The sequence below is a fragment of the Panicum virgatum genome, chromosome 7K, assembly GCF_016808335.1.
Source record: "Panicum virgatum strain AP13 chromosome 7K, P.virgatum_v5, whole genome shotgun sequence".
Taxonomy (NCBI): Eukaryota; Viridiplantae; Streptophyta; class Magnoliopsida; order Poales; family Poaceae; genus Panicum; species Panicum virgatum.
Genome location: NC_053142.1, coordinates 26,107,704 through 26,179,519, shown reverse-complemented (window position 1 = coordinate 26,179,519; position 71,816 = coordinate 26,107,704). Strand labels below are relative to the sequence as shown.

Here is a 71,816-nt window from a genome sequence, read left to right as displayed (position 1 = left end):
TTGAGGGAGGTCAAAAAATTGTGCTCCAAATGACGGGTCGGGCATCTCTCCTTGGTATGATGGGGGTGGGTAGTCATAGTTGCTAAATGGTGGGGGCGCCGGGTACACCGGTGGAGGCGCCGCCATCCCATGCCCCCATGCTTGATCTTGGTTTCCTTCCCATTGACTTGTCCATCCTTGCGGGTGTCCTTGTCCACTTGATGCACCTTGAAATTCATTCCTCTAATAAGCGGAACTTGGTGGTGGAAGCTTTACATTTAAATTTTCTTGTTGTGCCGACACTGATGTTCCTTCAATCAACCTTCCTCTTTTTGTTTTCTTCACCTTTGCTCCAATGTTTTCAACTCGCCAATCGGTCCTTACTCTTGCGAATAATTTAAGCCTTTGATCGGGGAGGGAAATATCCATCTCGGAAATAGTGAATCCCTTCTTTTCATCCCCTCCGATATAATGGCCTTGCCTCAAATGTTCAATCCTATATCTCTTCCCGGTACATAATATTTTTGGATCACCGCTAACCCCGGATTCATGCCTCGGGCTATTAGTGTAAGATAACACCCCGAACCAACTTCTCCCGTGCCGGATGATGCTTCACAAATCCATCTTTCAACCATAATGTAGGTGGGATCAATCACTTGCTTTTTCACCAATGCTGCATACATCCGATTCAATTCTTGGTCGGTGACCTTTGATTCTCTCATCCTCCCGAGAATTCTTTTACTCACCCAAGAGTGGAATATTTTGAGGATTACATTACTTATATTCTTCCTTTGGCGATTGACATCTTTTGCTATCTTCGTCCAAAAATCATCGAGCTCTCCATCTTCGACTTCCACCATTTTATTTGCATTGCTTTTGAACCCGAGCAAACTCCCTATTTCTCCATAGGTGATGACTTTTTCTTCATTCTTAAGCCGAAATTTCAGACATGGCACTTCTTCATCATCCACCACCTCTGTTATTTTCTCTAGTGTCATGAACATCTCCAAAGCCACTTCTTCTTGCATGTCTACCGTAACACCATCAGAAAATAACCTCCAGCCGATGTTCTCCAAGAGCTGGTAGATGTCATGATGGAATCCCAATTTCTCCAATGCTTCATCATCAAAATCATAGTGTGCTCGCAGCCTTCCCTTCATGAACTTGAGCCTTTCTTCTTCTTCCATTGACAAGATGGTAAACCCATACTCGGAATGCTTGGGCTTGTATGGCGGTGGTGCGGATGACCTTGTCGAACGCCGTGGAGGAGGCGGCATCCCTTCGGTGAATCTCATGGAGGAGCTTCTTGGGTCTCTCAACCCACCAAGGAGCAACATGTCGCTCCTCGGTGCGGGGTTATCTTCCTTCATGCTCCGCGGAGACTCGGAGACCGAGTGCCTCCGCGAAGAACTTGCCGATGCGTCGGACGTTGATGAACGCGTCCTTCTCCTCCCGGTGACGAATTTCATGAAACCACTCATGGTGACTCTTTGCTGCACACACTCAAAAACAAACACACCGGGGGTTTCTTGCCATTGGGAGAACAATATATCGAAGAGTGGAGCAAACTAGGATTTGTGGTGAATTTTCTGAGATGTTTGGAGTTGATTTTGGTGGACGAATTTTTCAGAGCTCTAGCTTATGTTTCTGGGTGAAGAACTTGAAGAACACGAATAAGGAACTGAGTGAGGAGCATACCTGTGAAAGGGGAGCACCAGGGGGCTTAAAAAGAGGCCAGGCCGGCCGGCCTAAGGCCATGGGGCCGGCCGGCCTAAGGTGTTCCTGGCCCTCCTTCACTTCATCTTTTTCTGGTGACTTCCTGGCGCAATTTCTTGCCTCTGTCCAGTACATCTTTTATGCTTTGCACCGTCCAAAACCCGTGCACCACTCCTTTCTTGTCCTTGTTGTCCACTTGCAACATTATTTCTTCATTTTGTGTCATTCACTTTGTCCCATACTTCATCATTCATCACATGGTGCCATCTTTGCTGAAAATTTCATGTCCTTCCCATGCATGGCTGCTCCCTTCTTTGGATCATTTGCATGTGGTGGTAGGTAGAGAGCACAATTCCTTCCCGTGAACTCACTTTGATCAATAGATGTTAATCAAGCACATAAACCCTCTCCAAATCATGCTTAGATGTTGAATCCTCCTCTAACTTTGAAATTTCAGAATTAACTCAAAGCATGCAATGAGCTTAAATGAATAATCAGAGGGGAATCAAAACATCTTTACATCTGACTACATTAATTTTGGTTGCACCGGAACCATTCACTTTCATGAATTGATAGCGAACAATCTCGAATTCAACCGTGGGTCTTGGGTTTAGGTTCTAATTTTTGCCAAAATGAGAGAGCAATTTTTGAAAAAGGGAACAATTAAAGTTTGGAAAATTCTAGTCCTATGATAATGAAACTAAAAATTCTCTCTATGTTTGAGCGAACCTACGCATCAAGAATTTAAATAATATAAACATAGCGCGGCTTTACTCGTGTATTTTATCTCAACTTGGTCCGGCCGTCATGGAGAGGACAGTTGCCAAAAATAGGTATGGAATTTTGGATGTGGCTTTCTCAAGAAGAGGCAAATAAATCTTAGGATGGCTCATGTCATTTGTTTAAAATAAGAAACAACATCGAAATGACCGAGCGAATAAAATCCAAATCGAATTATTCGACCGAACGACCAATTGTTCAAAAGTTTATCATGTCCTTGTGTAGCAAAATTCTTGACTCACTTACCTAAATCTCTCGTAGGTTGTCCTCCTGGCAGCTTATTCTTGACTCGACGAACGGGTTGAACTCCCGGCAGCTTTATTCTTGACTCGACGAACGGGTTGCCTCCCGCAAAGTGCTTTGTTTATAGTCTATAGCTAGACTTTCTTCTTCTTCACTTCGGACCAACGCTCGGTGATGGTGCTGCAGTCTTGGGTACCCACTTCTGCACAATTCTTGGTGCAGGTTTGTCTTTCAGGTTAGTCGTCTTTTTGGTCTTCACAGGCGTGCTTCTACCTTCTATCTTGACGGGTGCAACGATCTTCTTTGTCGCGATGGACGCGATGACTTCTTTCTCTTTCTTCGCTTCCTTCTTGTTCGGCTCCTCTTCTTTCTTCAGCTTCTCCTCTGTGACACGGCGGTGAGGCGGAACATATTTGACATTGATCATGTTGCATACCTCGAGGCGTGGACGAAACTTGAACTCACTTGTGGTGCCATTGATGTCGAACTTGATCTCCCCCTTGCCAACGTTGATGTTCGCCCTTGCGGTCTTGAGGAAAGGCCTCCCAAGTATGAGAGGCGCCTTGCTCCCTTCTCCCATATCGAGAATCACAAAGTCAACAGGGACTAAGTGTTCTCCAATCTTCACGGGCACGTCTTCGGCGATTCCCAAAGGATAGCGAACGGAATTCTCCGCTAACTCTAGGCACATGGCAGTGGGTTCCGGCTCCGGTAAGCTTAGCTTCTCGAACACGTTCTTTGGCATGATGCTCACACTTGCGCCAAGATCACAAAGTGCTCTTTCAAACATAAGAGATCCAATGGAACATGGGATGGTAGGACATCCGGGGTCCCTCTTCTTCTCAGGAGCTTCATTAGCGATTGCCACGCTACACTCCTCGGTTAGTTTGACGGTGCTTGGCGGTATCTCGCGCTTGTTTCCTATGATGTCTTTGAAGTAGCGAGAATATGTTGGAACTTGTAGAGCGACCAAGAGCGGCATGTTGATGCTCAACCTGCGTACCATGTCAACAAATTTGTTGAATTGCTCATCTTCATGTTTACCTTTGCGGTATCGTGGCCTTGGCGGTAGAATCTTGGTGTCTATATCATCTATTTCAAACTCCGGTTCTTCGGTGATAGTCTCCACTTGATGATAGTCTCCACTTCAACTCTTGGATTAGGCTTCCTTGCTCCCGCCACATGTTCGGGTTCTTCGGTCTCCTTTCCCGAGCGAGTTTGAATTGCCTTTGCCGTCTCCGGACCTTGAGGTTGCCCGGGCAATTTTCCTTCATTTCTAGATAAGCGTTCGGCGAGCTGGGCTACTTGTGTTTCTAGCATCTTCATCATGTTGAGTACTTGAAGATTAGAGCTCCCGACCTCCGTCACCTTGCCATCAATGTTCTCCAAGATCTTGTCCATAGCCTTGAACTTGGTGACGGTGTCCTTGTTGATCTTGCCTTGCTCCTCCATGAACTCCTTCAATTGTATACGAAGAGGCACCGAGTTTTGAATGGAAGAGCTTGCATTAAATTGAGGTCTACCTTGCCCGTAGCGGAAGTTGGGTTGCGGGATCCATTCTCCCTTCTTCATGTAGTTGAGCACCTTGGCTTCCTTCGGGCAATTATTTTGGACATGGTCGTACTCTCCACATTCTTCACATGTAGACCTTGCTTCGGCCGCCTTCAAATCAATAGCTTGGGCTTCTCTCTTTTCCACTTCCATCTTCTCCAACCTTCTCATGAGCGAGTCGATCTTCCCTTCTAGCACTTCTTCTCGTTCCACTTGCAATACACTCTTCATGGTGCCCACGGCTTAGAGTGGTTGTAGGCGCCCCGATGATGCCCATGCGTCATTGTCCGCCACCTTCTTGAATAGCTTGAAAACTTGAGTCGGCGTGAGCTCAATGATCGATCCTCCTGCCAATGCATCAATAATCCCCCTTGATGCAGTAGTGAGGCCTTGATAGAACTTCTGGACCACATCTTCCCTTGAGAACTTGTGATGAGGTACGGCGCGGATGTAGTCATTGAAGCACTCATAGGCTTCCGCAATAGTCTCCGTCGGGGCTTGCGCGAATGTAGCAATCTTGTTGCGCAAACTTTGGGTCTTGCCCGGTGAGTAGAACTCCGTCATGAACTGCTTCATCAATGACTCCCAATTTTGAGACAAACTCTTCACGATGAAACAAGGTAAAGGTTTGAAGTTCGCTTAAGTTTGAGAGCATGGCACTTATTTATTATTGTGGCTTGTTCTTTAATTGCTAATCTATCTTCCATAATGAAAAAGTAGCCGGTCACAACTTGAACTTAAATGCTAAATACTTGAGAGAGCAATATGTCTTGTTATGTATGACTAAGTGCAGAGAGGACATTGAGGGGCAACGCTGATTTCTTTATAAGCAAAGCTCCTAGACTTACTCGAGGACGAGCAAGGTTTAAGCATGGGGGGAATGTTGGCGCTCCTTAAGTACCCCTTTTATCCCTTGTTTTCCTTGATAATGGCATGAATTTAATATAAAAATTACTAACCGTTCTAACCTTGGCCTAATTATTGGTCATTTTCACACTTGCATATATATATTGGAGGAACTTCGTTTTTGCAGGTTTTTGGCCTATTTTGGAGCATGAAATGACGAAGCCCGTGATCGAGCGCTAACACGGAGAAAGACGAAGGCCAAAGCCCAAAGGAAGGACCAAAGCCCATGTTGATTCGAATCCCATTCATGCACATCCATCCTCCAAGAGAGCCCAAAGGACCAAGCCCACGAAGATGAGATCAAGATACTTCGGGATTAAGCAAAGCAAATGAAGATTTAAGGAAGGATTCTCTATCCTATCCTTTCCTCGAAGATATCTCCAAGATAACGACATCAAAAGGGGTGCAATCGTGAAGGACATAAACTCTAGAAGATGCCAGGAGTCTACACGCGAAAGATGAGACCCAGGCGGGCCAGAAAGAGGGTATGCCGGCTGGCCTAGCACGTTTCCGAGGCGGTTCGGCCTCCCCTTCGACTGGTGGCTTCCTCGGCTTATAAATAGCTCGCACCTTATTCAACTCGGAGCATCCATCCACCCAGAACTCGACGAAAACCTAGGGCCAAGACCGGAGGGAGATGACGGCCGCCGCAAGTCTTCGAAGTTGTCTAGGAGATGGCTTAGGACGCCCCTAGCCGCCATGGCCTCCCTGCGTGGTTGTGCCATGGTGGAGTTCATGAGCTAGTTGGAGTCGTCAATGGTATGTACTCGGTGGTGACGATCCAAACGAATCTATTATGTGAGTAATGATAATCATGTCTTCTGAATCTTTTAGCGACCATGTTCTCTCTTTCGATTTTGTTCTTTTCTTTGGGTTTGCTTCATCCTAGATCTATTATCGTGATAGATCGCTTAGCATGATCTTGTAGTCATGGTGGCTAGAGGTTCATGGCGGAACTACCAAAGGGGGTTTGACTTGCTTCAGGGTGCTTTCGTCCAAAGGGGGGCGTCGTGACAGGGCGTTGCTTCAATTAGATGGGGTATCGAAGGATCGTATTGGAGATTTTGGGTTTAAAGATGCCATTGATTGAGATGCATGATTTATTTGCTCGTTAGCTTGAACTACAACTAGATGACGATAGGTCTAGTCATGTCTTTGGTGTTGCTATGGTTACACCTATATTCATGGATGAGATCAACCTTTACACAACACTCATATCTATTAAAGGTTACTCTATATGTACATTTCATGCTTCATGTTAGGATAGATCCATTAGATTAGATGGAAAACCTTGGGTAGTTCTTTGTCGATCCACGGATTGATAAATCTTGGGGGAATACTCTAAGGGAAAAGCTACACGATCCCGTGTGCTTGCGGTATATAAATTGGGGTGCTAAGGAGCGTCAACAAGCTTTTCTGGCGCCGTTGCCGGGGATCGGCAACTCAAACCCTAGGGCGATCTATCTAATTTTTTGGACTAACCCTAATTTTTATTATTGCATATACCCTTGTTTTCTTGTTTGTGTCCTTGAAAGCAGGTGGAAAAAGCTTGACACCAAACTTGGACTTCGAGAAATCCATAATCCACTTCAACAAATTTCAACAATTGGCAACAAAATGATCGAGGAGCCTCGACATGGAACATCGACAACGTCCACATCGACATGACGGCAACAACATCAAGATTCGCTCTTTAGTGGTAGGTGCTAACTTTTGATAGTGGCCCAGCATCCGCTATCGAGTCCCCACTCCCCAAAGAAAAAGATGATAAATAAGGTACGCCGCCATGTCAATTAATTTTAAAGACTAATGTTTTTGGGAAGAATTGTGTGTTCAAGCAATAGGTATGAAGCATGCCCGCGAAGAAAATTGTGCGATCATCATCATCTATGAAGTGTTACTATTGTGATGAGTTTTTCATCCAAGATCAGAGAAGTACCATGAGAAAATAATAGATTATTTTGAAGCTCTATCAAGTCTTCTTTCCAACAGATCAAGAACCGTCAACTTTGGAGATCGGTGTGAAGAGTTATGGTAAAATCTTTCAACGCTGCGCGTTCTGAAATCCCTCTGGACAGATTGCAGTGCCGTAATAAAACAAGCACAACTTCTTTATCTGGAGTCCAATTGGGGCAAATGACCACTTGTTGAAAAGATAATTTGATGCACCTTGCAATGGAGCAGAAATTTGGTACATGTTCTGCACTGGATGAAGGGAAATTCAATGAGGACAGAGGCAGTAGCAACCGACGAAGAAGGTGATGACGATGTCAAAGGATGATTGGAAGGCTGTGAATGCAAAAGATGATGATTTGAAGTTGACCAAAGCTGGAGGCAACAAGATTAGAAGAACTACGACACCACCTATCTTCTCCAGTGGGATGCTCGGTATACTTCTAATCGAGTGATGCTATCAAGGAAGGAAACCGTTCGGATCATCAACACGAAGCACAGGAGCATCTTCCAATCCCGACACCTTGGGTAGAGCAAGAACAATGGAGAAGACACATCATTGTAGCCGTGATATTTGCTGTAATCAATGGTGATGACCTTGAAGCCTAGGGACACACGACACTATGTTCCAAAGACCACATGATCGAGATCATTGACATCTTCGGATGAATTCACAAAAAGATATTGTTCTCATCAATGTCCAGCTCGACCTCAAAAGCAAATAGCAGCATATTTTTGGATATTCAAAAGCTCCACGAAGTTCCTGTTCCAACGAATCAAGAACCAAGTCAATCGAAGATTCCTACAAGCGGTTATGGCCAAAACATTGAAGGGTGTGCACTCTGAAAATTTCTGGACAGCACGCAGCACCAAAAGTGAAACTGGCATAACTCCTTCGTTTGGACTCGGTTTAAGATAAATGACCACTCGTTGGAAAGGTAATTTCATAAACATATGAATAGATCTATATTTTGGCATATGTTCTGTTGAGTATACAGGAGAGATTCCACGAAGGAGAGGCAGGAGCAATGCGGTGAGAACAAGATAGAGAAGATGACGATGACAACAATGAAGGGGAGCTTCGAGATGCTTTCATCAAGCATACATGATAAAATTCAGAGGCTAGGAGCAGAGGAAGAACCCCAATGACATTGGCAAATGAAGGCACAAGCGGTCGACCTTCGACAAACGAAGATGTTGCAAACAAACCACGACGGATTACAAGAGCGCAACATTCAACACATGGAGACGTGAGAAGCAAACCACGACGGACCATGAAGGGTGCATCAAGATGACATCTCGCACAAAGCACCACGACTCCAATGAGTATGAAAAAGCTCTAAGGCTAAGGTATACATTGAATTCTCAAGCTTCTATTGGTTTTGTTGATAATCTTTAAAAATCTCATGCTCGAACTGATAGTCGGAATGAAAGTTTAAATTCTATGCCTTGTTCTTTTCATGATGATAGGCTAGAGTTTCTTGAGAATGTTGATTTCATGCTTAAAGAACCTCTGCCTAATAATGAGCTCCACGCTATGTAAGAAACACATGCTGCATTTAATTACACCATGCCTTGTTGATGAAATTTAATTGAGGATGTGATTATGTTGCATATGTTTACAAATAATTGCAAATTTCGATCTTGCTTTGTGCTTGGTCAAGCTCATGACCCTAAAAGAGCACATGTCGGGAGAAGCCCCGAATTTCACTAACCATGCAGGACATGAAACTCAAATGATGAGGAGGAAAACCGTGCCCAAAATTTTGAACACCATCATCAACATCTTCAAGTTTCAAGAACGAACGTCGCTAAGCCTCATCAATTTTGTGCACAAGTCCAGAGATTTACAATGCAAGAAAGTTGAATATTTAGGATCTCCATCAAGTCCTCGGTTCAAAGCATCCATGAATAATACAATTGAAGACCCACGGGAGGAGCTATGTCTCAAACATCGGAGATGCACGTGTTGAAATCAGGACGGGGCAGATTGCAGTGACGGGGAAAAAGGGGCATAACTCCCTCAATTGGAATGCGTTTTGGGGAAATGAAGACTTGTTGGAAAGAAGATTTCGTGTAGCTTGCATTGGATCAATTGGTTGGCGCAACTCCCAATCTGGACAGAGAGGAAAATCCATGAAAAGAAAGGTAGCGACGAAGGACAACAAAGAAGGAGGTGACGATGATGTGAGAGACGATTGGACAAATTTTCCATTAAGCGTGATTGATCATGTCCAACATGGGAAGTGGAATAAGAGCTGCATGGAACACATTCACCTCTTGCATGAAGGACCATGGCTTCGCATCAATTTGAAGGTGAGAAAGTCAAGCTCTATGACTTTAAATGAAGCGCTTTGCAGGAGGCAACCGATCTTTTATTTTAATATGACTGTCTACATTACACTCTTTAATCGGAATATCGAGTAACATTGTACCATTGCTCTAACAAAAACCACAACTTCATGTTGTTCATTCTAAATGTTATTGAGGGAGCACTTTGTTATTTGATCTTGGGAAACTTGTAGACCTTTTTGTGTGCCTATTAGTGTTTAGAGTCTTTTTATTTGTGTCCTTTTAGAGGGAAATATGAAGTGTTGCACCACCCTTTGTTTCGAAACTTGTGGCTAGTTAACTTAGGCTAACTTTTTGTTTTGTTTTAGACCACCTCATCATGTCATATCATTTTGTTCACCCACCCCGTGTTGCATTGCATACCATGTTGTTCGTCTCACCATTGCATTGCATTGCATGTTGTATTAAAAAAAATTTCTAAAAACATTGACTAGCCTCACTTTTGAGATCCTAAAACCCTTAGGAAAACCACTCTTAGAGCAACCCTAAAAATCATAGGTTATGTTTTTCTTTCAAAAAAAATCTAACTTTTGTTTCTCTCTAGTTTTTTAAAAACCACCTTAGATAGAATTTCTATACCCAACACACTCTCTTCAACTTTTTTGTTTTAAACCAAAAAAATATAGGAAACCCATAAACCTACTTCTAAAACCTTGTTAGCTCGGTTGTTTGGTCCTTTTTGATAAATAACATTTTCATTGATAAAAGCCTCACTTCTTATGAAGTGTCGCAAAGGCTTTTTGTCACTCTTAGCAATTGTTTTTGAATAAGCTAGTTGCGGAACAACATCGAAAGGTCCTTTCAACCGTGCTAACACTTGTTTTTGCTAACTTTTCATTTGCACTTTGCATCCATTCCGTTGTTCAGACCACAAGTTGAGTCTAGGGATGCTTGGTTTGTTGGCATTTGTCTCTACTCCCGACTGTCACCCCGGAGGTAGTGTGTGCACTTGATTGTTTTGCAGGCATGACAAATCATTCCCATGAATTCGTGATCAAAGAAGAAATCAAATTCGTCAACACCTCCAAAGTTTGAGAGCAAGCCCAGCTGTTTTCATCAAATTTTGCACATGGACAGAGATGTACAAGGAATAAAAAGTTGATATTCAGAAGCTCTATGAAATTTTCGTTCCAATGCATCCAAGATCAATGAATTTGAAGACCCGTACAAGGAGATATGGCAAGAACATTGAACATTGCGCGTTCTGAAATTCGTCGGGACAGATTGCAGCGCTGGGACGAAATGGACATAACTCTCTTGTTCAGAATCAATTTTGGGCGAATGAGGACTCATTGGAAAGGAAAATTCGTGCACTTCGCAATGGAGCAATGTTTCAGTACATGTTCTGTTCTGGAAATTGAAAGAAAAATTCGTGAAGATGAGGCAGCAATGGGACAACGAGAAATTGAAGGAGGCGACGACGACGTGAAGCAATGATTGGGACCATGACTTTGTACAAGAAGAAGTTGAAGGAAAATGAAGGCAACAAAGGTGAAGATACATTGAAGATGATATTCATACACATGAGGGAAGGACTCCAAGAATTGTAAGATGGTCCATCTTCTCCTTCCACGCCTAGCATCATGCTAAGCATGGGGGAGGATTTTGTGGACAAGGAAGAAAGATCTCATGGAGTAAGATAATCACGGTTGCCACAAGATGCTCATGATTCTTCTTCCATGCTTAGCACAATGCTTAATTATGGGGGAGGCCGCGCTACACTTCATTACGAGCATCGAGAAGGACGGTAATTCTTCCTCAACTCTCTCTTTTTCTAAATGCTTGTACATATATGCCTTCAACCATAGATGCAACCTTTGTATATATGTCTCAACCTATCACATGGCTTCTAGGAGGACAACCTAGTTTTGTTTTTTATTTTCAATAAATGTAGGATCACCATAATTTGTGCACCACATTGATATATTTTGGCAATGCCTTATGCTTATGGAAAAATGATGAAAGTTGCTGCTTTGTTTTACCTACGCTATGTTGTATATGACTTGACCATTTGCTCTCAATTAAATGGAATTAAAATGATTAAATACTGGCTCTTTTATTTGTGGAGGTTAAATGACTAAATTCTAGACCCACATATTCTATGTTGCTCTTTAATTTAAGTCTACCGATGACCTTACACCTTGTGTTGTTTAATTTGAAAACTTAATTCCTATGCTATCTACATTTGTGAATCTCTTGCAAAATTCTACCTACCAAAGCCTATACATACATATTCTTTCATGATGAAACCTTTAGATTGCAAACTTATATTTTGATGAGTTGGATTAAGATTGATTTCTTTGGTATGAGACTAAGAAGATGGTCATTGTGTTTTTTTGTGTAACCTTCTTTCTGCTAGCCTATTTATCCATGCATTGTGAGTTTCTACTTCGGGAATTTTGCAAACCTCGCTAGATATCCACCCTAAACCAAAAATATCTTTTTGTGATTACCTCCTTGACCACAACCCAATTTGAGTATGGATTATCATTTCGACGGAATCAAAAGAATCAAGGGCACCATATAAAGAAAAGTTTTGGGAGACAAGGCTCCCCGGAGATTCAAGAGGTTCTACGAAGAAGAAGGTGAATTTGAGATACTTACCCTAGCTAGTTAGTTCTCCCACTATTCATACTCGAGGACGAGTATTCGTTCAAGCATGGGGGGATGGCTGGGTAAGTATTCTATGTTATCAAAAATTCTAAGGAGCAAAAAGAAATAAAAAAAGAAAGAAAGAGAAAAATGAAAGAAAAAAAGAGAAGAATAAAATGCTCCTTATCTCTTTTTGGCTTCATTAATTTTCCAAGTTACTTTGAAGAACTATTCCATACTCAAATCTTCCAACCATGTGCAATCCGATAACGAGAACTTCATTTGTGTCTCGGGATCATCCATTTGTCACTTGCACAAGTCCACCTATCTAAATGTGTGTGTTTCATCTTTCTCCCTCTCCAACATTATTTTCCAATGGCCTTTTTGACAAGTCTTAGTAAATCCAATAGATCTCTCTCTTAGTTTGACAATATTTCAGATATAATGTTTTGCTAGGATTGTTTTTACCTACCAAGCTCCACACAAGCCTTTGACTTTTATATATGAGTAGAATAGGTTGAAGATAATCTAATGTAGGCTTGAGCGACTTGATGAGATGAGTGTTTCCATGATCTTTTGCAAGAAAACCTCACTTACGTTTGATATGCATTCTTTTGAAAACTCTTCATGATTAAACAAGGTAAAGGTTTGAAGTTCGCTTAAGTTTGAGAGCATGACATTTATTTATTATTGTGGCTTGTTCTTTAATTGCTAGTCTATCTTCCATAATGAAAAAGTAGCTGGTCACAACATGAACTTAAATGCTAAATACTTGAGAGAGCAATATGTCTTGTTATGTATGACTAAGTGCAGAGAGGACATTGAGGGGCAACGCTGATTTCTTTATAAGCAAAGCTCCTAGACTTACTCGAGGACGAGCAAGGTTTAAGCATGGGGGGAATGTTGGTGCTCCTTAAGTACCCCTTTTATCCCTTGTCTATCCTTGATAATGGCATGAATTTAATATCAAAATCACTAACCGTCCTAACCCCGGCCTAATTATTGGTCATTTTCACACTAGCACATATATTTTGGAGGAACTTCGTTTTTGCAGGTTTTTGGCCTATTTTGGAGCATGAAATGACGAGGCCCGTGATCGAGCGCTAACACGGAGAAAGACGAAGGCCAAAGCCCAAAGGAAGGACTAAAGCCCATGTTGATTCGAAGCCCATTCATGCACATCCATCCTCCAAGAGAGCCCAAAGGACCAAGCCCACGAAGATGAGATCAAGATACTTCGGGATTAAGCAAAGCAAATGAAGATTTAAGGAAGTATTCTCTATCCTATCCTTTCCTCAAAGATATCTCCAAGATAACGACGTCCAAAGGGGTGCAATCGTGAAGGACATAAACTCTAGAAGATGCGAGGAGTCTACACGCGAAAGATGAGACCCAGGCGGGACAGAAAGAGGGTAGACCAGCCGGCCTAGGCCCATGAGCCGGCCGGCCTAGCCTGTTTCTGAGGCGGTTCGGCCTCCCCTTCGACTAGTGGCTTCCTCGGCTTATAAATAGCTCGCACCTTATTCAACTCAGAGCATCCATCCACCCAGAACTCGACGAAAACCTAGGGCCAAGACCGGAGGGAGACGACAGCCGCCGCAAGTCATCGAAGTTGTCTAGGAGATGGCTTAGGCCGCGCCTAGCCGCCATGGCCTCCCTGCGTGGTTGTGCCATGGTGGAGTTCATGAGCTAGTTGGAGTCGTCAATGGTATGTACTCGGTGGTGATGATCCAAACGAATCTATTATGTGAGTAATGATAATCATGTCTTCCGAATCTTTTAGTGACCATGTTTTCTCTTTCGATTTTGTTCTTTTCTTTGGGTTTGCTTCATCCTAGATCTATTGTCGTGATAGATCGCTTAGCATGATCTTGTAGTCATGGTGGCTAGAGGTTCATGGCGGAACTACCAAAGGGGGTTCGACTTGCTTCAGGGTGCTTTCATCCAAAGGGGGGCGTCGTGACAGGGCATTGCTTTAAGTAGATGGGGTATCGAAGGATCAGATTGGAGATTTTGGGTTTAAAGATGCCATTGATTGAGATGCATGATTTATTTGCTCGTTAGCTTGAACTACAACTAGATGACGATAGGTCTAGTCATGTCTTTGGTTTTGCTATGGTTACACCTATATTCATGGATGAGATCAACCTTTACACAACACTCATATCTATTAAAGCTTACTCTATATGTGCAATTCATGCTTCATGATAGGATAGATTTGTTAGATTAGATGGAAAACCTTGGGTAGTTCTTTGTCGATCCATGGATTGATAAACCTTGGGGGAATACTCTAAGGGAAAAGCTACACGATCCCGTGCGCTTGCAGTATATAAATTGAGGCGCTAAAGAGCGTCAATAGCCTCGCTCTCATTTGAGCTTGAGTCATTCCTTGCATGTCGAAGGTGCGGCATAGTTGGAGGAACGCTTGAAGATGTAGATTAGCGTTTTCTTTTCCAGTGAAGAGCGAGCTTTGCACCATCCTTATGATTGAAGTCTTGATCTCGAATGGAACTCCGATGTTGTCGAGATTTTGGATCGGCAAGTCCCGAATGTCCGGAGTGCATATCTCTCCGATCATACGCTCTTGCTCCGGTAGCGCCATCCCTCGGTGAAGTGGTGCCTCCTTTGCATTTGTTGGTGGAGTCGCTTGAGGTGAAGATGATGAACCAACGACTTCTTCTTTTGGATCTACTAGTTCCAGCTTCCTTGATCGTGCTTCTCGTCTCCTTTGCTTGTAAATTTTTTCTGGATCATCCACAAAATTTTCGGGTTTGTTGGAGAGGCTCCTGTCCATCTCCTGTTAGGGGTTAGTGAAAAGAAAAATATATACGAGATCTAAAAGATGAATATACAAGATCTAAAACATAAAAGAAAAATAAAGCAAACTCTAGATTAGATTGTTTTTCGTGGAATAGATCCGTTTTTTTCCAGTTAGCACAAAAAATAAGAGATCTAAAAAGGTCAAAAAGAAAAATCAAGAAAAAGAAATATTTACGAATGCAAGTAAGATTGGATCTTAAATCGATGGTTCTCCGGCAATGGCGCCAGAAAAGCTTGTTGACACTCCATAGCGCCCCAATTTATATACCGCAAGTGCACGGGATCGTGTAGCTTTTCCCTTAGAGTATTCCCCCAATGTTTATCAATCCACGGAACCAAAGAAACAAGAAACAATCTACTAACATAGAGAATCCTTTGTGTTGAGGTGGTGTAAAACGAATCTAATCTACTAAAAACAGCAAACACCGAAGGTAGCAAGAGAAAGTTAGAGATAACCAATTTAGATCACCTAGAACATGCATATGTTGTAGTTCAAGCCAGATGTAGTGAAGCAAGACAGATGTGAATCTCAATGAAAAGCATCTTTAAACCCAAAATCTCCAATCCGATCCTTCGATACCCCCATCTACTAAAGCAACGCCCTATCACGACGCCACCCTTTGGACGAAAGCACCCAGAAGCAAGTCGAACCCCCTTTGGTAGTTTCGCCATGAACCTCTAGCCACCATGACTACAAGATCATGCTAAGCGATCTATCTCGATAATAGATCTAGGATGAAGCAAACCCAAAGAAAAGAACGAAATCGAAAGAGAGAACATGGTCGCTAAAGATTCGGAATCACAAGTAACTTCACCATGAATGATTATACATCACAAGATCACAACCGGGGCCCTACCTTGATCTTGATGATCCTAGCTCCAGAACTCTGACGTGGTCTTCCTTGCAATGTTCCCACATCGGCTAGGGAAGCCCCTAGACAACTAGCACGACCCTCGGCTCTCCGAGAGGTGTCCCTCTATCTTCTCTGCTCCTTGGCGTCATCTCCCGAATGATCCTCCGCATGAGCCTGGGGGAGGGGTCTTTAAATGGCCTCAGGAAACCCTAGGTCGAAGGGGATGTCGGCCTGGCCCATTTCCTCGCCGCCTCGCGTCCTCCTTTCTCCCCAAGTCTTCTGGAGTTTATACCTTTCACGATTGCACCCCGTTGGACGTCGTTATCTTCGAGATTTCTTCGAGGGAAAGGATAGGACGGAGAATCCTTCCTTAAATCTCTATTTGCTTTGCTTAGCCCCAAAGTATCTCGATCTCATCTTGTGGGCTTTGTCGTTTGGGCTTCATTGGAGGGTGGATGTGCATGAACGGGCTTCTAGTCGTCATGGCCTTTGGTCCTTTGTTTAGGCTTTGGCCTTTGTCTTTCTTTGTGTTATTGCGTGATCATGGGCCTCGTCATTCCATACTCCAAAATTGGTCAAAAACCTGCAAAAATGAAGTACCTCCAAAATATATGTACAAATGCGAAAACGACCAATAATCGGGCTGAGGTTAGGATGGTTAGTGATTTTGATATTAAATTCATGCCATTATCAAAGTTAAACAGGGGATAAAATGGATACTTAAGGAGCGCCAACACGCGCCACGGTGGTGAATCTCCCTATGCACGGCGGCGCTACACCGGACCGGTGTTCCGGCCACACGGGTGTGTTCTAAACGATGAGAGCCAGCCTAAAAGGGAGAGGAGGTCGGGGCGTGCTCACCAAGGGCTTGGGGCGGCCAGATTGTGCAGCGCAGAGAACTAGCAGCGAGGTCCGGGCGGCGAGGACATGGCGGCGCTCGGGAGGAGGCCGACGCTGGGGTTCTCCCGGCTTCTGATCTTCACGAGCGGGGTCTGCGTCAAGCTGTGAAGCCAAGGAGGTAGTCAGCGCGGCCGGAGGAACACTGGCGGCGTGAAATTGCGATGGCGGAGCGGCTCACCTGATATGGCATCCGGGTGCAATTCCGGCGTAACGCAGGCTGAGCTCGAGGGCAAAAGGGGTTGTGCACTTCTGGCATCGAGGCGTAGCTGTGGAGGGTGTTTGCAGGGGTGGAGGTGTAGCGGGGCAGCGGTTTCACGGCGGTGCAGGGGTGCTGCGGATCAGGTGGGGACGGTGAGGTTAGGGTTCCGGGGTGGCGGCGGTGGTGTGATGCGATGCAGGTGAAGCCGGGGACCCTATTTAACGGGCGGAGCAACCTAGGCGGGCGTGCCCAGGATGCTGACGCGGCGCGGGGATCACGGCGGTGACTGGGCCGGCCGTTGCGCGAGGTAGCCGGAGGATCCGACAGATGGGCCCGGGCGAGCAGCAAGACAGAGCGGGCGCACGCGGGATGCGGCTGCATTCAGGAGAGGGGCTGACAGGTGGGCCACCCTTGCGCGCGCGAGCTGAGAGAGAGAGCTGGCCGGTGGGAGCACGGGAGGGGCGAGCTGGGCCGAGGGGAAGAGGAAGTGGGTCGGGCTGAGCTGAAAGCTGGGCTGGGTTGGGTTTCCGGTTTTCTTTCTCTTTTGTTTTTCAAACCACTCAAACCTATTTGAATTCAAACGAATTTGAATTCAAACACCTATGCACTCAAACAAAATAAAACTTATGCACCAGCATGAATGCACAAACATGTTGAACCTAAAATAAATTTTAATTCCTTATGAAACAAAAATAAATTATAAATGCAAGGCTAAGCAAATTAAATCCTAGAAAATTAAATAAACCAATTAAATTAATTATTAAATACTGAAATTTAAATTAGGGTGTTACATCCTGAGCCCCCGATCGCAGGATCCATGAGGATTCGATTCTAGATTGCTTCACAACCCCGGGCAACCTCTTGCGGGAGGATGCACCCCAAACTGGGAGCAGGATGGTGCCGTAGCCGCTAGTTTCGTTGACTGGTGCCTCAGAGACAGACAGAGTTACTTGCCGTCTGGATTTGTGGCGAGTGGGTACAGGTGTACAACCCCTGTAGGGTGGAAACTATATGTATAGCCACGTACTCGGTCATGTACAATTCTGGATCTGGCCCCACAAATGTAGTTAGATCCACATATACTTTTCTACCTTCCTCTAGTCCACTTTTCTGCTCGGATAGCAGCTGAGGTGCGGGGAGAGGGAGTTCCCGCACCGAATTGGGGTAGTATACTTTGTAGCGGAAGATAGGAGATCGGGAGTCCAGAATGCCGGAGCTGCCCGCGTCAGAAGGTGAACTGGATGACTTGTCTATATTTGCTTGCATAGGAAACCTTAGCCTATCCTTGGCTTTACTTTATACCTTATTGCATCCACATATACGCTTCATGCGGATGGTGACGTGGACCTATCCCGTCCTTGGGGATAGCTTGGGTAGATGTAGGGTCCGACCCGGAGTACGACATCAACAATGATGGGTGGTACGACTGAAGCTGTGTTACACTCAAGTTTGCCTGTGGTGGAGAAGGTTCCTGATGGAGTCCGACCTGAAGCTTAACTACTGTTTCGCTTTCTGTTTGTTTCGCAATTAGCTCAGTGGGCTTGTACTCGGAGATTAATGCTATATGTCCCCGAATGCTGTAATAAATTTAAATCCGTGGATGTTCTGTAATCGATGGTATGACTATGTCCACTGCCTGAAAAGAGTTCTGTATGTGATAGCGACTGATCCAGGGAATATCACGATGATACAGGGAGTCGGGTTGCCTTTCCGGGAACACAGTTCGTTTCAGGTGCTTGGGTGCTCTCCCTCGGCAAATCTTTTGCTTTCGTTGTTCCCTTCTTCTAGGCTATAATGACATCTTTCCTCGCTTATGTTCGTCCTCCCGAAAGAGTTGTTCGGTCCTCCAGGTTTCGGTGCTAGAAGAATGCTTGCGAGCGGCAGGTGATCATTGGAGAAGGCTTCCGTGCCATCTGTTGGCCGGCAAGAACTAGGAGGGTGGCATGGTTGTCAGGCATGTCCGTTCCCTCTATGTTCTCCGACTGCGGGGTCTGTTGTGGGAATCATGGTATTCCTATGAGGACTACCGCCGCGTCGGCGTGCCCCGTAACCCTCTTCGGCGTCGAGGTTGCTCTTTCGGCGGTGGAGGTGGCCGAGCTGTTCGCCAGCATGACCCTCCACATTGCCCCTGGGGAGGAGGATGCTAGAAGAAGGCTTGTGAGGAGGGCATTCCTCCGGACCTTTGTATTCTGGTTGCTATTCCCCCCAAGATGGGCAAAATTGTCACCTTCGCGCTGGCAATGGTTTTTTATCCTTTGTAACGGTGACGGGCCGAGCTCCTTCTGTATCCTTTGTTTGCAAGGAAACATGACTTTTGTCTTGCTTTGGCTCGTGTCCATTACTAGTTTTGGTTAATCATGAGTGCGGCCTTACGCTGGTTCGTTTACCATCGGGTCTATCGTCCCGACCCCCGCGTTCGTGTCGCCCTTCCGCGCGCTCCTTTCGTTCGTAGCGAGAGGGTTGGTACATGCCACATTTTCTGTCGGAGGCGAAACACGATGTCCGTGGAGCTGGTAATGTGTCAATTTGAGTGGGGCCATGCTTCCCCTTCGCAGGGACGCAGACTGAGTCGGCTGGCGATCGATACCAAATTCCTGCTCTCCCGATCCCCAACATTATCAGGGTCGTTCGGCCGAGCCCGACGGCTCACCGCCTCCCCGCGAGGGGGAACTTGGTGTGATAAAGACAAGACTCAAACGCAAGGTTGGGAAGCCCGGGCCACGTGGGAGCGTCCGGGTGAAGGCTGCTGGGCCCTTCCCTTATTGCCCTCGCTCAATGTTGTACCTGGGCAGCTGTCGATCCCGTCGGTGGGCCAGCTTTCGTACCCTAGATCTTTAGGCCCATTTCCTATTACCTGAGGGCAATTTGGTCGTTTCACCGTGCTGCTGTGCCGCACGACTTCCCACGAGCCACAACTATTGGGGTTGCGGGCCTCGGCTTCGACGGGACGCGGTGCATCGTGGGTGGCGTCGTTATGATGTGGTCGCGGGATTTGAGGAGGTGGTTCGTCTCCCTCCTCCTTAAATTGGGCCGAGAGGAGTGGCGGAGCACTCTGCACTTGCCTCCAAGCAAAAACGAAAGCGGTGAGAGCGAAGTGAGCACCTTCTTTGACGTCGCCGTTCTAGCAACTGTTCACAGCTCTCGCCGCTGTCGAGCCCCTGAGCCCCTCTTCAGAAAGGACCCACCATGACGCACTAGCTGCATTCCGACACGACCACGGCGCCTGAATGGCCTGGTGGCCAAGGGCCTCCTACGCCTGCTCACCGCGGCGCAGGAGTGGATCATTCCCCGCGGGGAGCCGGAGCCGGTGCCACCGCTGGGGTACGTCGTCTCCTTCATCGACTTCCATGAACGGGGCCTCATGACGCCTGTCCATCCTTTCTTCTGAGGGCTGCTGTACCACTACGAGGTGGAGCTGTAGCACCTGAATCACAACGGGATTCAGCACATCTCCACCTTCATCGCCTTTGCGAGGGCTATCTAGGCATCCCGCCCGTCTTCGACCTATGGAGGTATTTCTTCTCAGTCACCATCGTCCAGACCAAGGTCGATGGCGTGCCCACGAACCATCCCGTGGGTTGTGCTGGCATTCATCTGCGCAGCGGCGGTGACCGCCGCTAGTAGTAGTACATCGAGATGGGGAAGCTCAAGACATCGAAAAAGGGGTGGCATGCCTCTTGGTTCTATCTCAAGAACGAGGAGGCAGCCCCCCTGCCAAGCTTCACCGGTTGGCTCGTGGAGGAGGCCCCTTCTCCTGGAAGTTTGGCCCCCAGGCAAAGGAGAAGAAGAGGCCTGATAGCCTGCTGGTGGTGGTCCGACAGCTGAGGACGGTGGGGCTCACCGGGAGCGGCGTCGTCGGTGCCTACCACGCGCAGAGCGTTGCGCCCATCATGGCATGAGCCCTTTTGCTGTACGTGATGACCCCCGGCGTCAAGCTTGCCGGGACCGTGATGTCCTCAGAGGAGATCCGGGACTCCGAAATCCGGCAGGGCTAAAGGAGGCGTTCGAGGCCCCATCTCCGTATCCCAACCCCCGGCAGCCGGCGATGCTGCCAGAGACCGACACCATCATCTTGGTATGTTTTGTTTGACCTCGCGTCATATCTTTCCTTTTCATTCTATTTTTGATCCCACTCCTTGCCGAGCCTGCCAGGACCGATCTACCTTCTTCCTTTCTGCCATGCCGCTACCCGAAGGTGCCGCTCAGCGTGAGGCAAATTGCCTCTCCGCTGAGGTGAAGCTCAAGAAGAAGGAGGACGAGAAGCGGAGGAAGGCAGAGTTCGAGGTGAAGAAGGAGGGTATCATGAAGCACAAGAGGCAAGGCCTCATCTCCTCCAGCGATGAGGTGGAGCTGCTCGATCGGCTGGAGTTTGAGTACGATGATGCCAGCGACGGCTGTGACACCCTAGATGTCTGCACAATAGATTTGTATCTATTTTATGCATCATGTGCTTAATTTGCATGAAAAAGGATCTTATTGAAAAAATAAAAGGTTATTTATGTAAATAGGATTTAATGAAAGGTCTTTTCTATAGTTTAATTTGAATAGGGAGAGCTAATATTGCTTTTGTGGAGGGTTTATGTGTAAAATTTAGTGTAATCATTACATGGCAGAAAATTTTGCTTTTTAGTTTGAAATTAAACTGAATTTGCAATGGAAAAGACAAAAGTCCATTAAATTCAAAATCCTTCCTATGTTTTCAAAATAACTCTTTAACCTTTGGTCAAATCAATTTTTGCACAACATCAAAGTTGTAGATCTTGAAAAGTTGAACAACTTTCATGTTGGTTACTTTTTCAATTGAGCCCTAGTTTAAAAGTTATTGTTGATTTACAGTAGGGTCCCTGGAATTTTCTGAATTTACAAAGAAGTCCACTCTTCATCTTCCTCCTCCCTCCCTCTCTGCTTCACCGCCGCCGGCGCTGAGCGGCGCTGCTCGCCGCCGTGGGAGGCCGCAGGCCACCTCCTGCTTCGCCCACCGCCCCACGCGCCACCTCTGCAACCCTCTGGACCCACTTCCCCTCGCGCTAGACCTCTCCTCCCCTCGTCACGCCACCCCGACAAGCTCCGCGGCCGCCACCTCGCCGTCGCCGTGGATAGCTCGCTGCAGAACCTCAGCTCCCCAATTCGCGCACGCCTCAGTACCAGGACCAATCCCGTTTCATTTTCCCCTCCTTGCCTCGCCCGCTCCCTGCCCAGAACCCTTAGAACATCGCCGCCGCCCGCCCGAACACCGGCGAGCTTGAAGCTCACCGTCGCTCCGCACCTCCAGACCACCTCCGCCCGCGCTGACCCCACCAATAGCTCTGCCTTGTCCTCGCGCAGCTCACCGACCCCTCCTCGTCACCTATTCTCCACCGGAGCAACCTCGCCGCCATTTCCCCAGCTCCGACCGCCGTTCTTCTCCGCCGCCGTCGCCCTGCTCGCAGTGGACCACCTCGCTCCGACCATCCCAGACCCGTCTAAACACACCATTAGGTGCGCCTTGACTTCCTCTTGCTCCCACGCCTCTCCACCCTCACCGCCGGCGACGAGCCTTGCCGGGATTCGGCCGGTCAAACCCCTCCCCTCGCTCTGACTCTGGCCAGGGGCTTCCCTGAAAATACTTTTAGAATTCTAAGGACCTCTCTGCAAGTTCTCAAATCTTTTCCTTTTGTTTTAGGCTGAAATTTGAAAATGCCTAGAAATTCGTAGAAAAATCAGAAAAATACAAACCCAAATGTTTTGGAATCCTTGTTACAAGAACTACAAGTTTTCTTACATACACATCTTTAGTTTTGGTCTGTATTTTAATCCAAGAAAAAGAATTGAATAATAAGGTTTTAATTTTTCTAGGAGTTCTACTAAGTAATTTCAAGTGATCTTTGGTTAACTTGTGTCTTGCACTGTTACTAGTACCTGGTAAAAATTTTAAACCTTTTTGACATCATTAACTAGGTAAAAGTTTCAAGATTCCTAAATCTACTAGTTTTGCTAATTTATTTGTGCTGGTAGAAATATTTAAGTTCTGAGTGTGAAACTTTTTCCATGATTACATATCACTACAAACTTGCTGTTACCCAAGTTTGGGAAATTTACGAGCTGTCTAACTATATCTTTGATTTAATGCTTTTTAAGTAGGCTTTAATTATGATAAATAGTTTCCTTCCTTAGAAAATTTTGAGAATTTTTGTGTAACTCTACTTTGGTCATGTATTCATGTCTGTAAAATTTAGGATCCAGAAACTCTATAGAACTTCCTTTACTATTTAGCCTTATCATATATGGTTTAATTTTTTCAAAATTATTACTTCTGTTTTGTGCCCAGATAAATTCTGAAAAATTTACAGTAGCTAAGTTAGCTCTGTTTTGATCTTTTGTAAAATTTCTATCTTCTATTTTCCTTTGGTTAAATCTGAAGAATTCAATCTTGTTCTAAGTGTTGTCTGAGTAAATGAATTGTTCTGAATAATTGGCTGCATGAATTGATATGAAATTTTCAGGATTAATTCTCTGTATACCTTCTATTTAGAGTAATTTTTGCTGAATTTCTTGCTGTTTGAGTACTGAGTTGTTGATTTATTAGCAAACCATGTTTTATTTACTATAGGAAACAACTACCACTTGCTTTATGAAGATAGTGTAGTTCTTTTGTGGAGTTGATCATGTTGTTCTGTGGAGTAAGAGATGTTAATTAACTACTCCATAAATGACTGCCCATGTGTTAAGTTTGTTTGCTAATTGTTAGACTGCGGTTTCTTTGCCTCATGTGTATGTTTATAATACTGTTCTTGCATCACATATAGATACGACCGGTCTAGCTGACGGGACGTACGAGTTGATCCCGGAGTCTGAAGGAGGTGATCCAGAAGTCCAGGTGAACGCTGCTGTACTAACTGAAGACCCGGACCAAAGTTCGAAAGAGCCCAAGGCTGTTTTAGCTAGCGACTACCGAGAAGGCAAGCTCCCGGACATAACCCAGTATTTCAAATTATTGCAATTTATCGTTATTACTTACTTGTGCATTTACAATTCTTAGGATATGAATTGAAACCCTAGATGCATGATCCTAGGAACCTATGACCTGAGTTCGAATAATTGCTAAGCTTATAGGATCGGTAAAAGTCGAGTGATTGCCTGTCACTCGCGAGCTCTATAGGAATTGCTTGTTTACTTTCTGCTATCAATATAAGGACGACGAATGGGGTCGTGTTCGATATCATGACCTTGGGTGAGACCCCGTCTGTGTTGATAAATTCTGCTAAGGTCGCGGTGTGTGGTAGCGGTGGTTAAGTTTTTGAACGTACTAGCCACATGCCGTAAATAAGGTACGCGGTAAGCCTAGTAGCCGATCGGACCGGGGAGTGGATATACCTTTCACTCTCTCTTAGAGATAGGTTTTATTTATGTTTATGTTGCGCAACACCACGGGTGCAGGGAGGAAGTTGGTGCCCTGTAGTCAGGGAGAGTGACCCTATCCACAAGCCGGAACGAAAGGTCAACGGTTGTTTGGGAACGACCCGACGGTGTTCCAAATGTGTGTGTGTTAGGTCTGCCTGGTCAGGTCAACAAATTTCGATTCGAATCGTACGCTTCTCACGGTTTGGGACTGCTTGATCCGTTTGCCACACAGAGTAATAAGAGTAACACCGAATCGTACGCTTCTCACGGTCAATCTTGATGTTTGACTAAAGTTCTACCATGACTGAGTAGAGTTAGTTGCTTACATAGAATGGATAATCAACTAGAATATTGAAAGCTAAAATGTGAAATTAAGGACCTACTCTTTATTGCTTTTCAGCAAAAGAAAAACCAGAGCCTACAAAACCCTGCATAGTCTAGCTAGGTGGACTAAGTATATCCGTTGACGGTTAAGTCTTGCTGAGTATTAGAATACTCAGACTTGCTGTTGAAACCTTTTTCAGGTATGGGTTTTGAGGACCAGATCGCTAGTCTATCTTGGCCCTGCTCTTTGCCTCCTGGCTGGTCCGTAGAGTGTGATCCGTCTTCGACCAGCAATGACCACGACGAGTGATACCTTTCTTGGGCTAGCTTGGTGTCCTTTTGCGACGTGTTGTAGCCGTCGTGTTTGTTGACGCTCCTTAGCGCCCCGATTTGTATACCGCAAGCGCACGGTTCGTGTAGCTTTTCCCTTAGAGTATTCCCCCAAGGTTTATCAATCTGTGGATTGACAAAGAACTACCTAAGGTTTTCCATCTAATCTAACGGATCTATCCTAACATGAAGCATTGATTGCATACAAAGGGTAAACATTTGACAGATATGAGTGATGTGTAAAGGTTGATCTCATCCATGAACATAGGCTTAATCATAGCAAAACCAAAGACATGACTAGGCCTATCGTCATCTAGTTGTAGTTCAAGCTAACGAGCAAATAAGTCATGCATCTCAATCAAAAGCATCTTTAAACCCACAATCTCTAATCCGATCCCTCGATACTCCGCCTACTCAATGGGAATGGCCTGTTATGATGCCCCCCCTTTGAACGAAATACCCTGAAGCAAGTCGAACCCCCTTTGGTAGTTCCACCATGAACCTCTAGCCACCATGACTACAAGATCATGCTAAGTGATCTATCTCCATAATAGATCTAGGATGAAGCAAACCCAAAGAAAAGAACGAAATCGAAAGAGAGAACATGATCGCTAATAGATTCAGAAGACATGATTATCATTACTCACATAATAGATTCGTTTGGATCGTCACCACCGAGTACATACCATTGACGACTCCAACTAGCACATGAAGTCCACCATGGCACAACCACGCAGGGAGGCCATGGCGGCTAGGGGCGGCCTAAGCCATCTCCTAGACAACTTCGAAGACTTGCGGCGGCCGTCGTCTCCCTCCGGTCTTGACCCTAGGTTTTCGTCGAGTTCTGGGTGGATGGATGCTCCGAGTTGAATAAGGTGCGAGCTATTTATAAGCCGAGGAAGCCACCGGTGGAAGGGGAGGCCGAACCGCCTCAGAAATGGGCTAGGCCGGGCGGCCCCATGGGCCTAGGCCGGCCGGCCTACCCCCTTTCGGGCTCGCCTCGGTCTCATTTTTTGCGTGCAGACTCCTCGCATCTTCTAGAGTTTATGTCCTTCACGATTGCACCCCTATTGACATCATTATCTTGGAGATATCTTCGAGGAAAGGATAGGATAAGGAATCCTTCCTTAAATCTTCATTTGCTTTGCTTAATCCCGAAGTATCTTGATCTCATCTTCGTGGGCTTGGTCCTTTGGGCTCTCTTGGAGGATGGATGTGCATGAATGGGCTTCGAATCAACATGTGTTTTGGTCCTTCCTTTGGGTTTTGGCCTTTGTCTTTCTCCGTGTTAGCGCTCGATCACGGGCCTTGTCATTTCATGCTCCAAAATAGACCAAAAACCTGCAAAAATGAAGTTCCTCCAAAATATATGTGCATATGTGAAAATGACCAATAATTAGGCCGGGGTTAGGACGGTTAGTGATTTTGATATTGAATTCATGCCATTATCAAGGATAAACAAGGGATAAAACGGGTACTTAAGGAGCACCAACAGTGTTTTCTTTCCGCTGCTTTTGAACTCTGAACTTAAACTTATGTCTTGTATAATGTTTTACTAAGTTTGTATCTGTATTAGGTACTTTGAACTTGATTTAATAAATACTATGCCTGTGTTGTAAAATATGTATGATTGTAATATCTCTGGACTCGCCTTCGTGCGGGGTATGCTTGTTCGATCCGAGAACCGGTGGTTGTATCGGGACATTACCCGACAGACAAGAATTGTTCCATTTGAAGTGCGTTTGAGCCGGTGTTGCCTTTATGATGATGGCCAACGCACTTGAGCCAGGATAATTCAGGTGGTTCTGCCACAACGGCGGCAGGCAAGGAGACGGAGGACGACAAGCCGGACTAGGATGAGCTGGCTCATGAGGGGGACACCGAGAGGGAAGGGTCCTCCTCAGCGGCGGCGGGGATGAGTGTCCCTTCCTCATCGCGAGGAGATTGCACAAAGGACGACGCCGTGGTCGACACGCGGCGGTCAGCTTCGAGGGGGCAGAGTCTCTCCCCTTCTCGGGGGTCGGGGAGGACCCCTGACCCCCGTAGCAGTGCAGTGAGCACTCCCTACACCGCGGCGGGGCCGCGGCAGCCATCTTCCTCCCTGGTGCCTTCAAGCAGCTCCGCGCGCTCTGCTGGGGTGTCCGGCCCGCGTCCGACTGCGAGCGTGTTGGGTAAGCATCATGGTGGACCGGTGGCGACGGCTGTCCCGAAACGGGCCCGCTCAGCCTCCGTCCGGTAAGTGATTCTCAATCCAAGGGTATCATTTTTCCTTGTGTGTGGTTTGTTCATGGATTTATCCTTTCTTCTCGCAGTGTAGACGCCGCCCGCCGTGACCTGATAGTTGCTCTGCGCAAGATCCTCGCCAAGCAGCGGGCGACCCAAGGGGTTGTGACCCCGGCGGGATCCGAAGGCGCGGGGGGCGACTCCCTCAGTACCCCAGCTGAGTAGTCCGTCTCATCGCTGGGGGTCTCGATGGCGGAGCGGGCCTGTCCACCCCGCCGGCGCCGGACATCATCATGATTGACTCCCCCGAGGGTCCCGTGGAGCAGAGCGTCAGGGAGGAGCTGCGGACGGACCTCTCGCCGGTGAGCCTGGCGGAGACTCCATTGACGGAAGATGCTGAAATGGCCGAGGAGCGGAGGTCCCCGTCGACCGTCGAAGTCGCAGCGTCGGAGTCTTAGGGGCCGATCCCCATACCCGGAGCGGTTCGACGTTCGATGTGGCACCCAAACGTTCGACGCTGAATGGGCAGCGTTGCATACTTCACAACAACGTATTCACTTTCTGTACATTCGCCTGATGGGAAATCCAAGGGTATACATGTCCCAAGGGTCACAGTCATGGCCAACCGCATGACAGGTTTATATCTCGTAACATTGCCTTACAAGATGACCGTGGTTACAATCACACGGTAGAAAATCTGCACTCCATATCAGGCGGCAGATAGCGACAGGCTCGTTTGAATTGAGTCTTATCACCTCCTCGTATGCTCATCATACGGGACCCGCGCACGTTTGAAACACGTGGGCTATTCTAAAGGACTACCAAGAATGCTTACCTTACCATAGGTGCGTCGTTACCGAATATTAAATACAAGTTGTGCAAGAAGTAAGGGTTAACAAAAAGTAAAAGCTGGAAGTGCTGGAATAAAATAGATACTTAGATGCCACCTAACTCATGTAACATAATTAGGGCATACGAACTATCTATCCTATTCCTTAGCGCATCTAGCGTCAACTTTTTGAAAACCCCAAAAATTTTGCGAGATAAGAGTTACCTAACTTAATTAACCATGCCAGTAACCACTCCAGTGCAATTTAGAGCTCTGATACCAACTATAGCAGATCCGCCCAAATTAAACAGGCTTAAGTGCGCTAACTATCATCTTAATGAATAATCAAGTTACCACACACTTAAAATGGTGTAATCCGGTAGTCCGCCGGGTAATTCCCGATTAAACTACTGTACTCCAGGATCATATTTGCACTAGAAGTCTCGCACAAAGACGAGCACAGGAAATACAAGCATACAGATATTCTCAAATTAATTTACAACACGGGTTTTACATAAAGGTTTTGAATACAAACTACAGGGTTCAACGCAGCGGAAGTTATAACAGAGTTCCAAATACAATAAGATACTATGAACGACGATAAAAGTGAGACATAAATAACAAGGACCTATAACTCGCGAGTGACAGGAATCACTCGACTTCTACCGAGTCCTAATTAAGCATGGCAGCACTAACGATCTGCACACTAGTAGAGTAACTGAGGAATCCTAGGGATCATGCATCTACGGTTCCAATCAACTCCTAAGAACGTAAATACACAATAATTATATAAATAACATTGAATACTGAAATTAGGGGTTATGCTCCGGGGCTTGCCTTGCAGGTCAGCGGGGTTAGGGACTTCTTCAAGAACTGGCTCGATGGCTTCTTCGGCTTGCGGTTCCCCTGTTTGCTGCTCCTGGGTCGGCTCGGCAACCAGCTCATAGACGGCTTCGTTCGTGGCGTCTACACGTATGGAAAGATGCCATGCAACAATTAAAATGGTGCAATGAAATGATACGAGTACTCAGGATGCAATGCAAAGCAAACTAATTAGAGATTCTAATTACCTAGCAGACAAATTTCAGCAAGGATCTGATGCACAAACCTTCTAGCATGCTTAGGTACTAATAAGGAGTGCAAAAACAATTTACCACCAATTATTGATATTGCAAGGAATTTATTTTAGTTCCGCCAAGATAAATTGAACACAAAAAGATCTACACATGTGCACATAGACTCTGGTCATGAAAATTTTACAGTGGATTACACATGCAAAGAATGAACTACTGCATAAATTTCATAATTTTTAGAGCCACCGAACAACAGATATTACAAAAATAAGCTTAAGCAAAAACTAAAATTTTAGCAGGGGCAACACTAACATTTAACAAACTAACATTTAACAAACTTACAAAAATTTTAGAGTATTTTTTCTCTGAAGATCTTGATTTAAGCAAACTAACAAATTTAGTTTGCATTTTTAGCATTTTTCTAGATTTTTCTACAAATTTACAAAGTTTTCAGCCAATTAAACAATAAAAGAAAAACCCTAAACCCTAAACAGGGGCTGACAGCTGGGCCTCACGGGTCAGTGAGACCCAGCCCCCTGCTCTGCTCCCGTGCGTGCCATGGCTCTGGCCGGCGCGGCGGCCAGGCAAGGCAGCGGCGGCGGCGTTCTCGCCGGCGCGGGGCAGGGCAACGGCGCGGCGGAGCGGGCCCGTGACCAGGGTGGCCGGGCGGTGGTGGGGCGCGCGGCAGCGCTACAGGGCCCCACGTAGGGGCGCCCCATGGTGTGCGCACGACAGCGGCGGACATCCACAGTGGCGCGGCGGCGCTCCGGCGTTAGTGGTGCGGGAATCGAGCGAGGAACGGGACGGGGAGGATGAGGGGCTCACAGGGAAGCTCACCGCGGCTCGATTTGGGCGGAGGGAGGCCGGAGAGGGGTCATCGGCGTGAGGGGAGCGGAGCTCCGGTGAGGGGCTGCGGGGTGGGGCGACGGCGGGATCGATTCCGGCCGAGAAACGGCACGGCCGAGCTCGGGGATGGGTGGAGAAGCTTCAGGGCGAGGCGAGGGAGGTTGGGGCGCGCGGAATCGAAGCGGGGTGATAGGGTTCGGCCGGAGGGGCGCCGGCAACGAGCTCTGTTCGTGTCGGGCTCGGGCACCAAACTGGATAAGCACGGGCTCGCGCGGTAGTTGATCGTCGCGACGGCCGACGCGTGGAGGGCTCGCCGGCGGCCACAGTCGCCGGCATGGGCGTCGGGGCGACACAGTGGAGGCACAGGAAGAAACAGTGAGCACGCTTGACTAATTTTGACTCGACTTTGACCGATTGAAACTCAAAATTTCATATAGAAACTTGAAATTTGGCCAAAATAGAAGTTGTAGAGGAAGAGAAGGTCTACAACTTTGATTTTGGGCGAAACTTGATTTGAGGCTCAGATCATAGAGAAAAACGGGTTTGAACTCAGCTACTAATGACAAGCTTAAGCCCATGATTATCGAGTTAAGCACGTGATTAGCATCCCAATTAACACTAGGGTGTTACAATAATCTTATAACTAGCTTAATTTTTCTATACAGTTTGAATTGATACATATTAAAGCTATATTTCTGAATGCAGGTTGAAATGATCAACGGCTGAATTCTTATGTTCGGAGGCATTCGAGAATGGATCAAGAAATAATGAATATTAGAATTTCTGGGTACTTATACACATAATTTTTTATTTCCAATAATACAGACCTTGTACACTTCACTACAATGTACATTTGCTCTCTACAAGTATACCTTTATTTATACTATATACGTTTTTCCATTTTATGATCAATGTACCTTTTGATTATTGAAAATTATAGTTTGTGTGATTGTGCAAAATATCATGTTTAGTCCAAGAAAACATTGTCAACATTATATGCCATATGGGGCGTGTAATAATGACTTTTTTTGAAAATTTTGAATGTGTTACGATAGGTAATAGATGTGTTACGAACCATAAGTTCCTTTTTCCAAATTATGTTCTCTATCACAATGCGGAAGTGTTACTAAAGCTAAAAAATATGCTACAAAAGATAAACGATGTAACACTTGAGAAGTGTTCCACTAGATCACTAACTGTGTTACAGAGTAGTAACACATTTTGGGATATAAAGGAACACATGTATTTTGTTCTAATAGATTAGCCTATAGTAATATCGCATATAATAGAGACACTAACAAGATGTGTTACTATGAGACCTAGTAACACATTTATTGAGCTATTGCAACACAAGTTGGTGTTACTAAAACCTTGCTCTGTAGTAGTGCATGTACGTGTCAAATTGCCAAATGACAGCGGTCCAAGAAAAAAACGAATGCAGAACTGTTTAGTTTCACTTTCACCCAGATGTTTCCTGGAAAGTTTTGTTCAGGACCTGTATAGAAACTCCAAGCATATCCTGTGAGCTATTCTATATGGCATCAAAATTCAAAAATTGTATTTCTATCTCCTAAAGCAACAGACTCTTCAGTCCTATTGCGCAACCAATATAATCACTTAGGTTAGCACATTCAGGGATAGCAGATATTCAAACCACGGTCCCAACCTGGGGCCTGCGGAGCTTCTATTAGCACTAGAATCACTGTACAAAGGCTACCCCAGTGCGACATGGGAGTGCAACTAAAAGCACTGATTTTTATTGGTTTTGCTTTGCATGAGGTGGTAGCCTTCTGTTCTGAAATGCAACGGCTCCCACTACCTGCAAATGTTACCATATTGAATCAGGAACAAGAACCATTTTCTGCACCAGGAGAACAATTGAAGGTTACTTGAGCAGGGCCTTGGCCACTTCACGTTTGCTGCATTGTCAGGAGCTCCCCACAGGATCACAAAAACTCATTGCTTTATTCTGTACAAGACAATGCACACATCCGGGAACCAGGAACAAGGATTTGAGCACGCAAGGGATCTCAGGAAGAAATTAATCTCTCAAATGTACCATATCTGCCTGACATTGAGCAGGCTCTCATGTGGGACGTTGAAGATCACGCTCTTCTCCCCACACATCCTCCTCATGAAGGCGTATATGTAGCCCACGGCGAGCTTCGTCACGACTCCAGAGTCCCGCCGCCCGCGCAAGATGGTGTTCCCGAGGATGTGCACCACGCCGGTGTCCCGTCACCAAGTTTCCAGAACAACGGGATCGATGAACGAGAAATGAGAACGTACTCCCTCCATTTTAAATTAGGAATAAGTCCAATTTACCTCCTAAACTTGTCAAAAAGTCTACAATACACCCTCGAAATACAAAACCAGACATTGGACCCCCCTCAACTCTTAAAACCGGGCAAATTACCCCCTTCACTGGTTTTTAAGGTGGTTTTCACAAATGTGGCGGCAGGCCCCGCGTGTCAGCCTGTGTACCCCACATGTCAGCCTCTCTTTTCTCTTTCTCTCTCCACATGGCAGAACCACCTGAATTATCCCGGCTCAAGTGCGCTGGCCATCACCATCACTACTGGAGTCTGCTTGTTTCCCTAGGGTTCAAATCCTAGGGAAAGGTCCAATAAATGGTAGGGAACAATGCTCCCTAGGAAGTTTGGTAGAGAAATATGCCTAGGGAGATTTTCGACGGCAAATAGCCAGTGCCCTACGATTTTTCCTAGGAAAAGCCAAATTCCCTACAGATTTCGATTCCTAGAGAAACATGATGACATGGACCAGCATCCTACATGGAAAGTTTGTTACCCTAGGGTTCAAGTTTCCTAGGGAAACTGCATGAGCTGCCAGCATAGCTACTATCCCTACGTTTTATCTCCTAGGGAAATAGTTTGAATCATATATTGCATTCAAATACAACATAAGCATAAATTCGAATTTGAAATTTGAATCCAAATTTTTAAGTCACAATACATACACAGGGACAAAAATCATATTCATCATTGCTGCAGATATTATCTCAAAATTACATATAAAAGTCCAACATGGACATGTCCAAAAGAGGACAGGTAGCAAATATCCATATCAATTTCTGCCCAAAATATATGCATACCAGCAGCAACTTAGTGTATCCAAACAAATTTGCCTGGATTTCACAAGTCCAGCACATCACAGTGAATCAAAATAAACATTCTAGGACATGCATGAGTTCAAAAGAGTAGAAATTCTTCAACTTGAGGAGGTGAGTAGTTGCCGCCACCACTTGCAGTTCCATTCACAAAGCCGCCACCATTGCCACCAGTTGCATTCGTATTCAAAATGTCAGCATCATCATTGCGACCACTTGTATTATTCACATAGGCACCAAATCGACCACAGGCAATCCTGCTCAACAATTCTTCTGGGCTTTCCCCTCTAATGGCTGATCCGAACGTACCAGCCTGCATAAATAAATGAAGGCTTAATCAATATAAATTCTTTCTACACTACTATTCCTAGATAGCATATATCATGGTAATCCCAAATCACAAGGAACTGTTCTTGCAGACCGTACCCATTAAAAGTTCACGACACAATGCTCACCATCCTCAAATAAATATTAACTCATGATCAAATCTGTTTCAAATATTGTTTGCTTAGAAATGCAAATGAGTGCAACCTACAGAATGTTTGCAACAAATGGATGCAAAGCTCACTGATTTTATAATGTCACTAGATATAATGCACTGTGGACAACAAAAAAGAATCTCAAGTTTTAATTTGAACGGGGAAATAATAGTTGGCATGAGTAAAGATTTCATGGGATCACATCAGGCGTCAAACAAAGTGAACTTGACACGTGTGTAAGCTACTTTTCATCTAACTCTATTGCAACAATCTGAACACGGGCAAACTACTCCACGATTTTCAGCATTAGGGATAGCACTAAAAGCATGGTCTAGAAACGCATTTGTGTTGTGCACCCAATCCTGAGAATGATAGCCATTGTCATTCCAACCATTGTACATCCAACTACGGTCTGCCACTGACATTGCTGCTAATTCTTGCTAAAAATAAACCCTCCCTAAGGATAAACCCCTGTTTAATATCATTTATCAAATAGAAGCAAATCACAATCACAGTGCAAAAGAGAAATTAAGTGATGCAATAGTATGAAAGAACTGATAGAACATAAATTTTTATCTCATCTTGAAGCTTTCTATGCAGCGATGGAAGCTGGTCGGCGTTGCAGGTAGCTTTTCGCCCCCTTCTCTCCCTGACTCCCTCTCTCTACCAGCTCGGGTGGTAAGCTGGCATCTAAGCAGCTTGAGGCATGGGCACGTGGTGCTGTTGGTTCTCCAGAACCTGTTTCTCAGGCTTCAGCTCCCGATTCCTCACTGATGGAAGTTATTCTATCTGAGAAATCATTTAACAAGCCGATCGATTCCTGATTCCTGACATATGAACAAAGATAGAGGCATGTGTGAAACAATATCTGAAAAAATGTTACAGAACTTTCACATTTCAGAGTAATAGAAAGGGCAATTATAAGTTCGCGCAGCTCCAATCGATCATACCAATCATTTTTACAAGAAATATATATGCACACATCGGGATGTACGGGAGCTCAGCCTCACCTTTATGGCCTCCAGCGCGTTCGGACGGCGGCCTGGCGGTGGTCGGGCTCACGTAGGCTCCTCAGGCAGCGGCACCAGACCAGGTGGTGACCCTGCCCGTGCTCCCCACCAGCGGGCGGCCCCCGACCAGTGGCGCGGCCGCGACTGCTCCTCAGGCAGTGGGTGGCCCCCGACCTGCTAGTGCACCCGTGCGTGCTCCTCAGGCAGGCGGACCCCAAGCTCGTGGCGCAGGGGTACAGGAGCGGCAACGCTCCATGGGTTGGAGAGGGAGGAAGAGAGCAAATGGAGGCATCGGCGGCACTTCACTAGGGGCTAGAGGGAGCGGAGGGAGGGAGAGAGGGGCGGCGGCGCATAAGATTGGAGAGGGAGGAAATTTTAGTCGTGTTTGGAGAGGGAGGCTGAGGTGCAAGGGCGGCTGTAGGGATGGGCGGTGGCGTGGTTGGACTGGGAGGGAGGGCGGGATTAGGTTTTGGCCTGCAGAGTTGGCGCGGGGGAGGAAATTTTAGTCGATTCGTGGGCGGGATGGGGGAGATATTCCCTAGAAACTACAATGTTTCCTAGGGAAATCTGCCATCTGGCCACCAACGTGTCCTTGGCTAGCCAGCGCATGGCAGCAAATTCAGATTTCCCTAGGAATTTGATCTACGGTTCTAGGGAAATAATCTTTCCCTACGATTCCTCAAGATTTCCTAGGGACAAAAAACAACCCTAGGGAAACAGGTGAATTCTAGTAGTGCATAAAGGCAACACCAACACAAACACACTTCAAACGGAACAATTCTTGGTCTGTCGGGTAACGTCCCGATACAACCACCGGTTCTCGGATCGAACAAGCATACCCCGCACGAAGGCGAGTCCAGAGATATTACAACCACATATTTTACAACACAAGCATAGTAGTTATTACAAACCAGTTCAAAGCATTATTACAGATCCAAACTCAGTAAACGTTATACAAGCCATAAGTTTAAAGTTCAGAGTTTAAAGCAGCGGAAAGAAAACATGACGGCTACAACACGTCACAAAAGCATACCAAGCTAGCCCAAGCAAGGTATCACTCATCGGGGTCATTGCTGGCCGAAGACGGATCCCATTCTACGGACCAGCCAGGAGGCAAAGAGCAGGGCCAAGACAGACTAGCGATCTGGTCCTCAAAACTCATGCCTGAAAAGGGTTTCAACAGCAAGGCTGAGTATACTAATACTCAGCAAGACTTAACCGTCAACAGGTATACATAGCCCACCTAACTAGACTATGCAGGGTTCTGTGAGGCTCTGGTTTTCCTTTTGCTAAAAAGCAATAAAGAGTTGGTCCTTACTTCACATTTTAGCTTTCCATATTCTAGTTGACCAACCATTCTATGTAAGCAACTAATCCTATTCAACCATGGTAGAACTTTTAAGCAAACATCAAGATTGATCATAATAATGTTACTCTTATTACTCTGTGTGGCAAAGGAATCGAGCAGTCCCAAACCGTGAGAAGCGGACGATTTGAATCGAATTTGTTAACCTGGCCAGGTAGACCTAACACACACGTTTGGAACACCGTCGGGTCGTTCCCAAACAACTATTTACCTTTAATTCCGACCTGTGGATAGGGTCACTCTCCCCGACTACAGGGCACCATCTTCCTCCCTGTAGCCGCGGTGTTACGTAACATAAACATAAATAAAAACCTATCTCTAAGAGAGAGTGAAAGGTATATCCACTCACCGGTCCGATCGGCTACTAGGCTTACCGCGTACTATATTTACGGCATGTGGCTAGTACGTTCAAAAACTTAACCACCGCTACCACACACCGCGATCTTAGCAAGTTCATCAACACAGACGGGGTCTCACACAAGGTCATGATATCGAACACGACCCCGTCCGTCATCCTTATATTGATAACAAAAAGTAAACAATCAATTCCTATAGAGCTCGCGAGTGACAGACAATCACTCGACTTTTACCGGTCATATAAGCTTAGCAATTATTCGAACTTAGGTCTAGTGTTCAGTACATAGGTTCCTAGGATCATGCATCTATGGTTTCAATTCAAATCCTAAGAACTGTAAATGCACAAGTAAGTAATAACGATAAATTGTAATAATTTGAAATACTGGGTTATATCCGGGGCTTGCCTTTGCGGTAGTCGCTAACTAGATTAGCCTTGGGCTCTTCCAGACTTTGGTCCGAGGCTTCGGTCAGTACAGTGGCGTTCACCTAGGCTTCTGGATCACCTTCTTCAGACTCCGGGATCAACTCGTACGTCCCGTCCGCTTGAGCAGTCGTATGTATATGTGATGCAACAACAGTATTACACAAACACACTTCACGATAAAGTTGTAGTCCAACATTTAGCAAACAAACATTCATATGGGCAAGCGTTTATAGGGTAGTTATTTAACAACGATTACTACACAAAACAACAAGATCAACTTCACAAAACAATTTGATTAAACTTACAAAGTAAGTGTTAGTTAGTTTATATAGCATATAAAACATGGTTTGCAAAGAATTGAGTAACTCAATATACAAACAATATCTAACTTCAGTAAAATTACTTCAAATAGTAAATACAGAGAGCACTCTACCTTGTAAAATTCATTCCATTTCATGCCACCAATTAATCAGAATAAAACAGTTATTCATACTACACCTAGAGCAAGATCAAATTCTATAGAACAAACTACAGCACTTATGAAGCTCAACATTTTTCAGAACAGGATTCACATTATTATGAACACCTCATAAATTTTTCAGAATTTATCTAGGCATAAAAATGAAATAATAATTTTGACAAAATTTATCCACATATGATAAAACTAATTAGTACAGGAAGTTATATAGTGTTTATGGATCCTAAATTTTACATACATGAACATGTGACCAAAATAGAGTTCTACAAAAATTCTCAGAATTTTCTAACAAAGGAAACTATTTATCACAATTAAAGTTTATTTAACAAGCATTAAATCAAAGATATAGCTAGACAGCTCTAAAATTTCCCAAACTTGGGTAACAGCACGGTTTCACGCTCAGAACTCTAATATTTATACCAGCACAAATATATTAGCATAACTAGTAGATCAAGGAATCTTGAAACTTTGACCTAGCTAATGATGTCAAATAGGCTTCAAATTTTTACTAGATGCTAATAACATTGCAAGACACAAGCTACCAAAAAACCACATATAGTTACTTAGTAGAACTCATGGAACAAATAAAACCTATTTATCATATTCTTTTGGTTGGATTAAAATACAGACCAGAACTGAAAATATGCATGTAACAAAACTTGTAGTTCTTGTAATAAGGATTCCAAAACATTTGGATTTGTATTTTTATGTGTTCTCTACAAATTTATAAGCATCTTCAAAGTTTGTTGTTTGGGATTCTCTAGTTCATGTATATCTTTCACTTAGGACCCTGAACGTTTGTTTCTTTTAAACCAGGGTCCTTGGTCGTGATAGAACAGAGCAGGGGAGGGCGCGGCTTTTCCCGGCGAGGAGAGGCACCGGCGGTGGGGGGCCCGCCGGGGAAAAGCGAGAGGGCACTGAGAGCTACCTCTAGAAGGTCTTGGGGCTCGAGATGGTGGCCTGCAGCGGTGGCTCCACGAAGAGGGGCGGACGGCGTCGGTCTGCTCCGGCACTCTCCGGTGGCGATTCGGAGGAAAAGCCGGGCCTAGGAGCTTCACTGGAGGTCTGGGAAGGTGGTAGCGGGGTTCAAATGGGCAATGGGGTGGTGCAGGAGCGGTGCCACGGTGAGCTAGAGTTTGCCAGTGCCAATGGCGGGCGGTGGCGGCTATGCACGCGTGCGCATGGGGTTCTACCCCTTTTATAGGCAACCAGTGAGTGGGAGGGCGTTCCTGGGGCACATTGCAATGCCCGGGGAAGAGGGATTTGGCCCAGGGGCACTCAACGGTGACGGCGATGGCGAGGTGGCGGCCGTGGAGGCTTCGGGGTTGCGTGGCAGGAGCGGGAGAAGGCCAGCACGAGGAAAAGTGGGCGGCGAGGAGCTCGGGCACGACGCGTGGAAGGCCACGGCAAGCAGGAGGTGGCCGGGGCCGGCCCTGAGCGGCGGGCGGCGCTGGACTGCCGGCGGCGGTGAAGCATAGAGGGAGGCAGGAGGTTGAAGAAGGGTGGACTTCTTTGTGAATTCAAAAAATTCCAGGGACCCTACTGTAAATTAACAATAACTTTTAAATTAGAGCTCAATTAAAAAAGTGTCCAACATGAAAGTTGTTCTAATTTTCAAGATCTACAACTTTGATTTTTTGCAAAAATTGATTTGACCAAAGGTTGGAAAGTTATTTTGAAAACATAAGAAGGATTTTGAATTCAAAGGACTTTTGTTTTTTCCAAGGTAAATTCAGCTTACATCAAGACTTAAAAGTAAAAAATTTTGCCATGTAATGATTGCACTGAATTTGGCAAATAAACCCTCCACCAAAACAATAATCACACATCCTATTCAAATAAAACTATAAGAATGACCCTACATCAATTCATATTTACACAAATGGGCCTGATATTTTTAAAATAAATCCTTACTCAAGCAATTTCACACGTGAAGCACAGAAAATAAATGTTGTTCTACTGTGTAGACACCTAGGGTGTCACACTCCACCTCGCCTCCCATCTGCTGCAGCTTGCGGTAGTGGTTGCTGCCCATGTCCATGTCCTCCAAGCTGCCGCCCTTGATGTATTGGTCACCGGATGCAAGCTCTTGCATCGTCATGCTGGCATCAAGCGGATTATTCTGGTCGACGCCGTGCCACGTGAGCTCGTCGACCCAGGCCTCCATGTCGTCATCCAAGCCGCCGCCGACGAGCGGGGCCCCTTGGCCACCTGCGGCGACGCATCATCCGGCAAGCCCAGCGCCTTCCGCCTCTGCGTCGTGGCCAGCAGCGCAGCGTCGATGGACCCGAGCAGCTCCTCCAGGTTCATGCCCTTCAACAATGCCGCGCCGGGCGACGCCAGCTTCTTGGGCCCCTCCTGCCCCTGCTTGGCGAGCTTGGCCTGCTCCTTGCGGACCTTGCCCAACTTGGCGTTGAGGTAGTTGAGGTGTGTGTGCTTGGCCCGCTTGTCTGCCGGCAGCCTGCGGTACCTGCCGATGACCGCCGCGCTACCAAACTCCCACACGTCGGGCACGCTACCGCCGCCGGGGCCGGTGCAGACAACCGCGATGTCGACGCCGCAGAGCTTCGAGAGCTCGCGCGCCTTCTTCTTCAGCCCCTTCCTCCTGCGCTTCAAGGTCCTCGCGCGCGACCCCGCCTCGTCGATGAGGGCAATGTCGATCTTGTCGCGCGGTATGGCGGGCAGCGGCTGTACTATACCCGACATGGGGAGGAGAGGGGAGAGAGAAAGAGAAAACAGAGGCTAGGTGACATGTGGGGTACGCAGGCTGACATGTGGGGCTGCCACAGCCAGATCAGCGAAAACCACTTTAAAAACCAGCCAAGGGGGTAATTTGCCCGGTTTTAAGAGTTGAGGGGGGTCCGATGTCTGGTTTTGTAGTTCGAGGGTGTATTTCAAACTTCTTGACAAGTTTAGGGGGTAAATTAGACTTATTCCTTTAAATTACAGATCGTTTGACTTTTTTGACACCAACTTTGATCACTCGTCTTATTTAAAAATTTATGCAAAATATCATTTTTTGTTGTGGGTTGCTTTATCAATACAAGATCTTTAAAAATAATTTAAATTTGACAATATTTGCATAAATATTTTGAATAAAATGAATGGTCAAATTTAGGGCCAAAAAAGTTAAACGATATATAATTTGATCTATAATTTGAAATGGAGGCAGTAATACGGTCATCCCCAGGAGCGGCGGCGGGCGACGGCGAATGTGCAGGCACGATCAAGTCCTGTGACGAGAAGCTCAGCTCGCCGTTGGAGCACATCTGCACATGGTGCTGCAGGTCTTCTCGCCCAGGAACGCACTTGCTCTGCTCGTCAGCGGGCTGCCGCCACCGTCAGTCCCCACCTCCGGATAAAGTGCTAATTAAGGGTCTCAGCAAATTGCACAGCAAACAAAACAGGAAGATAATGAACAGTAAAGTTAGAATATGCTTAAAAAAACCTCACACTGTGTTTTGGATGTTGGCATTGGAGGGTGGAATTCAAAATTAGAATTAGCTGCCATCAATGCCACCGTTTGGATGTCAAACGAATTAGGAAACAGAATCACAAGCGAATGCCGCACGGCATTCGACTCGCTTGAGCGCGCCTCCTCCCGATTCATAGCCTCCCCCCTCGGTATCGCGAAGCATTCGCCCGGCGACTCCCCTCCTTGTTCATCTCGTCGAAAAAAAACCATCCTCGAGCTCAAGATCAGACAGCCGCGCGAGGCCTGCGAGCAAGATCCGGCCGCCGGCGAGGCCCCCGCGTGGCTGGGCGGAGGGACGACCGGTCACATGCCTCTCCCCTCCCCTCCCCTCCCCTGCCCTCTCCGTGCGGCGAGGCGCCGCCCCTCTCTCGCCTCCACTCAGGTTAGCGAGTAGCGCCGCCCCACCCCACCCATGCCTCCTCTCTGGCCGGCGAGCGACCCCGCCCCACCCATGCCTCCTCTCTACTGGCCAGCGAGCCACTCCGCCCCACCCATGCCTCCTCTCCTGCCGGCAAGGCGCGCCCCGTTGCTCTACCCCCTCCGTTCTGCGAGCCATGTCGCCCCTCTCCTGCCCTCCTCCGCGCGGCCTGGATGGACGAGGAAGACGATGCGAGGGAGGCGCAGAGGAGGGTGCGCGAATGGCGAGATTGGCCCCGGCGAACTCAAGCTCCCCATGGCCATGCTGGATGAGGACGAGGTGATTAGGTGAGGGCGGGCCGGAGGAGGACCACGAGTCCAGAGTCGAGAAAACAATATTAATTTCAATTTCTGGAGATAAGCATACAAACAAGAATTGGTATTGGCCAACTCCCTCAATTCCATTCAACAATTTCACCTGCATCCAAACAATAGATTTGGTATTCAATCCAATTCAATCCCTAGTCTGATTTGGTATTGCATCTAATCCAATGCCATGCCCTTCAATATCTACATCCAAACAAAGCCTCACAGATTTCAGATCTTAGAGCATCTCCAAAAGAAGAGTCTGGATCTAGTGAAGCTATTCTTGTCTCTCCAAACTATGTGTGTGGGAGAGAAAGGAAGCTCCACACGTGCGCTCACCTCGCCTTGCCAGCCTCGGGCCGCGACATTCGCGTGAATGGTCCGCCGAAATAGATCCTGGTCCTATTGTGTCTTGTTACTAGTACGTAGTTCTTGTGATATTCATGATTTATTTATACTAGTATATGTAGTTCTTGTCATGTTCATGATTTATTTATTTCAGAATTTAATCATTTAATCATACAATTGCCTAATTATTCAACACCATGGCCTTTGTCGGGGACTCGCTCGCCTGGAACCACATGCAGTCGGAGTCGCAAGATGCCAAGCGAGGGGGCGCTGGATGCCGAGTCTATTGGATCGATATGTTCTTGGCTGTTTCCCAATTTTACCGATTCAGAATTTTTTAGAGAACTTTTGAAGATGCTCTTAGTTCCAATAAAAATGTAAAACTCAGTTTACTAGATTTGTGTTCGGAGCACAGGGTCGCCAAATGGTATACTATTTATATATCCATGAAGTTGGCTAAACAAAATACATGGAACCAAGGTGGAGATAGAAGCAACTTAATCCTTTCAACAGAGGGGGCATCGATTTGTCTTCGTCGCCTACTTGTAGAACATCTCAAACACAGAAAACATCTGTCAAGAAGAGCATATAAGAACAAACTCTGAGATAATGCATACTACAGGGTACATGCACAAAGTTTGCGATAGCAGGGACAACACATGTATTTGTATTACCTGCAGGTAGTGAAAATGAATGGAGAATAGCAATAACACATTCAGTTATATCACTATACATCAACGGAAAGTGGTCAGAAACAGCCAAAATGGATGGTACAACAAAACAGAAGGCAGCTATGATTGAACCTCTCAATCAAGACCTCCCTAAAGGATGTGCTAATTCAGGATTCAGTTTTTTTTAGGGGCCCTATGCTATAGTATAAGTTGTAGTAGTGTCTGAACTCACGTGTAGATGCACACCACACACACCCACTTACACCTCACGCAACACTCCCTACAAGTAAGTTAAGACTTAGTACAACCTATCCTCCATTGTTGCCTGCTCATGTGCAGAAGCACGGTCGGATGATGGCCACCTGAAAACTGGGAAAAAAACCCCATGACGCACGCGGGTGGCGATCCCAGGGATCGAACCCACACCTGGCCGCTCGAGCACCTGGCGAGCGAGCCAACTGAGCTACGCTCAGTCCTCAATTCAGGATTCAGTTGAGAGTGGTCGCAAACAGCTTGGGACCCCTACCTTTAATCAATATAGAGCCAAAATTACAAGGATATCTGCATACAACCGATTTTCTACTAGCTTTTTCATTTCTAACCTTTCCATATTCTGAACCTTGTATGAGGACCAATGGTGGTTACCCTTAGATGATGAGTGATTGACAATATCGTGTGGATTTGATATATCTCTTGGCTCCTGATGTGCAGGTGTAGGATGCGGCATGGCGGTCGACGGCGCGGGGTGAAGGTCAGGCGAAAGATTCATGCAGAAGGACCGTGGTGAAGAATGAACGCGAGTAGGCTTGATGAAGCGAAAGGTTCATGCTGAGAGACCAACATGGTGAAGGGTGAATGCGAGTAGGCTTTGATCGAGGGACCCGAGGAGTCCAGGCGGAGTCATGGGCGGTCCACGTGGTGCAAGGAAGAGCAAGAGTACATGATGATGAAGACGTCGTCGCCCAAGTCAAGGAGGAAGGCGATGGCAAGTTCGAGTAGGCGGCCCATGCCGCGGGAGCGCGAAAGATCTTGAAGGCGTCGTGGCACTTGGCGGGAGGTCGAACACGTGTCGACATCGGCGGAGGCAGGTTTACCGGTTTGGGCCTCAAAACCGAACTAAGGCAGTTTTGCCAGTTTGGGCCTCAAAATCGGAGGCGCGTCTGGTGTGGCCGCATGGCGGTTGCGGAGGGCACGTGGCGTCATCGCGAAGCTTGTGTCGAGGCGAAGCGAAGTCGTGAAGGTGGCGTGTCCGTCCGGTGGTCTAGTAAAAAGTTGGATGGTTTTACCCCTAGAGGGTATTTGGGTCGTGTGCTTCATGTAAGAGCGTTTTGGTCTTTTGGCCAGGCATCTTTATATATGTGGAGGGGTTGAGTGGGCAACCCACCTATTGTTTCTCATTTGGTGGAGGTCCTCTCATTTGTTTGTGAGAGAGATTTGTAGGGTTTGAGAGAAGTAGAGATGAGGGCTCTTTGATGTGATCATTTTGCCATTTTAGCTTTGTCTGTGCTCAAAATTGACTTGCCGGACCTCGTGGAGTAATCGAAACATCAAATTCGTGTTCAATCTTGTGCTCCCGGGTATTTTTCTTTTTGTGTGATTTTCGGGTGTATTTTTCTGTGATTTTCGATTTCGGAGTTTTACTCCATCTTTTCGCAAACTTCTTTTTGGATCTGTTAGACCTCATTGCCGTGAATCTACGGATCAAGTTTTATTCGGATCCATGAAGTTTTGAATGAGCAAGGTGGTGTTTAGATTCATGGAACTTTAGTCCCTTTCACATAAAAAAATCTTGTTATTTAAAAATATTAAATAAAGTTTTATTGTAAAATTAATTGCAGAACTCTAGGGCTAAATTGCAAGACGAATCTAATGAGGTATAGTAAACCATAATTAGTAGATGGTTACTATAGCATTACTGTTGCAAATCATAGATTAATTAGGCTCATTTGATTCGTCTCGTGCACTCATCTGTAAAAAAAATTATAAACAAATTTTATTTAATACTTTTAAATAGCAAGATTCTCCGTGATGTGATAGGTACTCCCTCCGTCCCGCATTGACTACACTTCTACGATTCAAAAAAAGTCCCAAAATAAACGCAGCATTAGGTGCTGCAGTGCCAATGCTGCTGTCCCAAAGTTGCATCAGATTGCGTGCAAGTACACGTGGAGTCCATCCAAGCCTGAAACGTTAGGACGCTCTGGATTGTTCTCGGTCTCCCACCGCTCATTTACAAGGGCATTTTCGTAATTTTACATACATCTTGGTTTTCGCATCCGGTCCGAGAATCGCGCTTATTCTGGGACGGAGGGAGTACTAAACTTTAGTCTTGAAAATAAACAACACGGTAATTTTAGTTTGAAATTTCGGTTTTGCTTTGTTCTTTCCTTTTCTTTCTTCATGTGTGCAGATCCATTCGATTCGATCCGCACGGAAGGAAGGGGACGCGCTGCAGCAGTGCAGTAGCGCGTGACCGACGGAGCACGGCTTGCAGCGGCGGCGCTGGAGCCTGCTCGGGCTCGGGCAGCACGCGGACGAAGCGGGCGTCGACCAGCTGCGGCGGCCAGCGCACGCACGTGGTGCGTGGGAGGCCGGCCACGTGGGCCAGAGCAGAGCAGGCGGTCCATCTCGACCACACGCCAGCGGCGCAGGTGGGGCGACGCGCGGCCCAGGCAAGGTGGCCCAGACAATCAGGCAGGGACTCAGATTCGGTGACATAGTCGGGCAATGTCATCGAGCACCGTAGCCGTGACATTTGACATGCTTGAAACCGTCTATCGCGAGATCAATGTCTAGACCTTAATGAACAGTGTATATGCTACAGTGACGAGCAGTGACCGGGCAATAGTAGTGGAACGGTTTCAAGCATGTCGAATGTCACAGCTAAGCTGCAGTGCTCGGTGACATTGCTACCGAATCTGAGTCCATCAGGCAGGGGCACGCGGGCCCTTGACTACCGGCAGCCCAGCATCGCTGCGCTGGCCAGCGCACACTGCCAGCTTGGGCAAGCAGCCCAGTCATTGGTGGGGACCAGCAGAAGCCGCAGTGCAGCAGGCCAGGCCGATGGTGCCCAGCAGCACAGTGAGCAAGCATATTCCTTCTTCTCTCGCTTATTTTCTGCACATGTCTTTGCTCCTTGATTTCATACTTTGATTAATTGATTAGCACCTCTGTGTCTACACTAGTACTGGAAAATCTCTGCTTTGTGTAGCTCTTGTTGATTAGTTCCTTGCGTGCTTTATTAGCTTGAATTAAGTAATAGTTATGCTTGATAATCTATGCCAATCTTTGCATGCTTATTTAAGAGATCTCTTTTATATTGATTATCTCTAATATTTTTGGCGAGACTCTTAATTGGATTTTTAGTTAAGCTTTTGTTTTGCTTAATTTTGAGCTTTGCCAATCTTTGGTGAATCATCTCTTGCTTGGTTAATTAAGTGAACTTGTGAAGAACTCTCTTTTGCAAATCTTTTGAGAAAAGCTTTTTCGGCTGTTTCCATTTTGCGTTGAGTTTTGCCTAACCGTTTCTAGGGTGAGCACATCACGAGTTGGCTTGTGTCACTTTGGCGGTTAGAAGAGAGAGATGTGTTGAGTTGAATTGGAACATAGGGCCTTGTTCTCATCGAAAAGAATTTTTTAAGAGCTCTCATTCACTCCCCCTCTCTGGTTGTCCATTCTGATCTTTTATTATATATATATATTCGGTTGCATGTGAACAATCCAAATCTGAGACCAACTAATCAAGAGAATGCCAATCAATAAATCACCGATGGGCCAAGAAACTAGTCAACTAATCAGGAGAAGCACTAATCAATAAATCAGAAACAAGCTAATCAACTAATCAAGCTGCTGCTCCTGTTTCTATCTTGCAAGAAGGACAAGTACCTGCTCCGGCGCCCCGGACGGATCTCCAGACCAGCATCTTCGTCCTAGTATACTATAACTAGCATAAAAGCACGTGCATATTGCGTTTCATTTAAAAAAATCTAATTAGCTATTAATTCAAAAATGCATTAAATTGTATATTAATTAAATGAATATACAGATTAAATCATAAAAATATATACCATGGTAGACGTCACTGCTATCTCATAGCTCAGGTCGATATAAACCTATTGCAATAGGAGTAGAGCTAAAATAATTAAGCGGCTGAGGTTTAAAGATATAGGAATAGAGATTTAAATGTTATTCACTCTATACTTCGGAGGCTAGCAGGAGATTTCGCAAGACACATTGAATAGTGCTCATGAATTGGGAAAAATCTTAGGATTGTTATGCAGAAAGTCTAGGTTGGACTGGATCTCAAGGTTCTACATTTCTATAGGGGATTTTGTAAAACCACTAAGATTTATACTATAGGATTCTATTTTAGATTTTTTGTAGGGATCTATTTGCAACCGGGCCAACTGCCTCTCGCAAGCAGCTCCCAGAGGCTCCCGCTAAGGCGGTGGCCTCCTCCCACAGGACGCGCGCGCCACGGGCCCCGTGAAGGCTGTGGCCTCCTCCCAGGCCACGAGGTCAGCCATATGACAAGCAATTCCGGGCGCAGGTGTGTGGGGAGATGGAGCGGGAGGAGGACCAGATGGGGAGAGGGAGGCGAGAGGCGCAGAGCGCACGCGAGAACATGAGAGGCGAGGCCTGACTAGCTATTTCCGACTGCTCTGCGCCTCTACTTCAATGGAACGGGAAGCACCAGCAGCGATGAAGCTCATGCGCCAGCTGCTGTGGGCACAACACGGTGGCGCGGGCAGCGGTGGGGTTGACACGCGCTTGGCTGAGGCGTTGCGAGCGGGCATCGCCTCGGCGACAAGCAACTCTTGCTGCGGCGCAGGGGTGGCGACGTGGTGGACGCGCTTGGACGGGGCGCGCACGGTGGAGGCATCTCGCCCGACGGATAGGCTCGGGTACTGAGGTAGGTGCGCGCGGTAGAGGGGTATGCACGGGCGGAGAAAAAAAATATTTTTTGGCAGAAATGTTCTCGAACATGCAATTTTAATGGGTCTATCTTTCATCCTACCTCCCTCCCCCGACACGTGGGTCCAATGTGAAGGATAAGGCGGGCCCAATATAAGTGATAGAAACATTCTCAATTATTTTCGAACTTTACAACATAGACTAGACTTCACAGATTGCAAGTTCATCACCTCTGGAGGTGGCGGCGCAGCCGACGCAATCGTGCTCCAGCGCCGCGTGCATGTTTGGGGCAGAACCGCACCCGGCGATTTGGCCCTCGAACTTGGCCTTCACGAACTCGGCGGCGAGGTCGCCGAACACCAGGAGTCCAGGAGCACCTCAGCATTGGCAAAGGTGACGAAATAGAACCCAGAAACTGGCTCAAGGGACGAGGCGGCCGCATACTTGGTGATGGTGAGGTCGAAGAAGAGGGCGAGCAGGGCGTGATGCTTGCCATTGGATACGAGGGAGCGGGTGCCCCATGTGGAGGCGAAGGACAGCGCGTGCGGCCGTCGGTGCAACACGACATGCGAGAGAGGCAGACGAGCAACATGGAGATGTCGGCTGCCTGAACAATTTGATCCAATCTATATTATATATATCTATAAAATGTGTCCAGCTGCCTGTTCTGTTGGGAAATGCATGCCACCCGGCCCTCACTCGACTTTACCAATCAGGGGACACGGTGAGCTCAGGGCGGCGAAGTGATCTCGGGGATGACCACGACCATGAGGCATTGGCAGGCGCTGGGGACAGCATGCTCCTATGCTCCCTAATAATTATTGGATGAACAGCAGAGATTCCTCGTACCGAAGCAGGAGCAATTTCTTTTCTCGGTCGGCCGAGAAAAGGACGACCGTGACTGGTGTCTTCCTCGTGGTGGGGGGGGGGGGGGGGGGCGAGCAGGCTCAGCAGCGCGAGAACGTGACCGGGGTCTTCCTCCTGCAGCGCCCGCCTCGCCTTTCCAGTTTCCTCCCTCTCCCTTCCTCCGATCCTATTTCTTCCCCCCGCCTTCCTCCTCTCGCGCCCGTACTCCTCCTATCCTTTTGCCGGTCTCACGGAGCCTCCTCGTCGAGTGAGAGTGAGCCTTGCCTCCTCGAGAGGTGATTGATTTTCCTCCTTTTGCCGGTGGCTAACCCCTGCCTTTTCTTGATTCTTTTTCCTTCACGAGATTGCGAGACATCAAGTTGAAATGTTTTTGGATTTCCAAGGTAGCCACCAATACGTACGAGGAAACGATGGCCACGGCCGTGAAGCTGCTGGCTGCGGGTTCTTCCCTCCCGCCGACGGCCTGCCTAGTCGGCTCCGGCGGGCAGCGCTTGGGCTCGTTACCGAGGGGGATGACGAGGATGCCGCCGACGCCACGGAGCAGAGCGTCGCGCCCGGGGGTGAACCGAGGTATTATTATACTATTTTTTCCCCTTGAATGTTAAACTACGACTAGGACCGTAGGCATGCACATAACACGTTAATACATACGAGTAGGTAGACATCTCGCTCGATCAATGATGAGTACCCCAATAATAATGCAAGTAGCTAGGCACGTGCGTTAATCAGATGCAACCAAAAATGTATGAACCAAGAATCCAAGACGCTAAACCTCGATAATACAAGTAGAGGGACGTGCGTTAACGTTAATCAGATGCAACAAAAAATGTATGTCAAATCAAGATGCTAAACCTGAAACCCTGATGCAATGCAAATGGGTCGGAATGTCGACTTGGGAGCGGCCGCGGTCGCGGTCGCTTTGCACCCACTCCCCACCCGCGCTAGCTAGCTCCTTCCTCGATCCATCTCATCATCATCCCAAGCGGCGACCTCGATCGACGCTCACGAGCTAGCGACGACGCCATGCATTTTGTCGACCCCCTACTACCCGCCGGGTCCGGTGCAAGGAGCCTGCCCGGCCGCCAGAGGTCGGGCCGCCGCCGGCTGTATCGAGCGCACAACGTCTATGCATGCCCACGGCGATGCAAACTCACAAGTCACATGCACGCGTTCATTGACACACCAGTTTTTTTTAGGGGTACTAGCAACACACACGTATTTTTAAAAAAAGTACAGTAAGAAGAATTTTAATGCTAAAACTATACGTTCTAACAAATCCTCATTGAATTTTTTTATCTTTATAGTATAGATAGATCATCACCATGAGGGTTTCTAATTATATGTCCATCTACACGAGGGGTAAGGTGGGCCCAATTTGAATGAAAAATATTTTCAGTTATTTACGATCTTTATAGTATATAGATAGATCATCACCATCGTCAATAAATGGCCAAATGGGTCGCCCGACGGCATGGCACCGCGGCCCGAGCCCGACAAAGCACAGCTCGATTACGCACAGCTCAACTAGGCATGCCCATGGGCTGAGCTGCCGGCCAGGGCACGGCATGGGGCAAGGTTTAACCTTGTCGTGCTGACCCATTATAGTACGTGTGCATCTAGGATTCGAACCTTAGTGAGACCTCTTGCCTCACTCATAACTTCTTTATCACCCTACCTGCAAGACACATATAAATTTACTTGGGACAGCTTCCTTTTGCACAAACCTTGGTGGACCCTTTAGTCCGGGTTCCGGAACTAAAAGGTTTGAACTTTCGGTCCTGGTTGGTGGCTGGGACTAAAGAGCCCTCCCATCCTCTACCAGTTAGAGCAAGGACTAATGCCTAGATTACCGGGACTATGTGTTGTCTGAACAAATGTCAAAGATCAAAGGCCATTTCTATACTAATGAGTAGTTCATTTTCTGATTTCTTTTGTTTTGTTATTTACGGAAAAGAAAGCGAGACTGACACCCATCTCGATCGACGATCTCGTCTCTTCTTTTCTTCAAGTGGCCAGTAAGGTTCACTCACTACACCAAATTGGAATTACCTTGGCGGCTACTTTCCTCGGCGGTCGAAATAAAGCCGCCAAGGAAAATGTGATTTTCTTGGCGGTAGTGTTTAACAGCCTAGGAAATATATATTTCTTGGCAGATGACAAGAACTGCCAAGGACCATTTCCTTCACGGTTTTCGTACTTTCCTTGGCAGTTTTTGGCCGCCAAGGCAATTCCGTTTTGGTGCTATACAAAACTTTTGAGGTAGAACAACGTGCAAAAAGTCCTACCAAAAACTGTAAGAACTTAAGCTAAATTTGCGTAAGCAAACGTCCAGCTCGATCAGATTAATTAAGCAAAAAGATTATGGAAACTCATGCTTTTGCTTCAGTTAGCCGTTGCACAAGCAGACTGCATAACAAGGGCACATCGTCAGATACAACGATAAGGAAGCAGCTCGAGCAAATCGATGTGCTTCAGAACATGGGAATTTCCCGGCATTTCGATGGTGAGATCAAACGTATCCTGGACATGACATACAGGTACCAATATCTTTAGTAAGCATTAATTAATCGTCATGATCTAATCCTCTTCATCAGCTACCAACTCCTGTACTTGACGCCAATCATTGTATGTACGTACAGCTGCTGGTTACAGAGAGATGAGGACATCATGCTGGATGTGGCAACTTGTGCAATGGCATTTCGGATCCTTCGGATGAACGGATACAATGTTACTGCTGGTATACTTATTTGCTGGAATTCCTACCCCGGCTACATATATACTACCTTTGGTCACGCCCGAATAATTGACGCCTTTTTATCAAGATTTGTTCAGACATTTGAAATTTGACTGCCAATATAGCTTTCAGAACATTTAGTTTGGAAAGGTAAAAATCATTCATAATTATTAGAAGCTAATTGTATAACAATATTATAATATAAAAATAGTGGTCAAAATTTCTTCGCGGAGACTAAAAAAATCAACAACATAAAATAATTTGTTACTGGAGGTACTTTTCATTTTTTTAATTGTTTTTCCTAGCTACTTGCAAGTTTTAACACGCTGACCCAGATCAAAATGTTGTGCAGATGAGCTGTATCATGTCGCTGAAGCATCCGGGTTAAATCCTTCACTTGAAGGATATTTGAATGATAGAAAATCCCTATTAGAGTTGCACAAGGCTTCGAAAGTCAGTATCTCAGAAGATGAGTCTACCTTGGACAGCATAGGCTCATGGTCAGGCTGCTTGCTGAAGGAACAGCTGAGATCTGGTGGACTGCAGAGAACGCCACTCTTTAGAGAGGTGACAATTTAGTGATCAATATTATTGTACTGCACTGTTGTTACCACGTTTGGGCCGGGGTTGGCAGGCAGCAGTTTTAAATGAAATATTGTGCATTTTCAGGTGGAACATGCTCTGGAATTTCCTTTCTACACCACATTGGATCGTCTTGACCATAGGAGGAACATCGAAAACTTCAATTTTACAGTAGACCAGATGCTAAAAGCATCATACTTGTAAGTTTCTTATTGTTCCACAAAGCATAGTTTTATTTTATCAAACCATTTTAATGTATACTTAACACCGATCCAATGGTATATTATTTGAAAAAGGTCATGTTATACCAACGATGATATTCTAGCGTTGGCTATCAGAGATTTCAGTGCATGCCAGGATACTTACCAGGAAGAACTTCGTTATCTCGACAGGTAATAAATCTGTTTGTCCAGCTCTATTATTGTGCTATGCAAAACAACAAACAACAGTTCAGCTTATCTGTGGTGAAAAACTTGTCATCGCAGCTGGGTGAAAGAGAGCAGGCTCGACCAGTTACCATTTGCACGGCAGAAGTTGGAGTACTTCTACCTCTCTGCTGCGGGCACCATATTCACTCCTGAACTGTCGGACGCTCGCATTCTATGGGCCAAAAATGGTGTTCTAACAACCGTTGTTGATGACTTTTTTGATGTTGGAGGATCAATAGAAGAATTGGGAAACCTAGTCACACTAGTTGAGATGTATGATCCTCATCCCTTAACTCCACTGTGTTAGCATGTGATGGTTTCTTGGTCTAATTCTCTACCTATCTCTCTTTTTTTTCGATGGTTTTAATTTTATATAGGTGGGACAAGCACCACAAAATTGAGTTCTACTCTGAACACGTAGAGATTGTGTTTTCTGCAATTTACACTTCAGTAAACGAGCTTGGAGAAAAGGCTTCTTTGCTACAAGACCGTGATGTTACCAAACATCTAGTAGAAATAGTAAGTCCCAAGTCAAATTTAGTTTGGCAATCTTTTTATTTATTTATTTGTTGAGTTTTTGGTATTGACGTGTTCAATGGCCTTTGTAGTGGCTGGATCTGCTGAGGTCTATGATGACCGAGGTAGAGTGGCGGATTAGTAAATACGTCCCAACAGCAAAAGAATACATAACGAATGCAGCTTTGACATTTGCACTAGGCCCCATTGTGCTCCCAGCATTGTATTTTGTTGGTCCAAAGATCCCAGAATCTGTTGTTGAAGACCTAGAATACAACGAGTTGTTTAGGCTAATGAGCACATGCGGCCGTCTTTTGAACGATGTTCAGACTTACGAGGTATGCTGCATTTCAAATTTAAATCTTTTGTAAAGTACAACACAAACTGTTGACTGATGTACTGATGCAGAGGGAGTACAACGAGGGCAAGGTGAATAGCGTGTCTCTCCTTGTCATTCAGAGTGGCGGCTCCATGTCCATAGCAGAGGCTAGAAGGGAGATACAGAAGCCTATCGACACCTGCAGGAGAGACCTCCTAAGACTGGTTCTCAAGAAGGAAGGCGCCGTCCCTAGACCCTGCAAGGAGCTGTTCTGGAAGATGTGCAAAGGTATGCTACTTCTTTTACTCCCGGGGCGACTCGTTTAGCTCGCCGGAGGAGAAGGCTAGAGAAGTGGACGCTGTGGTCAACCTACCGCTAGAGCTCAAAGGAAGCATAGGTGCATCGATGCCTGTCTTGTGGGAGAAATCAAACCAGCGTGCGCGATCTGATGCTTCTTGAATTGTTTGGTTAATCGATCATGTGTCCAGTTTCCTAGAAAGGCTCTGGTTTGTACTTCTTTTGGCTAAACTCTCCAGGGAGGAACTCTTCCTTGAGCCTTCCCCAGCTACAGGGGCATGAACTTACCTTTATGCTATATTGTGGGCTTGCTCATTATCCCAGCCTTCTCTGCTGTGGTTCACTTAATTTGGTGGTTATTTGGTTCTTATATGGTTAGCTCACCCATAGCAATTACCATTCTTTCTTGGAATGTTAGGCGCCGTAGGGACAAACACAAGTGCAAGAATGCCCAGCTTGCTCTGTAACACCCGGAACAGCAGCAACGTTCTAAAGCACTAGGAAGATTGGCACGCTACGCCGCGCCAGTAGAGGATGAGCAGCAGCATTAGGTTGGCCTCTCTATAGTGGCAAAACAATGTAGAGTTGCAAATGTTTGGATCCACCAACTAAAAATATTATTTGTTCATAGAACATATTCAGAAATTAAAATATATATGTATAAAAGTCAGCTATATACAATATACTCTACTGTATATCAGTATATGTATAGAAGTCGGCTACATAATACAATTGGCCTGAATAGAAAAGCACAATTAAAATGTACAACAATACATACAAATAATAGTAGTATTATCTCATCTCGGCAGAGATACAGGTACAATCAAAGAAAGCTTTGTTGGCAAAGATCTAGTTCATTCATGTGATCCCAAAAAAAGCTGGAACGGATAAGGAATTGACATCGAATGAATGATACTTGTGTTTGCAACAAAATTCCATGAGAAGAAGAATCCCCAAAAGGATCCGTGACTCACACAATTACTATAAAACAATTAGTAACATGAGAAAGTATCTGTCACCATAATTATGCAATCCTTTGCAAAGCTGCTCATATTATTACAGGGCCAATGGCATGTCTAATAGCATAAACATAGCATTGTGTGTTGCAGCATGTTAATATTAATCAGCCTACAGATTAGTTAGCTTGTACTTTGCAATTCTAATAATCTCAAATCGAGTTGGAACATCAAAAGTTGGCAGTAGGAATGATTCGCCGGAACTGATTTTTCCACACTCACCGTGCAATTAACTTCTCATCATCAGGAAATGAAATGATTTGTGTCTGCGTCACCAGGCCACAATTGACTTATCATCATCAGGAAATGAAATGATTTGGTACCCGCATCACCAAGTCACAATTGAAGTAGTATGCTAATGATATAAGAGAGGATTTACTGGCAAAAGAGAGGCTATCTGCATCAGACATCATTAAAAGTGAGTCAAGTAACAACATATATGTGTATACTGCAAAGGTGGAGATATAGTGCAAGGCTATGAAAAAATGAAAAAGGGAAAAATGGTACACATCAAAATCTTTGGAAATCGATATGCTTTAACTAACGTTGAACAAACAATAGCCAGTAAGGCGTATCATGCTTATTGAAGGACATCCTGAAAACTAATCTCTCTGTATTTTTTTAAAAAAACTAATCTCTCTAGCGGAACATTCACCTTTGTCAGGAAGAAAAGGCACCCAGAAAATAGAGGAATAAAAAATAAACATAGTAACAACATAAAACAAAAGATAGGAAGTGCAATTAGAATAAATATTCATGTAACACAGTGACAACAAATCATATGATTGTTAGTCAGCAAAGATTACAAATGGCTAATTTATCATCAGCAAAGGTAATTACACATGTACTGTAACACCTTAGTAATACATAACATGGTTTGATGGAAAATACCTTTCCAGGTTCCATAAAAGAAATAGACACAAAGAAAAATCGATACACATTTTTTCTTTCATGTACAATTAAGAGGCGTGGAGGAAATATAGTAACAACTTTTCATACCAATTTTATTACATCGATCATATCACTCTCGCTTGGTAATTCATTTTCCTTATTGTCTATGTCTGACTTTTTTCATCACAAAATAAGAAAACTGTCAGGCCTATATGTACAGGAAACACGAAACAGAGCCCCCTGATGCCATGAGCTATATTAAAAAAAAATTTAGTTTGATAAATTGATTAAAATGAGAGCATGCTGAAGCTACATATACCTAACCAGCTCCAATTTTAGTACATCGTCAATCTTAATGTAAGGTATTTTCTTTAAAAATTCCGACAAAGAAGATACCGTGATAGATCGTTTCATGTGTATGTAATTGCTAAATATTTCCCCTGCAGGTTATTAGTAAATTCCCCCCTTTTCAAACCTAGCAGGAATACTCTCAGATTTCTCCAACATACAACAGCTTAAAGTGATCAGATATATTATAATTTGTAAGTCGAAGAGGTTAGAAGGTTTACGTACAGGCCAATGTAGTGGAACCAATTGGGATTCACCTGTAATGCCAAAGATGCATTTTGTTTTAGTATCTCTAGATTCATCAACAAATAACTGAAAAATAAAATGGCTAGTGATTATCCAGCTTATCAAAGACAGAAACAACAATTAGTTGCAATCAACAGAGAGCAGTAACCATGTAGTGGTCATCTGGACTCGTCACCTATAGCCAACAACGGCAACTAATGATGCAATGACGCACTCAAGGAAGACTGAGAAGGTGCCTGCATCCGGCAGCGAAGCACCTCAATCAAGAACATATGTGAGGCTGTGGCTGCAGGAGGGTAAAGAGGACAGGCGGCTGCCCAAGGTTGCACAGGGAGGATGGGGAACGGGCCAATGTAAGAGGGAGAGGGAGAGGCACAAGCTTGTATCTGACTATCAGAGCAAGGGACTCTGAGCAGACCTCCCGCCGTTGATGGAGCCCCTTGCAGATCTATAGTCCACCCACCTCTTTACTGTTGATTGTTGTTGCTGTGCGTTCCTCGCCGGCGACGAATCCGCCACCTCCTCCACGGCCACGACATTGAACCTTCTTCACGGCCAATGGGGGAGGACTATGGGATTGAGCCGAAGGGCCGGCGACATGAATCAGCAAGGTAAGCATGACCAGGAGATAGGAAAAGAAACACACAACCAAACGGATCTGGACCTTACCCGAAGAGGAGAGCAGAGCCAGGCAATCGGTACGACCCTGCACCGTCGAAGATAGGAACACGCACAAGGGGGACATGAATCAGCAAGGGAAGCATCGGCAGCAAATCGGAAAAGAAACGCACAACCAAACGGATCCCCAATGCAGGTGAAGAGTTCCGGCCGGCGAAAGCGCGCGAGTGTAGCAGGGCGGCGTCGGTCGGCGGCTGCGCCCGACGCGCCACCGCTGGACTCCTCCACTGAAGCTCTACTCCGATGGCGGCGCGATTTGGACCTCCCCAAACCCTACTCCGCCTTCACAGCCAGCGAAAGCACAAGGAAAGGGGGTGGGATTGGAACGGGCGCCCCCCCCAGGAGACTGAGCGCGAGACCCCAGCGGGCCCCAGCCGCAGGCGAGGCGGTGCGGCAACCCACCGCGGCCCCACCCACAGCGAGAGCGGCGCGGCGCGATGACAGAGCCGGCAGCCCAGGCCCCGCGTCGGGCGTCTCCCCTCCACGTGTCGCTCGGAGAAGGGCTGAACGCCCTCAGCTCTCCTTCCCCAGGGTGGATAGGAGTAAGAGTATTGCCACACAACGATACAGCTAAAACAAGCGCGCGCATAAGCCTGGCTGTCGAGCCGGCTTGGCTCGGCTCGGCTCAGCTCGAGCTGGCTCATTATGGTAACGAGCTGGCTCGGCTCGGCTCATTACCAGACCGAGCTAAAAGTCAGGCTCGGCTTGGCTCGTTTCGCAGCTTGAGCTAGCTCGTTTGGCTCGTGAGCCAGCTCGAAAAAAACCAGCCAGCTAGACGAGCCAAAGCCTAGAGTCTGGGTTCTCTTGTGCTTGGTCTCGAGGGTCTTCCTCCATGGCTGTGGGGAGAGGGGGCCAGCCCCGGTCGACATCACGCCGAGTAGCGTAGGGGCTGGGCAGTGCAGGGGGCAGGCCGGATCGCCGAAGGCGCATAGGACGGCAAGATAGAACCAGAGCCGTGGCCGGTGGCGGCAAGGGTGCAGGGCGGCGGTGCGGCGCTATGGCGGCATGGCGGGCAAGGAGCAGGCCGGTGGCGATGGGGGTGCAGTGTAGACTGTGCAGTGTGTCGCTGTGGCGGCAGTGCGTCGCTGTGGCGGCCTGGCGGGCAGCGAGCAGGGCTACAGGGCCGGTGGCGGCGGCCGGCGGGGGTGTGGGACTGCAGGACGGTGCTATGTGGCAGCCTGCGCAAGAAGTGCAGGGGGAAGGGAGGGGCTGGGAGGGGGTGCAGGGTGCAGCCGCCGCCGTGCAGTGCAGGGGAAGGGAGGGGCTGGGAGTTTAGGGTTTCAACGTTTTGTTGGTTGGGCCTTTGGGGGGGTGTTGGGCAGCTGGGCCGCTTGGTGCTTGCGAGCCGGCTCGAGCCGGCTCAATAAAATGCCGAGCTAAAACCTTGGCTCGGCTCGTTAATTTTTTTCAACGAGCCGATCCGAGCCGAGCCACTAATGAGCCGAGCCGAGCGAGCTACCAAGCCACGAGCTTTCCATCCAGCCTTACGCGCGCGCACACACACAAAAAAAAGAAAGAGCTACATACACAAAAGAGCAAGCGGAATCAACATATCAAATGTTCAGATAGATAAAAGAAACACTGGAGTGAAATAAACATTTCACAAACTGAACCACACCAGAGAATTTAAAACAACATCAGAGTCTCCACATCCAAACATGGTATTAGAAACATTTGTTCAACATATATAGATAAGTATGTGCACATGCTGCTACTCCCATCCAATGCTACACCCTCCAACTAAGAACTTTCGGAGAGGGAAAAACATATGAGGTTTATGAAAAAAAACTCAGCAAGCAAACTGTTTTAACCAAGCCATTTAAATCACAATTTGATTAAATATTGGATTAACAAATTGATATAAAAGAAGTATCATATTGAGAAAATAAATAATAACGTCAGGTAGAGAGATATATGGAAACTTCACATCAATGCTTCAATGCACATGCAAATGGTGCAATGCAATACATGACTTTACTTCTACCCACAAATCCTAAAGAAGTAAGAAGTAAGGGATGCAACCACATTGCTATATGCTTATATCTCAACGTGTGTTGTTGTACCAGCACTTGCTGCACCAATCCAGCTACGATTTCTTCATATGCATATTTAATATGAGATTTGTAAATGTATGATTGCAATGCATGAACTCCATATACCTCCAAAATTTATAACTACAAGAGCAATGCCACAAGTAGATAAATAGATAATTCAAAAATAAAACCAAATTCAGATATCTTCTGGCTAGTGTGAGCTTCTGAACTTTAATTGGAGGCAATTCAAATAGCAAAGTTAAAGTGACTAGACCACGTCACCACGTTTACTTACCTTCACCGAAGATCAAGAACGTGAGCTAAGCACGGTCGGCGCACCACTCGTTCACAAGCATAGGTCAACACCAAAATAAACACACTTCAAAATAAATATATCAAGTAAAGCATTCCTACGCCCAAACCCAATGTTCTCACACAAAACACTCCAATCTAGACATGACAGCAGCACTATAACTTATTTTTTTCATATCCTTCAATCCTGATGGACAAAAAATCTCATCTTTTTCCATCTTAAAGGTAACTGCATATCCTACAATTTCTAAGAGAAAAAATTGTCAACCTTGGGTAAATTTGAGGTTAAGCTTAATCTAATAATTTGACAGATTCTTCAGAACAGTCCTACTAACATAGTCATAACTGAAGCTCCAGAATTCTAACGAATATGAACTTTACCAATCTGGAAAGCTTGCAAAAATCTCTTCAACTATTATAACTACTTAAAAGTCTAAATATGCCATTATGTTTCCCTCAACTTCAAGTTAACAGACGCTAAACACAATTATGAGACTGAAAAATAGTTAGATTCCAACTTTAGTTTCTCCCTCATCTTAAATCCGATCGAGGTGTCCTCTGCGGCCATGTAAAGATCTTTAATTCTTCTCTAATCTTACTCATACAAGGTTTAATTTTTTTAGATTATTAAGAGCACGAAAAACTACTATGAACAGAAACTATGGAAATTGATGGTGTGCTGAGAAAAGCGAGGAGAGTAAACCCTTAACCCTAGTCCAAAGGGTGACTAATACCGCTACTCCCATGAGCTAAAAAGTTCTAAGACCAAAGGAAAAACATGTTCTACAGCAGGGTTAGGTCTCACCTAGGGTTTTTCCTTGAGAGCAACAAAGGCAACGGCAATGGCGACGATCCCAACAACGATTCCCCACCATTTTCCTAGAGGCAAGGGTCACGGTGAGGAAAAGATCCGAATTAGGGAAAAATAGGGAGAGGAAAGGAAGCCTGACCGATTTCTGTAGAGGAATGGCGAGAATAGGCGACGATGTACCCAAATCCGCTCTCTCCTTTCTTCTCTTCTTATCCCTCCTCTCCTTTGTTTTCACGGCCAAAGGGTGGTGGCGCAGGTAGGGGGCAAGGAATTTAGGGTTTGAAACGGAGCCAGGGTACTGTAGCGTGATCACTCCTATTGTAGCGTGGGCCTGCCTACCTACCAACTTAAAAAACTATTACATTTTGATCTAAACTCCAATTTTGGTGGTCAACAAGAACACCACTTTTTTAGAGAGGTGACAATTTAGTTATCAATGTACTGTAATACTGTTGTTACCACATTTGGGAGCTGCCTATTCAGCACTTTTTGATGAGATATTGTGTATTTTCATGTGGCACATGCTTTTGGATGGCCTATTCGTATTTGGATGAGTTTTGGTACAAGTTCTTGTGTATGGCTTATCATCTCTAGCAGCATATCAGGCCCGTAGAACGAGTCATGTGGCTCTAAAGATTGAATAACAATTACACCAGCCTTTCAAAAGGGCGTCGGGGACCTCGAAACATATAAAAACTAGCATGTGTGAGACCGTAAGTAATGACTCGCTTCAGGTTATTTGAAACTTGCAGATAGGTTGTTGCATTTTTTTGCTTCAGAAAAAACCTAGGATAAAAGGGGATTAGGGTAGGGGGAAGCGCGTTCCATACATTCCTGTATCTTGCAGTTTGCTAAATAATCCATTGGTTGCGACTAGAACATTTGCAATATATTTTTCACGAGCTTATTGAATTCACTGCTAGAAAAATGACTTTTTATCGCACAGAGGTTAGTACCGGTCATTTTTTAACGGATACAAAAGGCGGCACTGACTCATTTTAGTACTGGCTTTAATAAATTTGAAAGCCCCTGAAACCATTTTGGTACCAAACCAAAACACTAATAGGTACTAAATGTGACCTTTTAGTATTGGTTGGTATTTTGGCCCGATACTAAAATGGCATGGCCATTTAGTACCGGTCAATGGCACCACCCGGTACGAAAGGTTGACATTTGTACTGGTCAGTGTCTTGGCCCGGTACTAAATGGTCTTGCACAAGTTACTTCAAAAGGAAATCTACTCTCACCCAATCACATGTGATACGTAGGTGGGATGGTAAGAAAATAACATGCAAAGCCGGAGGTCGTGGGTTCGAATCCTTGCGCCACGCATGCATAAATAGGATGCACATGTGCGAACCACCCGAGGGTTCATCATATATTCTTTTCATTATTTCTGGGAGGAACGTTTAGTACCCGTTGACCGGTATTAATACTAGTTTTTTCTAGAAACGATTTCTCCATTATCTATATACTAATTAACCACACAGCTAAAAAAACAATTTGTAGGACAGAACGCCCAGTTTTCTTCTAAGGGTAGGTCAAAAGGTAACCCTCTCCTACGTAGGGAGCGGAGGTACTTTAGTAGTTGACCTACCTCCAAAAATACATTTCTAGGGGAGGTGATGCCATCACCAGGCCGTCCTTTAAAATGGCCATCATTTTTTTGGGGCGGGTGATGCTATCGCCCGTCACGCATTCTTAGGAGTGTGTGACGCCCTCACCCTCCCATGTAAATGGCCACCATTTCCACATATGGGTGACGGCGTCACACGCCCCTAAAAACAATTTTCTAGGATGGGTGCTAGCATGATCTGCCGCTACAAATGGTCTCACACATAAAAGTTTCTAACGTTTTCATGATCTTGGATGAAGACAAATTTTGTACCAAAATTATAGAACTTGATGCGAACTAAATTTTATTTTGATAACTTTTTTCATTTAGCGTCGTTTAATGGTCTAAAAAATTATTTATGAGTTCTCTAGTTTCAAAAGCTACAAGTTTTACTTTTTAGAAAAAAACATTGAATGTAGAGTAGTTGCATATCAAAGTTGTAGTGGTAGGATCTAAAATTTCGTAGTTCATACATTATTTATTTAAGACCCTTTAGAATCACAAGATCATTTATTAGTTGTGCCTTACGTATGCCAGTGAATATATATTATCTCATACAACTCAAGTCATATTTTAAAGTTTCCATGGTATTAACCTTTATATACACTAAAATATCTTTGATATATTTTTTCTGTATCTATAGTTCACAATAACTATAGCGTAAGTTTCACTTTTTCCAAAAAACTTTCTATGATATTTAAAAATTTAAATGAATTTTTAGAATAAAATAGAAAAATATTTTTTTGGAGGGGGAGGAGGGCGATGGCGTCACCCGCCCCTAAACATGGATTCCTTTGTGTGACATCCCGACACAGGGCTTAATATCATTAATAGATACTCATACCAATAAGTTGCAACTTCTTTTTCGGAAGCCGATCTCCAAAGAACTCCGACGTTAAGCGTGCTTGGCCCGAAGCAATTTGAGGATGGGTGACCGACTGAGAAGTTCTTCCCGGGTGTGCACGAGTGAGGACGAAGTTTGCAGAAAAGACTTGTGTTGGTCTGTGAGGGCAGTCTAAGTCCTAGAAAACTGCCAGATGTAAGCGTTCCTGGCCTTGGGGAGGCAGGACGTTACATAATGGTATCAGAGCTGACTTTCGCGGTTTTACGGGCATTTATGATCGTAAGTGCGTGGGCATGAGCACGGACGCGTGGGGCGCAGATGGCACCGGTATGTGGACGGGCGCGTGGCGGGTCAGTGCGCAGGCATCTGGGATGCGCCGTTGGCACTGGAAGCACGGACATGCACAAAGACCGTTGGCACTAGACGCACGGACGTGTCACATGTGTTGTTGGCACTAGACGTATAGGACGTGGCCAAGAGAGGACGTCAATCTCTTAAGGGGATGAGTATGTGACATCCCGACCCAGGACTTAATAGAATTAATAGAATACTCATACCAACAAGTTGCAACTTCTTTTCCAGAAGTCGATCTCTAAAGAACTCCGACGTTAAGCGTGCTTGGCCCGGAACAATTTGGAGATGGGTGACCGACCGGGAAGTTCTTCCCGGGTGCGCACGAGTGAGAACAAAGTGTGCAGAAAGACTTGTGTTGGTCTGTGAGGGCAGTCTATGTCTTAGAAAGCTGCCAGATGTAAGCGGGCCCGGCCTCGGGGAGGCGGGACGTTACACTAGGGGCGGGTGATGGTATCATCCACGGCCACAAATTGTTTCAAAGTTAATATAAAACAATAGTGTATCTCGTAGAGTCATAAGTGACTGTATAGCGTAATAGAAGAGGGTACACGTGAGGCTAAAGATAAGCGGTTCGAGCCCCGGTTTACACAAGCGTCCATCTTTCGTCAAAGAAATTGTACCCACATAGCAGAGGGGCTTGTGGTGTTGGCCAATTACCTAGAATATATTTTTATTATTTTTTCAAGTTTTTTCTTCTAATATTTTATTTTCTACAAATTGATTGATAGAGGCGGGTCAAGAGCTCACCTGCCCCTACAAATCGATTTGTAGGGGCGGGTGACGCCATGACCTGCCATACAAATGCATTTGTAGGGGGCATATAACCCGCACATATAAAATGATTGTTAGCTGCAAGAACCAAAGGCGGGTACCACATCCACCTTTGAAAATATGTTTTTACCGGATCCTAAAAATTCTTTATGCAGTTGTAGTGCCACAAGCTAGCAAAGTGCCCTAGATTTTCTTTTTGATAAGTGCCCTAGATCGAGATTGGATTAGATCAGAGGCAGGGCAGAAGTTCCTTATGTCTCCCATTCTATCAGGACACACACCACAATATTTACAAGTACAGATGTGTTCTTCTTGGTATCTCCCCATTCTCACTTCTGGTCTCTTGGAATATTACACATGTTACGCTCTTGACTTTGTATCTTCGACAAATTTCAGATCTACTTATTGAATAAATTCCCATCTAATGATAAGGGATAAGTTGGAGAAAGACTCGGAACAATGCCAAGTTTAGAAATCAAGAACACATCAACTCAGATCTAGTTCACTTGTACTAGGAGCAGCCCACGAGCAAAGACCACATACCCTAAAATAAGCAGATGAATATACTCTAAAATAAGCAGGCAAGAACGGAGGCGGCATTGAGTTGCAGGCTTGTTGGGAATTCCTTCACCGCAGACACCCCAAACCGTGTGCGCACCTGGCTAGATTATCCAACCAATCAACATCAGCCCAAATGAGATGGGATGCCTGGTGAAGAAAGGAACTAAATCGAGGTCACCTGTGTTTAGTCGGGGAGGTGGACAACGCACGAGCTTGTTCTTGCCGCCGACGAGGGAGGATGCACATGCACGCAGGATCTGGGTGGAGGGCGCGGACAAGATTAAGGTCGAGAGGCAGCAGGATCTCGGGTGGGGGCGGGGGTGAGTACTGGGTGAGGACGCGGTGCGGCGATTTTGGAGAGAGCGAGCAAGCGCAGTGGAGGATTTGGGAGAGGTGGCGACGATTTGGACGGAGAGCAGTGGAAGCGGCGGCCGGGAATATTGAAGACCGGTAGCTAGGGTTTGTTCTCTTGTTTTTCTGATTGAGACCACAGCTTCATAAGTGGGCCGAGCTGGGCAAAGTTTTACTCGCAAGTGGGCTGTGGTTGAGCACGGAGAAAGAAAAAAAAGGCCAAGTCTGTATACGCAGACGGATAATTGAACCCAACTATAGCGTTTTTTATATTTTTATATTTTTCAAAATCGTTTTTTACAGAAATATATTTTGGGTTTCACAATGTACAGGTTTATATCCCTACCGCCCGGCAGGGGGGCGGCAGGGGGCCTGCCAACGGCCTGTGGGGCGGCAGGCCCCTGCCGCCCCCCTGCCAGGCGGTAAGGGCCTATATGTAATTAAAATTTCTGTTTTATCGCATGGAGGCCCCTACCGCCCGGCAGGGGGCGGCAGGCTCCCCCCACGAACTATAAAAACCGAGGTCCTCCTGCATTTGCAGCAAACAACATCCATAGTGGGAAAAATGAGAGACGTGGGGTGAGGGAGGGAGTTGCAACAACGAAACCTTGCCGGATTCCGCACTTGTGATCTGCAAGTAAGTTACGTATGAATCCATTAATATTGTAAAACAATTTAATTTAATTAATGCTATAGTACCAGCATGCCTATCACTGATAAGGCAAACATTAGGCCTTTTAGCAACAACGTGAATCTTAAGACGTTCAAGAAACCAGTACCAGCTTTCAGTGTTCTCATTCTCAACAAAGGCAAAGGCGATGAGAACTATCTGCTTGTTGCAATCAATTCCGATCGCCGTCAATATTGCTCCCTTATATTTCCCTGTCAGAAAAGTGCCGTTAATACACAGAACAGGAAGGGAGTAAATGAAGGCCCTCACACATGCACCAATGTAGAAGAAAGCTCGCAGCAAAATGCTTGCCCCCCCCCGACAAGCTCGGTACACTGTATGTATCATAAGCACTTTCAGGATTTTTGTGCACAATTGCTTCAAGCATACGAGGTAGGTTGTCATATGAAGCCTCATAAGTGCCAAACTGCATCTCAAACACTTTTTGTTTAACCCGCCAAGCCTTTGCATAGCTGATCACATACTGAAAATTTTGTTCAATGTCCCTAATTATCAATGCAGGCTCGTAATCTATTTTGTCAAAAATCACCCCATACATCTTTTTGGCCACGAAAGTAGATGTGATATTACGGTGATGTCCCACAACACCTGTCAATCTACAAGCATGTGGTGTAACAATTGAACATTCCCAGTGTGTTCTGAACTTCCCCTTGTAGGCATGCACTCGCCATGTACAGTCTCTATCTGCACACCTCAGCTCGTATTCTTTGCTGCTAGACTTCAAAACTCTGAATTTCTTCCTCAGAGATATAGCCCAGACCTTCACAACATCCTTCACATCTTCAATGGTACGATATTTTGCCCATTATATGACCTCATTCACTCTGTATTCAAACTCCGGACATCTAATATCTTGTACCACTGGATTCCCAAAACCCTCTTCATGCCATTCACCTAGCACTGGGAAGCACTCATCGTCCGATGAGTCCCCACATTGGTCTATTATTTGTGCATCCTGGTCTTCTTTCTCCATGTCCTCCACAATTTCAGGTATCCGCTCACCTTCATCTGCAAAACCTTGTGGTTCTGGTTCTGGTTCTGTAGCTTGTACGTTTTTTTCTTCTTTATCCTCTTCCAACTCTTCATTCCAGTCATATGTTGTGTGTGTTGATCCTTCACCTAAATCACCGACCTTCTGGTGAATTTGAATTACCATTGCGAGAGGCCACCCTCTTTGAAGAGCTGCCTGCAGGTAATGTTTCCATTCTTCCGTACTACTTATAAGCGTCAACTCCCAGAAATCCCCATTTGTTTCCTAGGAAGTCACGGTATGAACCGTAAGCAAATGAGTCTTTGGATTCACATTGAACTTCCCGTGAAGCCATTTGCGTATGGAATCAAAACTCCTCTCTAGGGGTTTATCTAGACTGCACTGTCTCCATTCCAATGATGATAGATTTACTCCATAGAAATCACCGTAATGAACTTGAAACGCCACCTTGCTCGACATATCTGGCCATCCAAAGACTTAATTTTAATTAAATCAATTTCTAAAATCATGGTACAGCTTCAATTATAACTACTAATCCGAACCCTAAACGGTTATAATTATAAAAAAACACTAATTATAGAATGACAAAGTTGAGAAATATTGGTTACATGTGGTTCGGATCCAAAATCCGGCAGGGCTTCGCTGTTGCAACTCCCTCCCTCACCCCACGTCTCTCCTTTTTTCCTCTATGGATGTTGTTTGCTGCAAATGCAAGTGGGGGGACCTCGGCTTTTATAGGGGGGAGCCTGCCGCCCCCCTGCCGGGCGGTAGGGGCCTCCATGCGATAAAATATAAATTTTAATTACATATAGGCCCCTACCGCCCGGCAGGGGGCGGCACGGGGCCGGCCCCCTGCCGCCCCCCTGCCGGGCGGTAGGTGTACAAACCTGTAAATTGTGAAACCGAAAATATATTTCTATAAAAAATAATTTTGAAAAATATAAAAATGAAAAACCGCCCCAACTATATACCGACTGATATACAGTTAGAGTAACCTGATATACCAACTGAAGGTCCGCGGGAGATCTATACCAACTAACAGTTCGACAGTGATTTATACTTTTAGCGACCCACATCTGTTGGTATTTTGGTGTTGTGGTACAGCGAAAGTGGTGACGTGCTCATGCGTGCTACTATTTATGCAATAGCTATGTAAGCAAGTCATAAAGAGCACACCAAACAGACCGCAATTCAGAAAGGATGCATGGGATACCGGCATGAAAATGCAAGTTAATTAGCTTCTCCAGCAACTCCTTTGCTTGATGAATGACTATTGTTTTAAAGAAATGAGTAGACGATATTTCCATTGATACATTCAAGCATTTCATTTTCTTATTATCTTTACAAAAAATAGGTTATTTCAAAGGATTCCATCACTGGACTACATTGTTCTATAAATTTCATATTGTCGAGCAATTAAAATAGTCGTCGCACATTATGGCTCTATGTTTCTGTCTCGTCCAGTAGCATATATCCCAGTTGGTTCTACCAAAGAGAAGCTTGACAACGTGAATGTAGACATGAAATTCCTGATGCCTCCTTTCCCTAACCTAAAGACCAAGAATAATATGCGTTCTTTGGAACCTCTTTCTCCATTCTCACTCCAGGCTCTTGCTAGAAATGAATCTTCTGCTCCTGTTTCGCAATCTCCAGCTAACCCTTAAGTAAATATGGATATATATTTGAATCGCTATAGTATCTCAAGTCATCAAAAGATCCACACCAACCAACAGGTAGGTGGTTATCTAAAGATGGGAGGGTACATGATGACAATTTTCATGTGGGAGCAATACATATTATCAGTGCCGCCGTGCACGTATGGCGGTATGGGCATAGATTTTAGATGCAAGCTAAGGTTGGTGAGTGGGGAATAGTTGTGAGTAGAATGGTTGTATGGATATTTCCCTTACCTCTAGGGCACGAAGTGGGCTGTCATCAAGAGGTGTACCTAGAAGGCACGAAGCAATTAAGAAGATAGCAGGGGGCACATAGTACATCAATTCTATTTTCTTCACTGTATTTAGAAGGAAAACTATATGCATATAAAAGATCCTAGTTTGCAGCAATTGAGAAAATGGAAATGCAGTTTAACGTGACCACCTGCCACAAACCCATGGAACTGAGATGCCCGTGGGGCTAGGACCTTGTGATGAGTGATTGAACAACACAGTGTGCGTGTGACGTTTCTCTTGGTTGGTGTCGTTGCAGGTGATAGGTGGAGACTGAACATGCGGCGACGTGTGAAGAATGAAGATATGATGCCACGCCGATGGACCGAGAGCGGTGAAGGGTGGATCAAGACTTGCGTTCGAGGGATTTGAGATCGTACGGTGTATGTCTACTGTACCTGACGACACAGCGAGAGAACATTGGTGGACGGTTTCTTGGTTAAGCCACAAAACCAAGATCCCGGACGTTCGTTGCGGCGGACGTGGCCGAAGACGGGGACAATTGTCGATCGCGAGAAGATTCCGGATCGTCGTGCGGCGAGATCACGGGACGCCATGGTGCTAGATGGAAGGATCGCGGACATCGAGATTGTTTGCCGTGGAGGATGATATTGCGTGATACGCGCCGATTACGTTAATTTGATTTACGTAATGGCAGATTTGTAATTTAGGTAGTGCCACCCTATGAGTTATAAATATGTGGCACCTAGGATTGAGGGGTATGCGTTTTAGGGTTTTTGGGGGCGTTGCTACAGTAGCCGCCGTGAATAGTAGCCGCCTCCCTGAAGCTCTTCTTGCGTGCACTCTTCTCTCCAGTCTAGCCTAGGGTTTAATTCCTAGTGAGGGATTTTTGTTGATCTCTCTAATCAAGAGAGGGAGGGCGATCGGGCGGAGGCTAGATGTAATTTTGTAAGAACAAGTACTTGGTTTAATACTTTATCATTAAGTATTGCTCTTCGTTTCATTGCATCGTGCCTATTTGTTCTTCGTCAGGTTTATCGTCGGTTTCAATCTAGGTTTTCTTGATCCGCATTTTATACTTAATTTCCTTGCATAATATTTTGAGAATAGATTTCTAGTGATCTTGTAAACCTATGTTTCGAGTTTCCTCGCGTTTGGATCTAATTTGCTAAAGTTCTTGAAATTTGGGAGTTTGATCTGTTTGCTTCCGTGCAAAATTATTTTGAGTTGCTCCCATTCACCCCCCTCTGGTCGCATTTTCCGGTCCTACAATTGGTACCAGAGCCGGTTAAGGTTTTCTCATACCTAATCTATTGTGAAATCTACTTGTGGCGATCATGACTTCGTCTTCACATCCACCTGCTTTTGATGGAACCGATTACCCGTACTGGAAGGCTCGCATGAGTGCCTTTCTCAAGGGGAAAGGGATTGCGATTTGGAATATTACAATTGATACGACTTATGTGATTCCAGCTGATCCCTCAAATGCAGCTCACGCTACAAAATATGAAAACAATAACAAAGTTGTAGATTTTCTCTTTGCTGCTTTGAGCAAATCTGAATTTGATCGTGTTTCTGACAAACAAGTTGCTCATGAGATTTGGTCTACTCTACAAAATTTTCATGAGGGCACCAACGCAGTGAAGATCCGGTTATTTGAAACTTACAGGCGCGAATATGATAATTTTATGCAATCGCCTGGTGAGTCTATCGAAAATCTTTTCGCTCGATTTTTGAGTCTTGTGAACAAAATGAAAGCCAACATAACGGTTATGCCGTATGATGATCATGCAAGGGCTCTCAAATTGTTGCATGCGCTCGACTTGGATGTTTGGGGCACAAAAGTGGAAGCGATTGTTGAGTCTACTAATTATGAGACTCTTACAACTGATGAGCTTTTCAGTAAGATTAAATCCAAAGGGATCGACATCCAATTTCGAAAAAAGCTTAACAATCCCACAGCTGGTTCTTCTTCAAATATTCCAATGGCTTTGGTTTCTGGGAGTACTAACACTAATGCTAATCTTTCATCTACTCCTAGTTTTGCTTTGTCCTCCTTGTGTCATATTGCAGATGATGAGTTGGAGGTATTTGATGATGATCAGCTTGTTTTGCTCACCAACAAGTTCAAGCGGGTATATGAAAACAGGCGAAATAGAAGGCGTTCAGAAGGATGCTTCAACTGTGGTGAGCGTGGACACTTCATTGCTGATTGTCCAAGCAAGGTGAAGGCACCGGAGCATGGCAACAGCTACAGGCGCCAGGAACAATCAAGGGACAGGAAGAACAAGAGTGATAGGCGTGGGAGAAAGAAGGGACAACAGAAGTTTACTGACAAGCAAATCAAGAAGGCTGCACATGTTCTCTTTTCTTCGCTGGGTAGCTTTGATTCAGATGGCTCCTACAACTCTAGTGATTCAGAGACCGAAGATGAGAAGCCCAAAAAGACCAATGATGGAGGACTCTGTTTTCTTGCTGACATCAAGGGAGGCATGTGCACTATGGCTTTAAATGAGGGTGATGCATATGACTGCAGCAACGACTCTTCTGATAATGAGGTACAAAATTCTGCTGAAGAAGAAATTGAAGAGTTGACTAAACTTGTTGATAAACAAAATAAAATTCTAGCAGGACTTAAGGCTGATCATGATAGAATATCTGCTGAATTAAAAACACTAAAAGATGCTACACCTGCTACTGTAGAATGTGAGGAATGTTCTATTCATATGGTTTCTATTTCTGAATTGCAATCTAAGCATGCTGTTTTAGTTGATAAATTTGATTGTGCTAAGATTGAATTGGAAGAACTTCGCTCTCGTTCTGTTTTACTTGGTGCTTGTGCTACTTGTCCAATTTTGCAAACTGAGTTGAATGTTGCTAAATGCCATATTGTTCAGTTGGAGAAACACACTTGTCCTGTTTTACCTGAGTGTTTGACTTGTCCTACTTTTGTTGCTGAAATTTCCATCTTAAAGAAGGACAATGCTGCTTTAGAAGAAGAAAACACTCATTTGAGAACAATCCTTGGTTGGTGTTCTGTGCGTGAGCCCCAGATTGGTATGACTATTGCACAAATTAAAAGGGGTGAACATTTTGGTGTTGGTTATGATTTGAAGCGTACTTTTGGTAAAAAGAATGCAGATGGTGAGAACAATGGGCCTACTCCCAGTGAGAAGAGTCCACCAGTCTCACCTGAAGGTTTTGTGGTAGAACCTCCCAAGTCTGTTCCTAAAAAGCAGGTTTGGAGGGTTAAACCCAAACACTTTAAAAGCCTGAATAACACATGGCCACCAACTTGTGAACATTTGGATAACCTTAAGCCTGATTTTTCTGGTTCCACTTCTAAGGCTAAGGTTGTCGTTGCTCCTACTCAAAATATTTACCATTGCGATTTTTGTGATCGTGATGGTCATTTGGCGAAGTTTTGCTTCCGTAGGAAGCGTGCTGAACGACGTGATCGGTACCCTGCACATGGTGCCTATGATCGTAGTGACTCTAGACGTGCGCCAGTTGTTCGCTTTTCTGGTTTTCGCTCATGTAATAGTGCCCCTGCGTCATATAGGAATGACATGCCACGTTTTCCCCCTCGTGGGCATCGTCGTTCTTTCGAGAGATTTGATTTTGCTAATGCTTCTTTTGGGCAAATGGCCCAGCACTGGTTTTCATTGCATTATCCTAACCCCAGTGTTGAGTCATTAGCTCACTCTCGTGTTCGTTATTGATTGCAGGATGGAGGCGAGGAGAACATATGGATAATGGACTCTGGTTGTTCGCGTCACATGACCGGAGATGATAGATGGTTCTCCAGCCTCACCCCCGCGAGCGGTAAAGAATACATTACATTCGGGGACAATAGTAAAGGAAAAGTGATGGCACATGGCTGTATCAAGGTAACCAATAAATTCATGCTAAAGGACGTCGCGAAGGTACGGAACTTACATTATAACTTGCTTTCTGTCTCACCACTTCTTGATGATGGTTTTGAAGTGCGTTTTAAGAAAGGCAATTCGCGAGTTCTAGATTCTATCGGTAACCTTGTTTGTCAAATCTCCCCCTTTGGACGAATTTTCATGGTTGATTTCTCTAAATCTTTTGGACAAGCTCGTTGTTTGGTTGCTCATGGTTCTCTCCCCATTTGGAAGTGGCATCGTCATTTGGGTCACTTGAGCTTTGATTTACTATGCCGTTTGAGTTCGATGGGTTTGATAGATGGTTTACCGAAACTCAAGTTTGAGAAAGATTTGGTTTGTGCTCCTTGCAAACATGGCAAAATGATTGCGGCTTCTCATGCACCTGTGACTCAGGTGATGATAGAATGACCGGGTGAGTTGTTACATATGGACACTGTAGGTCCAGCCCGTGTTCGTTCTCTGCTTGTGGGAAGTGGTATGTGCTCGTCATTGTGGATGATTTTTCTCGTTATTCATT

At 45.6% G+C, this 71,816-nt stretch overlaps 3 protein-coding genes and 1 long non-coding RNA gene across 15 annotated transcripts; 1 reads left to right on the top strand and 3 right to left on the bottom strand.

The window, feature by feature from the left end:
* Window positions 1-38,960: 38,960 nt before the first annotated feature.
* LOC120640057 (MADS-box protein AGL24-like) lies at window positions 38,961-39,797 on the bottom strand. Its single transcript, XM_039915950.1, has one exon. The coding sequence runs from the start codon at window positions 39,795-39,797 to the stop codon at window positions 39,189-39,191; it is 609 nt and encodes a 202-aa protein (XP_039771884.1). The 3' UTR covers window positions 38,961-39,188.
* An 8,376-nt stretch (window positions 39,798-48,173) lies between these two features.
* On the top strand, window positions 48,174-53,308 carry LOC120640652 (acyclic sesquiterpene synthase-like). Its single transcript, XM_039916560.1, is given in 12 exon segments — window positions 48,174-48,364; window positions 48,480-48,659; window positions 50,476-50,626; window positions 50,729-50,826; window positions 51,176-51,390; window positions 51,493-51,605; window positions 51,702-51,797; window positions 51,891-52,106; window positions 52,211-52,352; window positions 52,442-52,687; window positions 52,758-52,952; window positions 52,954-53,308. Coding segments are annotated over 11 exon segments (1,806 nt in total). The 5' UTR covers window positions 48,174-48,364; window positions 48,480-48,499; the 3' UTR covers window positions 53,128-53,308.
* Window positions 53,309-53,574: 266 nt separating this feature from the next.
* LOC120640651 lies at window positions 53,575-56,690 on the bottom strand. Of its 12 annotated transcripts, none has more exons than XR_005661941.1 (4): window positions 56,136-56,558; window positions 55,885-56,035; window positions 55,446-55,477; window positions 53,967-54,378 (listed from the first exon to the last, which is right to left on the bottom strand). XR_005661941.1 is itself a non-coding variant. In XM_039916558.1 (4 exons), the coding sequence occupies exons 1-4, from the start codon at window positions 56,228-56,230 to the stop codon at window positions 54,337-54,339; spliced, it is 330 nt and encodes a 109-aa protein (XP_039772492.1). In that variant the 5' UTR covers window positions 56,231-56,511; the 3' UTR covers window positions 53,967-54,336. The 12 variants fall into 12 exon arrangements, 2 of the variants coding, with proteins under 2 accessions (XP_039772492.1, XP_039772493.1); XM_039916558.1 differs by having other exon boundaries at window positions 55,446-55,532; window positions 55,930-56,035; window positions 56,136-56,511; XM_039916559.1 differs by having other exon boundaries at window positions 55,930-56,035; window positions 56,136-56,511.
* Window positions 56,691-63,274: 6,584 nt separating this feature from the next.
* On the bottom strand, window positions 63,275-63,897 carry LOC120642973. Its single transcript, XR_005662816.1, has 2 exons — window positions 63,624-63,897; window positions 63,275-63,546 (listed from the first exon to the last, which is right to left on the bottom strand). It is a non-coding gene; the product is annotated as an uncharacterized LOC120642973 (long non-coding RNA).
* Between the last annotated feature and the right edge of the window lie 7,919 nt (window positions 63,898-71,816).

What these genes read in the sequence shown, in the direction of transcription:
- LOC120640651 (XM_039916558.1), bottom strand. Translation starts at nt 56,230, where the DNA reads ATGCTTCCCTTGCTGATTCATGTCCCCCTTGTGCGTGTTCCTATCTTC. An exon ending in GGCTCTGCTCTCCTCTTCGG is followed by an intron (nt 56,036 to 56,135) that starts GTAAGGTCCAGA and finishes TCAATCCCATAG; the next exon opens with TCCTCCCCCATTGGCCGTGA. An exon ending in CAACAATCAACAGTAAAGAG is followed by an intron (nt 55,533 to 55,929) that starts GTGGGTGGACTA and finishes TTTATTTTTCAG; the next exon opens with TTATTTGTTGATGAATCTAG.
- LOC120640057 (XM_039915950.1), bottom strand. Translation starts at nt 39,797, where the DNA reads ATGTCGGGTATAGTACAGCCGCTGCCCGCCATACCGCGCGACAAGATC.